The sequence below is a fragment of the Lactuca sativa genome, chromosome 9, assembly GCF_002870075.4.
Source record: "Lactuca sativa cultivar Salinas chromosome 9, Lsat_Salinas_v11, whole genome shotgun sequence".
NCBI classification, from domain to species: domain Eukaryota; kingdom Viridiplantae; phylum Streptophyta; class Magnoliopsida; order Asterales; family Asteraceae; genus Lactuca; species Lactuca sativa.
Window position 1 is genome coordinate 7,353,865 of NC_056631.2, and position 72,089 is coordinate 7,425,953.

The 72,089-nt window shown below is 38.1% G+C and overlaps 2 protein-coding genes, 1 long non-coding RNA gene and 1 pseudogene across 6 annotated transcripts; 2 read left to right on the top strand and 2 right to left on the bottom strand.

Moving 5' to 3' along the window:
• Nucleotides 1-16,525: 16,525 nt before the first annotated feature.
• LOC111886370 (probable sarcosine oxidase) lies at nt 16,526-20,035 on the top strand (annotated as a pseudogene).
• Nucleotides 20,036-22,146: 2,111 nt separating this feature from the next.
• Nucleotides 22,147-22,765, bottom strand: LOC111886395 (uncharacterized). Its single transcript, XR_002848413.3, has 2 exons — nt 22,677-22,765; nt 22,147-22,609 (listed from the first exon to the last, which is right to left on the bottom strand). It is a non-coding gene; the product is annotated as an uncharacterized LOC111886395 (long non-coding RNA).
• A 6,036-nt stretch (nt 22,766-28,801) lies between these two features.
• LOC111886380 (probable sarcosine oxidase) lies at nt 28,802-31,304 on the top strand. The gene is made up of 2 exons (XM_023882610.3): nt 28,802-28,966; nt 29,791-31,304. Exon 2 carries the CDS (start codon nt 29,842-29,844, stop codon nt 31,117-31,119), a length of 1,278 nt encoding a protein of 425 aa, XP_023738378.1. The 5' UTR covers nt 28,802-28,966; nt 29,791-29,841; the 3' UTR covers nt 31,120-31,304.
• A 1,889-nt stretch (nt 31,305-33,193) lies between these two features.
• On the bottom strand, nt 33,194-42,523 carry LOC111886378 (protein HUA2-LIKE 2). Of its 4 annotated transcripts, none has more exons than XM_042898183.2 (11): nt 41,982-42,523; nt 41,450-41,526; nt 36,457-38,224; nt 36,317-36,372; nt 35,709-36,225; nt 35,510-35,618; nt 35,313-35,425; nt 35,034-35,224; nt 34,008-34,960; nt 33,724-33,882; nt 33,194-33,656 (listed from the first exon to the last, which is right to left on the bottom strand). In XM_042898183.2, exons 1-11 carry the CDS (start codon nt 42,102-42,104, stop codon nt 33,631-33,633), a joined length of 4,092 nt encoding a protein of 1,363 aa, XP_042754117.2. In that variant the 5' UTR covers nt 42,105-42,523; the 3' UTR covers nt 33,194-33,630. The 4 variants fall into 4 exon arrangements, with proteins under 4 accessions (XP_042754117.2, XP_042754118.2, XP_023738376.2 ...); XM_042898184.2 differs by having other exon boundaries at nt 34,008-34,317; nt 34,411-34,960; nt 36,317-38,224; nt 41,982-42,522; XM_023882608.3 differs by having other exon boundaries at nt 34,008-34,341; nt 34,411-34,960; nt 36,317-38,224; nt 41,982-42,521.
• Between the last annotated feature and the right edge of the window lie 29,566 nt (nt 42,524-72,089).

The following is a 72,089-nucleotide window of genomic DNA, read 5'->3' on the forward strand; positions in this document are numbered from 1 at the left end:
GCCCGAAAATCAAGTTTTTCAGCACTTTGCATCAAATCTAATTGAAAACAAGCCTAGGCTCTGATACCACTGTTGGGTTTTAAGCATTCTAACACTCCTATGGTGTACATGCAGCCCTATAAACCTTGGATCTACGTTTTCTCTATTATACATACAAATATTAAATATTCCAAGGTTTCATCCTAACTAGCATATTATGAAGCACCTATACTACAAAGTTCTAGTTAAATGACATACCTTTTGATGTAGCTTGAAGTCTTCAAGCTTTAAGGGCTTAGCCCATATAGTGTGGAAGCCTCAAGTGGAATCACAAATCACCAAAACACCTTGGAAGACTTTAGAGAATATGGATACTTGGCTCACACTTATGAAATCAGTTATTGCCCTCTTTAGTGTATCCACACTAGCCACTTGCCACATTTCATGAACCACAAGACCCTTTATATAGTGTGGGGGATTAGGGTTAAACCCTAATACCCATGACCTTTCATTTCCTAGGATCCATAGGTTAAAGCTCCATGGACTATCCATGAAGACTTAGCCCAACCTAAATGAACATGGCCCACTACACATATATATCTAAGAGTCCATATTTAATTAGTTCCATTTGATCACTTAATTAATTATAAATTAATTCTTGATCAATACTAATTAAACAATATGATTATATATATTAATATATTAGAACTTATAATATATTAATATAAATCATAAATATACTATTCTCAAAAGACTATCCATATAAATTGTGTCGGTGAAGTGCAACCCCAATGGACCATGTCGGGTCGGGTCAAGTACATACCAAATATAGTTATGGACTTAGACACTAATCCAACAGTTATGATTAAGAGGATCCTGACGTTTTGATATAAACAGTTTTTGGTTATGAGATTTGATGTTTTGAAATTGTCACATTTTGAGATTTTATTACTGTGATAAATGTGTTTTTAAATTGAAAATTTTGGTTTGAAAATTTATGTCGTTACAAAGGGACTTGGTGGATTCAAGGCAGTTCTTAACGTAAGTACGGATAGATGTGGAAGGTAGTATGGGCTCGTACTACTGAAAGCAGATGATCCATACTCGAATCAAGGAAGGCTGAGATGAAACCAGGGAACTTGTAGTATTTGAGATCCCTCAAGTTATGTTTAGTATTATGATGTTTGTTATGATGTGTTTTTCAAATGGTGGATTTATGCCCTAGACCAGTAGTTGGCAGTTCAGGTGTCGATGAGGGATCAGGCTCAGGCTCTGGAGCTGAGCAGCTAGACAAGCAGACTAGGGAGTTCATCTCCTTAGAGATCACGTGCAACATACTAGACCAGACTCTTGTGATATTTGGCACGATCAAGGAGGGCATTCTTGAGCTTTTGAATGAGAGGTTGAGTGCTTTACGTATTGAGGTGGCGGCCATGATGGGGTCGCACACACTGACTTTTAAGGAGTTCAGGGCTTATGGAGCTCCCAACTATCATGGGGATCGGGACCCCATTGTGAGTACCAGATGGTTGGCGGATGTCGCCAACGCATTCCGCAATAGCAAATGTCCCGAGGGGGTAAGGTCCGACTTGCGTCTTGTCTTCTGAAGGACGGGGCACATGATAGGTGGGAGGAGGTCGGAAGAGCCATTAGTGATGATGAAGTGTTGGATGCGATCACATGGAGTGATTTCACGACGAGGTTCAGGGTCAAGTTCGCACCTGTTATTGAGGTGCAGCAGCTTGCTAGGGAGTTCCAGGATCTCTAGCAGACGACAGAGACAATGGCGGAGATTACCGCCAAGTTTAGGGAGAGGGCCCTTCTCATTCCGCAATATGTGGCGGACGAGGAGATGAAAAAGGTTTGATACCATGAGATACTGAGGAGTGATATCAGACAGTTTGTGATTCGGTCCAGCTGCAACACGCTGGAGGATATGATAGTGAGGGCTTGTGAGAGGGAGATTGATTTAGAGATGGAGAGGAAGAGGAAGACAGAGGCAGTGTCTGGCACGGAGGGCTCGGGCAAGAAGCCCAAGGTAGATTCCCGAGGGAAGGGCCAGCAGGGCCAAGGCCGTTGTGGCAAGTGTGACAGGGGGCATGAGGATTGAGGGCCGTGTAGGACAGGTAGTTCGGGCTGCTTCAAGTGCGGCCGAACTGGACATGTCAGCAGGGATTTTACTGCTACTACCACCACTACAAAATCTGATCTGATTTGCTTTCGGTATAATCAGAGGGGACACAAGAAAGTCCCAGTGTCCGAGTCTAGCATCAACAGGACAAGTGGTGGCACCCGCTCCTACCACTTTGAGGATTAAAGACGGTCGTTAGGGCTGGGCTGAGGTGTCGGCGGCAAAGGGCAGAGCCTTCCAGTTGACAGCAGAGGAAGCACGTGCAGCCCCTAATGTGGTTACGGGTATGTATCTTCTCCATTATCTCTTTATTATTTCTGATTATTACTAATGTTTGTGTGTTTGTTTATAGGATCGTTCTTAGTAAACGGCATATCAGTTATGGTACTATTTGATTCGGGGGCTACCCGATCTTTTGTGTCGCCCGCACTTAGCAAGTGATTTAGTAGAGCTCTGAGGGAGCTGGATTGCCCACTTGATGTAGAGATAGCAGATGATAGGACCGTCAGGGTTGCGAGGGTTCGTAGAGGATGTATGCTACAATTATTTGATCAACAATTTTCAGTGGATCTGGTTCTAATTCCTCTGCGCGGGAATAAGGTTATAGTGGGTATGGATTGGTTGAGCCCCAATGGGGAAGTGATTGACTGCGAGTAGCAGCTAGTGAGGGTTCGTACTCCTAGTGGGGGAGAGTTAGTGATTCAGGGTGAGAAGCTGCAACATGGGTTGACTATATGTTCAGTAGCGAGAGTTAGGCGCTACCTTCAGCAGGGGTGCGCAGGTTATATCACCTATGTTATGGATACCCAAGATAAGGGTAAGGCGGCAGTGGACGGTGTACCGATAATGCGAGAGTACCCGAACGTATTCTCAGAGGATCTGTCTGCGATACCTCCAGAGAGGCAGGTTGAGTTTAGGATTGACCTAGTCCATGGTGCGGATCCGATAGCCAAAGCACTGTATCGGATCGCTCCTCCCGAGATGCAGGAGTTGTCTACGTAGCTACATGTAACGCCCGTGTTTCTGGGCTTGCCATTTTTAGCAATGTAATAGTCTAGGTTAACCTTTGTAACCTCAATTTGAAATAATAAAAATGTATTATTTGTGAATTTGTGAATTATGTGAATTATGTGATTTATGTGTGTGTTCTTAATTACTATAATTAAATTAAGAATAAAATAAGCGTCAAAGTTAAAGTGTGAGATAAGCCCGATATCTTTGCATAAAGTTGTAGTGGTTGAAACAAGGATTCCAGAGATATAAGGAATGCCAAAATCCGAGTTATAACAAAAAAGTTATGACCTGTCGAAGTTTCGCGACAGAACCGACACGACGCCGAGTGACGTAAAATATGAATTTAAGATAGAGCGATATTTAGCCTTAGCGATCTAAACAAAAGTCGTAGATTTCGTTAAACCGAGAGCATGCATAAAAGGAACGCCCAAATCTGACTTCGTATGAAAAAGTTATGATTTTCTGAAGTTTCGACGTGGCAATATGCAGCCTGAATACTCGATTTGAGATCGAGCGGTTTTTAGCCGAAACAATCCAAAGGAGAATCGTAGATCTCGTTGTTAGTAGCGAAACGATGAAAAGTTAGGCGAGAACGGACGTCGGACGAAGAAGTTATGATTTTATAACGAAGTTTTCCTGTCCGGGCCTCCTAAAAATAATTAATAAAAATAAAAGTCAAAATGAGCCGATGGAGTCTAAACGAAAGTTGTAGAGCGTAATCTCACCTTCGCGTGGATATAAAGAACGTCGAAAACGGAGTTCGTATGAAGGAGATATGAATTTTTGAAGTTTAATAAATATTTAATATTTATTTTTAATTAAACTCCGATATTATCCGAAGAAGGGTTAGGCGGTCTATCTGAAGTACGCACCGCGTACTGCTGTACGCCCCGCGTACAGTGAAGGGCACTCGAGTACTCCGAAGTCGTGTGCAATGACGTATGAGGGCCGATGACGTAAGCGCTGATGACCCCCGAGGCGTACGCCCCGCGTACGTGCGAGGGTCAGCAACTATAAAAGGGGATCCGAAGGTAGCCGGGTTTCATTCACAAATTCCATCCTTCTCTCTAGTCCTTTGCCTCGTTTTGCGTGCCGTTTGTACCCCGAAGCCCCGGTATTATTCCCGAGCCCCGAAGCAAGATCCGAAGCCCTGAGAATCCCGAAGAGCGTTATTCCCGAGCCGAAGCCCTGCCCGCGAGGAGCCCGGTTTTTGTGAAGATCTTCCAGATCTACGGAGAGACGCTACTTCTATAAGTCGTAGCGCTGTCGGATCATCTTCTGATCAAGTGAGTGTGTAGTTATTTTCTTTCCAACGCAATATTATGAAGTATTTAATATAAAATATGTGCTACGTGTATATATTTTGTGGTTATATATGTGAATGTATATTCTCTATGAAATACGTGTTATGTGTGTGTGCCTCATCTGTTATGTGGAATATGTATCGATTAAAGCATGCTATACAGGTTTTTAAACAAGGTATAAAAATGTATATTTTTATCTATTAATATGTTGGGTAGAACATGGGTAGATAATTGGTGTGAAATAAACAGATGAGAGGCCTCGGTGTTATTGGTGTTATTCTAGTCATTCAGCAGAGTATGGATGACGACCACGGACTATTCTAGACTATGCTGTGGAACACTAGTAGGCTCATTACCTGTAGGTGTTGTGAACGACGTGTTCACCGGTGTACTCTATCCCCCACATGGTTGCCTTTAGGACACTTATTGTTGAGGAATCCCTTCTGCAGTAATGTCCGCCCCGATGAAAATCCTGAAATAAGTTCCTTATAATAGACGTTATTTTTAGGAACGTAAGGTGAGGATAACGGGAATGGGTAATCGGGCTTATTGTTGATTGTTGTAATTAAATATAATTATTGTGGGTTTGAAAACCCTATATGCTCACCAGGCTCCCAAGCCTGACCCACTCAGTTGATTTGTATTACAGGAAGTGGCGCAAGAGCTTAAGATGGGCGAATCGTCAAGTTGTTTTGTTTACAAGTCTGTATATGTATATATTTGTTGAACGACTTGTAATGTGATCGTTTATGCTTTATGATCTATATCAGAACATGACATCCCGACTTTTGATTATGAAATGAAATCATATTTCTATATGAAATGTTTTGATAAATATCTATTTTATCATGTTTTGTTTTGGGGAACAAATTCCGCATCTCTTTTAAAATCAAACGGATTTACTCTGAAAATGTTTAAAAAGCATAAATGAAACCGGTCTTTTCTGGCCGAGATTTTGGGGATGTCACAGTTGGTATCAGAGCATTAGTTTAAGCGAACTACGAATTTGTTGGATTTCTAGACTTAAACTTAGTATGCTAAGTGGAGATTGTGAGATGTGTGTCTGATAAATTTTAGACACGAGCACTAATTTATTTTAGGAAAGTTGCCTAAAATGTTTTTATGTGCTAAATGTTATATGTTGCCATATATGATATTGTTTGTTCGGATCTACGGTTTGTTGCCAACCTGATCTGAAGGTTTATGTGTTTAGGATTCTAAGCGTATGTATATGATATTAGAACTAGCATGTAATCGTTTGGAGTAATAAGGTGAAATTATTCGGTGTGTAGATCAAAAATGGTGAGAACAAGAAGCGGAGTTGGAAATGCTGATAAAAACAGGAACCAACCACCTGTAATTCAACAAATACCTGTCGTAGCTGATGCACCTGAGCCGATAACAATGGCTGGTGTACAAATGATGATTCAAATGATGTTGGATCGTCAAATGGAAGAAACAAGACGCCTGCTTAGGCAGAATCGTGAAGAACCGTCAATTCAAGCGGAAGAGCCCGAGGAGAATGGAGGGCAGTCTGGAGGAGAAAACTTTAGTGGGATTATTGGTCAAGACGAACAACCGGTGGTTAGACGCAATAACCAGTATGGAAGAAATGATGGTCGTGGGTGCAAGTACAAGGATTTCATGGCATCCAAACCACCATTTCTATCCGGAAGCCCGACGCCGGTGCAAGTTATGGATTGGGTCTCTGAAATGGAGACTATGTTTGAAAGTTGCGAATGCAGCAACAGGTAGAAGACCGCTCTTGCGATCCCTCTGCTAAAATCTGGCGTGTTGAGTTGGTGGAAGCTGTTAGCTGACTCTATCCCCAAGGGAGAAGCAAGCAAAATGTCTTGGGAAGACTTTGTGGAACAACTAAAAATGCAATACTGCTCCGAGCAGGACCTTCTGGAAATCAGTAATGAGTTTCAGAATCTGAAGAAAGGGAAATTGAGCGTTACTGAATACGTTGCAAGTTTCACAGAAAAGATGAAGTTTATCCCATATTTGGTGCCTACAGAACTCTCTAAGGTCAACAAATTTGCCCTTGGACTACCAGCGGACTATGGTCCAATGGTTAAGCAAGCAACCACATTGAAAGCCGCCATCTGGGCTGCTAGAAATGTTGAGACCCAGATCAGGGAAAAAGGTCTGGAAAGGTCAGAGGTTGGTGAAAAGAGGAAAATCGATGGATTTTCAGGGTACAGCAAGAAAAGTAAATTCTCGAAATCTGGTTCGAGAGGAAGTGGAGAAAAGGTAGAGGCGAAATGGTGCGACAAGTGCAAGAAGAAGCATCATGGGAAGTGTGGCAGGGAAACCACATGCTTCAAATGTGGAAAGCTAGGGCATTATGCCAACAACTGCACCTTCACCAAGAATGTTTGTTATGGTTGTGGTGAGGAGGGGCACATCTCAAGGGATTGTCCGAAAAAGAAGGAAGCAGCAAGACCCAACATTCCGCCAAAGCCAAAGGCGAGAGCATTCCAAATGACACTGGAAGCTGCTAAAGATGAAGCTGATGTCGCTTCAGGTACCTTTCTCGTTAACAAATTGCCTGCCCAAATTTTATTTGATTCTGGAGCCAACTACTCCTTTATATCGCATGAATTTGGTAGAAAACTAGCCTTGCCTGTTGATAGACTAGATAATGCCTTATTAGTCGAAGTTGCTAGTGGCAAGTTTGTACCTGTTAGCTATCGCATGAAAAACATCTTAGTTGACTTGAATGGGAATAAGTTCCACGAGGAATTATTGCCTATCGAACTTAATGGTTTCGACATCGTTTTGGGAATGGATTGGCTTAGCGCCAATGATGCCGAAATTTTATGCAAGAAGAAAATAGTGAAAGTGAACCCGCCTGGAAAGGAATCGTTTATGGTGTACGGAGATAAACGCAGAGTAAACTATGGAATCATTTCTGTAATGAAAGCCAGAAAATGTTTAACCAAGGGGTGTACATCATACTTAGCATTCGTGATCGATGCTAAGAAGGAAAAGAAGGTGATGCAAAATATTCCTGTTGTGTGTCATTATCCAGAAGTATTTCCCGAAGATCTTCCTGGATTACCGCCTGATCGACAAGTAGAATTTCGTATCGACTTGTTGCCCGGAACAACGCCAATTGCAAAAGCACCTTATCGATTAGCACCGACGGAGATGAAGGAGCTGATGATGCAACTTCAGGAGTTATTGGACAAAGGTTTCATAAGACCTAGTTCATCACCATGGGGAGCTCCGGTGTTATTTGTAAAGAAGAAAGATGGAAGCATGAGGATGTGCATCGATTATAAGGACCTGAATAAGGCAAAAATAAAGAATAGATATCCGTTGCCGAGGATTGATGACCTATTCGATCAGCTACAAGGTTCAAGTTATTTTTCAAAGATCGACCTAAGGTCAGGATATCATCAGCTAAAGGTAAGAGAGCAGGATATAGAGAAGACTGCATTCAGAACGCGATATGGACACTACGAGTTTTTGGTTATGTCGTTTGGACTGACCAATGCTCCAGTAGCATTCATGGATTTGATGAATAGAGTTTGTAATCTGTTCCTAGATAAATTTGTGATAGTGTTCATAGATGACATTCTGATTTATTCGAAAAGCCAAGAGGAGCATGGCAGACACTTGCGAGAAGTGTTAGAAGTCTTGAAGAAGGAGAAGTTGTATGAAAAGTTCTCCAAATGTGATTTTTGGATTCATGAAGTCCAATTCTTGGGTCACGTGGTCAACCAAGAAGGGATAATGGTTGATCCAGCAAAGATAGAAGTTGTGACGAAGTGGGAACAACCGAAAAGTCCCACGGAGATCCGAAGCTTTTGGGGATTAGCCGGATATTACCGAAGATTTATCCAAGGCTTTTCTTCGATCGCTAGTCCATTAACAGCTTTGACCCACAAAGGAGCTACTTATGCTTGGAATGATAAGCATAAAGAAGCATTCGAGAAGCTAAAGAAGAAACTATGCAAGGCACCGATACTTTCTCTACCCGATGGAGTTGAAGACTTCGCTGTTTATAGCGATGCGTCTGGGGTTGGATTGGGTTGTGTTTTGACCAAAAGGGATAAGGTGATCGCGTATGCGTCTCGACAGCTGAAAGAGCATGAAAAGAACTACCCGACTCATGATTTGGAGTTGGCAGCGGTAGTTTTCGCTCTAAAAATATGGAGGCATTACCTCTATGGCACGAAGTGCAAACTTTTCACTGATCATAAGAGTCTCCAATATCTTTTTGGTCAGAAAGAATTAAATATGAGGCAACGACGCTGGCTGGAATTACTTAAGGACTACGACTGTGAGATACTTTACCACCCCGGTAAGGCCAATGTTGTTGCTGATGCTCTCAGTCGAAAAGTCAATCTTGAAAGGAGAAGGCCAAGAGCGTTGAGAATTGAAGTTGTCTCGACTATTTTGGAAAGTATCAAGAAAGCTCAAAGCGAAGCTTCTGAGAAGAATGACCGAAAGGAGGAACGTTTGGGCAAAACGTTGGTGTTCGGTATAAACAGTCACGGACTAAAGGTGTTCCAAGATCGGATTTGGATACCTAAGACAGGAGGAGTCAGAGATCTTCTGATGGAAGAAGCTCACAAAACCATGTACTCGATTCATCCCGGTAGCACAAAAATGTATAGGGACCTGAAACCCTATTATTGGTGGCCGACGATGAAGCTCGACATTGCGAAGTATGTGGCAGAGTGTGTGACTTGTGCAAGAGTCAAGGCACAACATCAGAAACCATACGGGAGTTTAGAACCATTACCTGTGCCTATGGGTAAGTGGGAAGACATTGCTATGGATTTTGTCACTAAACTACCCAGAACAAAAAGTGGTCACGACATGATTTGGGTGGTCGTTGATCGATTCACTAAGAGTGCGCATTTCATAGCAGCCAACGAGAAATGGTCTATGGAAAAGCTTGCGAATTCTTACGTAAAGGAAATTGTGAGGCTTCACGGTGTTCCGCTAACGATTGTGTCGGATCGTGATAGTCGTTTCACCTCACGATTTTGGAAAAGTCTACAAGAGGAATTGGGTACCAAGTTGTGTTTAAGTATAGCTTACCATCTGCAGACTGATGGTCAGAGTGAAAGAACGATACAAACACTTGAAGATATGCTGAGAGCGTGTACCTTGGAATTCCTAGGTAATTGGGATGAACATTTACCTTTGGTAGAATTTTCCTATAATAATAGTTTTCACTCGAGCATAAAGATGGCACCTTATCAAGCATTGTATGGATAGAAGTGTCATACGCCGTCTTGTTGGCTTGAGGCTGGGGAAAAGCAGTTTATGGGACCGGAGATAGTCCATCAAACTGCTAAAAAGTTGAAAATAATTAGGGAAAGAATGTTAGCAGCTCAGGATCGTCAAAAGAGTTATGCTGACAAAAAGCGAAGACCGATGACTTTTGAAGTTGGAAATTCGGTTTTGCTTAAAGTCTCGCCGTGGAAGGGACTTATAAGATTTGGAAAAAAGGGAAGGTTAAGTCCAAGGTTTATTGGACCGTTTAAAGTTCTTCAGAGGATTGGGAACCAAGCTTACAAGCTCGAACTACCAAAAGAACTGAATGGATTCATAACACTTTTCATGTGTGTTATTTGAGGAAGTTCACGGGAGAAGTTCCCGACATAATTCCACTTTCGGAGTTGAGGATCGATGAGAACAAAAGGTTGATTGAGGAACCGGAGGCAATCGTTGACCGAAAGACTAAGAAATTGCGACGTAAGATGGTTGAGTTAGTGCTTGTCCGATGGAAACACACGAATGGGCCGAATCTCACCTGGGAGACAGAGAGTGACATGATGAGTCGCTATCCGCATTTGTTTGCTGGTGTGTGATTCCGGGGACGGAATCATTCTAAGGTGGAGAGAATTGTAACGCCCGTGTTTCTGGGCTTGCCATTTTTAGCAATGTAATAGTCTAGGTTAACCTTTGTAACCTCAATTTGAAATAATAAAAATGTATTATTTGTGAATTTGTGAATTATGTGAATTATGTGATTTATGTGTGTGTTCTTAATTATTATAATTAAATTAAGAATAAAATAAGCGTCAAAGTTAAAGTGTGAGATAAGCCCGATATCTTTGCATAAAGTTGTAGTGGTTGAAACAAGGATTCCGGAGATATAAGGAATGCCAAAATCCGAGTTATAACAAAGAAGTTATGACATGTCGACGTTTCGCGACAGAACCGGCACGACGCCGAGTGACGTAAAATATGAATTTAAGATAGAGCGATATTTAGCCTTAGCGATCTAAACGAAAGTCGTAGATTTCGTTAAACCGAGAGCATGCATAAAAGGAACGCCCAAATCTGACTTCGTATGAAAAAGTTATGATTTCCTGAAGTTTCGACGTGGCAGTATGCAGCCCGAATACTCGATTTGAGATCGAGCGGTTTTTAGCCGAAACAATCCAAAGGAGAATCGAAGATCTCGTTGTTAGTAGCGAAACGATGAAAAGTTAGGCGAGAACGGACGTTGGACGAAGAAGTTATGATTTTATAACGAAGTTTTCCTGTCCGGGCCTCCTAAAAATAATTAATAAAAATAAAAGTCAAAATGAGCCGACGGAGTCTAAACGAAAGTTGTAGAGCGTAATCTCACCTTCGCGTGGATATAAAGAACGTCGAAAACGGAGTTCGTATGAAGGAGATATGGATTTTTGAAGTTTAATAAATATTTAATATTTATTTTTAATTAAACTCCGATATTATCCGAAGAAGGGTTAGGCGGTCTATCCGAAGTACGCCCCGCGTACAGCGAAGGGCACTCGAGTACTCCGAATTCGTGTGCAATGACGTATGAGGGCCGATGACGTAAGCGCTGACGACCCCCGAGGCGTACGCCCCGCGTACGTGTGATGTGCACAAAAGTACCCAGTAATTTTAATATTTATAACCTAACAAACTTAGACTATCTATGCACTTATAGGCAGTGTACCTAGTCAGATTACAGTATAGCTTAGGTAAGTCGGGTGTCGATCACAGGGAACGGTGGATTAATTTAATATATTTGATTATAGGTTACAGGTCACACGAAAATAATAAAGAAAATGGTTTAATAAATCTCAAACTAACAATTAACAACTCTCGATAAACTAACAGGAAAGCAAATCTCTTCAGGTACTTTGGTTTAGACAAATTATACCTTTAAAACATAGACAATTGCATACACAAATTCATTTATTCATGTTCACCGATTCCTAAAATGATTAGATTCGCGTTCACTATAACTAATCATTTAGCAAACAAGTCAATTCAAACAGTGATCAGATGATTAAACTAACATGCTTCCTAGTGTTCAGTTCGTATCAAGCAAGACTTGTAAATATAGTTAATCGAATTATTAATTCAATTTAATCTCTTGTTGATGGTCATCAAACAAGGCTCACACATTAACTTTCTTATTCTCAAATTAATTCTAGTTTCACATTTGTTGTTTCTAGTCTTATAATCTCGATGGTCATCAAAAATCATAAGAGACAAGCAAATCAAGCAGATGTTCATACAACTTAATTCACTTACAATTAACAGAAAATAATCATCATTAACACATGAGGATCTTTTAACAATCTTGGCAAGATAAATTAAACACAAATAAACTATTTAATATAGCAATTAGTCTAATAATCAAAGCTTCATTCAATCATAAACACAAAGTAAAAGGTTTTTACACCTAAATCAAAAACTAAATACATGATTTTCTTTATGATTATGGATGATTTATGGTTTTATATTAAGTTTCAAAACGAAATTTTCAGAATGTATTTTTGGGATGTTTCAAGTTGGTATCTGAGCCTTGGTTTGAGGGATTCGGGCACACTCTCAGGTGTGTCTGAACTCAAACTAAGGATATGGTATGAAAAATTTTCAACATAAAATTATTTTTGCGAAAGAATTTTAAAAGAGAAAAAAAACTTTGAAAAGAGAAAAGGTTGTGGTGCATGCAATCAGCCGAACTCAAGTAAGTACTCCCAAATTACCCATACAAGTTTAAGATATGATAATCAGCTTTATGAGAACTGCATGCTAGATTAGGACTAAGGATCTTGGAAGGATGCCTTATGTTCCTGTTATATGTGTATCAGCTTTATGAGAACTGCATGATAGTACAGTTTAGTCAGGGATAGCCTAAGAAGTATATGATTGATTATGTGCACTCAATGCTCGAATGTTGCTTGCTTTGTGCTTTTAGGAGTTTTAGTTGTCTTTTACTAACTACTAAACGAATATGTTAAGTTACATATTGCAAGGACAAAATAATTTCATATGCTTAGGTCTAGCTCTATCTCGTAGCTCTTGTTTGAGTCCAGCCGTTGTAGGGTAGGATCTCTCATTCGGAGAACTATCTAGTCTGAGTGATATGTAATAGTATTCGCGATCTAGTTAGGGGAAGATAGCATGGAATTCTTATGCAGCTGATAACGGAGAGTGGGGTGGTAATTACCCTAGGGCAAGCCTAGGATGAGAGTAGCGCGTGAAGCAGTAGTAGTAGAAAGGGACTTAGTGGAGTATAGGCAGTTCTTGAGGAAAGTACGGATAGATGTGGAAGGTAGTATGGGCCCGTACTACTGAAAGCAGAGGATCCGTACTCGAATCAAGGAAGGCTGAGAAAGAGGTCGTGATGCAGTGGGAGATTCCGAGGTCTCCAACTGAGATTCAGAGTTTCTTGGGAGTGTGGGCGGGGCCCGAATCTCCATGAGAGTGGGAGGGGCCCGTATCTCCTAGTTGCATGATATTTGTATGGTATGTGGTAGTTTGGGGAACTCACTAAGCTTCGTGCTTATAGTTTTCAGTTTTGGTTTTAGGTACTTCCACTAGCAAGGGGAAGGGCTCGGGATGATCGCATGGCACACATCACAGTTTCAGCCCGGGATGTTTAGACTCTGATATTTTTATCATATGGTTTATTTACAGTAATTGATATGATGTTTTGAGATACATGATACATGATTTTCTTTGTGATAATGGATGATTTATGGTTTTATATTAAGTTTCCAAACGAAAATTTTGGACCGTATTTTTGGGATGTTTCAGGGAGTCTCTGAGTTTTAATAATGTTTTTGGGAACAATGATTATGTAAACAATTTTTTAGTAAATGGGTTGTTTTTTAAAAGTTTAAATTGTTTGTGATTTTTGAATGCAACAAATGGGGCGTTACAGATTACTCAATCTTGTTTGTATTCCATGACACCAGATGAAAATTACATTATTGATTTTTTAGGAGGATGATTCAATGAGGATGTGGTGGTTGCCCTGGTGGTTTCTCTGGACATGGATTCAAGATGACTCCTTTAGTTGGGAGGATATTAGCGGGTCTGGCCACCGGCAGGAAGGGGGAAGTGGAGCAATGTGATGAAGACATCAATTATTTTTAGCTCGGAAGATTTGAAGGCAATCCCAGAGGAAATGTCAAGGATTTTGAAGACCAGGTTTGCCTTTGGTAGGCACTCTTTAATTATCAATTTCCTACGCAAAAATTAATGTCTTTATGAATTCAATAATAATTTCAGTTGTAATTCAAAATTTTGAACATGTATATTGTATACTTGGAGCATGATGTTGGTATTTACTATTTAGTAAGTAGGATCTCACAAGTTTAAACCCACATATACATGGCCTCCCAACGTATTTATTGACTTTGTATTTAGATGTTAGTAGAATTGTGGGTTGCAAACTATAGTTTTGTTAGCTTTTGGTCTATAACCCACCTATAGTTTCTCAACTTCAACTATCTTGTGAAGAACCTACACTTAACCATTGATGTATGAAGTCATAAAAGACAATTATGTGTAATTCGTCAACTACTTTCCAAGAAATAGTCAAAAATTAGTCTAATCACCTAAATTGCCACAAATTACGGAGATGCCACTCCGAAATTGGCACAATATCTATGAAGAAGTGATGTCATCATCAGAATGTCGTTTTGAAAAGAAAAAAACTATAAAAACTGCAATCTACAAAACCGCTGGAACGACCATATCCACAACAAAAGAAAACTTTATATTGTAGCTTTCACCTTTATTGTTATGTCTTAGGGGAGGGTGTGTTTGGTCTTTAAAATACTAATTTTCTAGAAGGTGGATGATGAAACGGTAAAGAGATATGATTTGTGGCAATATATTACCCATCCTAGGTATGATGAGTGATATGTGCATAATTAGTTCATATTAAGTATACATTTTTATTCATTTATTAGTTTAATTATCACATATTATGGACAAAAGGTACTTAAAAGTGTTAAATTATGTTTTTCAGTCCAAAGATGAAGCTCGGAAGCGAAAGGAAGCGGGAGAAACTGTTTGAAGATCGAGAATGAAATCAAGAAGAAAAACACTAAAAATGGCATCTACTCGGCGAGTCATATCGGCTACTCGGCGAGTCCAATCGAAGAATCGAGAAGATAATGACTCGGGATCCCAGAGAGTTATCACAATACGGGGAATGTGAGAGGGACTCGACGAGTCACCACATGACTCGACGAGTCGATTCGTATATTTAAAGATAATTCCACAGATCGATAGAGGGGAGTTCTGGGACGATTCAGAAGTACTTTGCTACGATTGAGAAGCCAGAGAAACCCTAGAAGACGACGAAAGGAGCTAGAATTCAATTCCGGAGAGTAATTAAGGCAAAATTTCATCATTCCACTTATTCTTTTGTTTATTCATCATGATTAAGCAGCTTGACTTTGTTTGTTTGCTGTTATTTACTTTAATTATGAGCTAAAACCTTTAGACTTCTGCTTGGGGATACAAAGTTGACAATATGGTTTGATTGATTGGTAGGATTAATTCCAAGTTAGTGAATTTTTGTTATTTTAGCTTGCTAAAGAACCTTGTGTGTGAATAATAATTAATTTTCTGTTAATAGGAAGATAATTAATTAGCATGAACATCTATTGATTATTGACCTCATATGTTATGTGATCACTATGCTATATGTCTAGGATTAATGAATATGAAACTAGAATTAATAAGAAAATTGAGTAAATTCATGTGCAAGCTTGTAAGATGACCATCAAACAAGGAGTTAATTAAAAGAATAATTTAGTTAACTATTGCAAGTCTAACTTAACCCGAATAATTAATCTAGTGAATATAATTAAATTAGACAATTGGCCACTGTTTAAGTTAGTTTATTTGCTAAGGATTAGGGTAGTGAACACGAATCTAATCACTTGAATCGGTAACCAACGAAAGAATTAATCCATTGCACCATTACCTTGAAATCAACCATAGAGTTAACCAAGTTGAACTAAACAGAAGTTCCTTTCCAATTATTGAATCTAGTTAAGTCGTTATTTTCTAGTCTTAAATTAGTAATAGTTAGTAAGTTTCTAGTCTTGTAAAACTAGAGAAAACCCCTACTTCTTAATTAACTTAGATTAAATTAGTTTTTAGTTTAATTTGTTGTTCCCTGTGTTCGATACCCTACTTACCCAACTATACCACCATTGATAGGTTCACTGCCTTTTGTGTGTCATTTTATAATTGAAAGTAGGTTTAAAACTAGGTGAGTCTACACACATCAATGAGTAAGTAGACAAAATAATCAAAGAAAAAGTCAAAATTAAAAGATGGAGAAAAATTGTAGAACACGTGTGGTAAGTGACCCAAAGTGTAACATTTGCAAAACTGTTGTGGCAAAATCCCAAATACACTAAAGTATATTGTTTCATAAGCTTTTGTGGATTAATATGTCAATATTAATAATGTTATTACATTTATGTGTCCACACTTCCGCGGCCCATAGGTTAGTAGGAAAATAAACAACTCATACTGGATCGGTATTATAAAATAAGAGGGTTGTTTTCAAAATATGGCGAACTCACGCTTTAATGGCCTAATTTACTTCCCCACAATACATTTGTTATCTTACACGCACTAGGTGTACATTCCATTAACCAACTAAAGATTCATCTCTCTCTTCTTTGTCTCCTTCTTCATCGGTTGCAATAAGAATGTGTCCGACATTTCCAAAACGCCAAATCTCATTGTGGAATTTTTCAATTTATATGTTCAGTTCTATGTGCCGCTAAAGGGAGAGAAAATAAAGGATTCCATTAGTGTTTTCGAACGTCGAAATCTAGTAAAAATGGAGAATTTGGGACGCTTTGATGTGATTGTGATCGGAGTCGACGTGGTGTGGAGTTCGGCTATCAAGCAACTAAATGATATCAAAGAACTCTATTTATCAAGAAATTCGACTTCCTACACTACCATGGATCATCTAACGATGAACCTCGAACAATCCGAGCAACTTACCCTGAATCTTACTATTCTCTGATTGATCATTGAATCAGAGAAATAATGGAAAGACGCAAAATCAGAAATCAGCTATAAAGTTTACTTCAAAACACAACAACTGGATTTAGGTCCGGTAGACAATAGTTCTCTCCGCACTCTCATTGCCAATTACGAAAAGCACTCACTTAAACTCCAAATTCTCGATCGTCATCAAGTGAAGGAACATTTCACCAAAAAATTTGAGTTTCCGGATGATTGGACTGCGGTTGTGACGGAGCTCGGAGGTGTCTTGAAGTATACTAAAGCAGTTGCAATGTTTCAAATACTCGCAATCAAACATGGTGTAGGGCTTAAAGACAAGACAAAGATTGTCAATTTGGTGAGTGACAAACATAGAGGTGGCATTTGGTGAGTAGCAGATTGAGAGAACAATTTTGGGGCAAGAAATGTCTGGTGACACGGGAGCTTAGGTGAGCAAGCTGATTCAAGAGGTTAGTAATGGCAGCACGATTTTTCTGATACAGCTAGTGGAAACAACTATATTTTACTAGAAAAGATCAAAGAGGGCCATGAACTTGAGTACACCATAGAAGCAGGATTTCCATCATTTTCAAGCTATGGCGAGCCTTATATATATGGAACACCAGCTTTGGGGTTCCCTCATCTTATCAAAGTTATTGTTCATGGTGGGTAAGAATACGATCCAGATAAGAGGACATAGGGGCTTGCTACAGAAGGGGCAACAACAGTTATCGGACACCTTAAATAATTGATCAAATTAAGGTTTGGTGATGAAGTTGATTAGGAAGATGGGCCAGTGATTACTCAATCTTGTTTGTATTGCATGACAACATGTAGCGTCCCAAAATTCAAGACTAAAAATTTCTTTTAATAAAACATTACTTAAAGCAAAATCATCAATCCAAAACATAATCAGAGTATTAATTTCCAAAACACATGTTCATTATCAGAGTAAAACATTCCCAGGCTGTCTAATCTATGGTGTGTGCCATGCAATCACCCCGAGCTCTTCCTTTCGCTACCAGAAGTACCTGCAACCAAAACTAAAAACCATAAGCACGAAGCTTAGTGAGTTCTCCACCCTACCACATACCATGCATAACCACATACTGCACATACTAGGCCACACCCGCCATTCTGGGCCTCGCCCTCTACCTCGGGCCTCGCCCACTACAACGGCCCCGCCGCTCCAGGCCTCGCCTGGCTTTGAGCCCCGCTCGGATACAGATCTGTTTCACTTAGGCCTCGCTTGTCACAGGGCCTCGCCCGCTAACATATAATAGCACACAAACATATCACAACACATAAGCTAAACACATACCAACGGATCCTGTTCTAAGGCCTCGCTTATCCTGGGCCTCGCCCTTGTCCTGCTACTGATGATTCATGGAACCCCGCCCACGCTTCTACTGATAGTGAGATACGGGCCCAGCCCACACTCACTCTTTCCCTAACTTGGGCCCCGCCCCTGATCTGTTGCTAATGAGATGTGGAACACCATCCACACTCCACTAATAGTGAGATACGGGCCCAGCCCACACTCACCCTTTCCCTAGCTTGGGCCTCGCCCTTGATCTGTTGCTAATGAGATGTGGAACACCATCCACACTCTGCTATTAGTGAGATACGGGACCTCGCCCACACTCACCTCCCTACCAGGCACATATAAGTATCACACAAACAACAAGTATAAACTATCACATAAACCATTCTTTGGGCACCCGCCCGGTATCATTGGACCTTGTCCTGAATATCATACTAGCATATCGTGCCTAGGGCTAACCCCCGGGTCTTCTACTCATAACTACATGGGCCGGCATTGTGGCCGTAGACCCATTTACACAAAAGGGAAACTCACCTGCACTTGCTGAACTTGCTGATAACCCCTCCGGATGCTGACCAACAATTCCCTGAACCGCTGCTCCGCTAGCTCCCCGAGCTACCAATATTATGCAACACTTAGTCTAACTGACCCCCGAAAGTCAACCAAGTCAATGCTGGTCAAAGTCAACCTTCCAGGTCAACCCTACTCGCCGAGTCTATCTACTGACTCGCCGAGTTCATATGCTCAAAGTCCTTCCATTCGCGACTCGACTCGTCGAGTCTACACCCGACTCACTGATTCGAGTCTCAACTCGAAGGGTTTGGGGTTTCGCGACCTAACTCGCCGAGTCCAAGAACTGACACGCCGAGTATAAGGCAAACTTCATCCGACTCGACGAGTTGTTCATCCCACTCGTCGAGTTTCTCCTAATCTTCATGCTACTCGCCGAGTCCACTCAAAGGGCTCACCGAGTCCATTCAGATCTTCATACATGTAGAGGACTTTTGAGTCATGCATGGACTCCAAACTGTAGATCTGCCCTTCCCAAGCCTATTCCTCACGTAAAGTTGCAAACTTTACGTGTAGAGAAGGAGATCTAGGCTAAACACACCATAAACTAGGGTTTAAGGCAAGGAGGCTCCATAATCAACTCAAGGGAAGTTACTTTATGCTTCACAATGCCAAAATGTGCTTAGATCCGAAGTAGCAACTTCAGATCTGGCTTCTAACTCAAATGGATAACTAATCATGGCTAAAAAGCCCCAAAACTCTTAACTAGAATAGATCGAGTTGAAGGAAACGACTTAGTACCATCAATAACTCTGAAAGGTTCCACAAACTTCATATCTAAGGCCAATCCTTGAAGCTTCAATGATTCCCCTCTTTCTTTTTCCTTCAAATCACCTAAAAATGGCTTGGAAGCTTGAATGAGCAACAATGGAGCTTAGGGTTCGGTATACTGGGTTAGAGAGGCAGTAAAGGAACCCTAGGGAAGAGAATGAGGCGCTTAAATAGGCTCCAAGTCCCAAATTTAGGGTTTTCCTCGCTCAGGCCAGACTCGCCGAGTCCACGAGTCGACTCGCCGAGTTGGTCACTTACTCCTTGACCCGGATCCCGCTCGGACTCGCCGAGTTCCTCCTTGGACTCGACGATTCGTCCCTTAAACTTAGGGTTTCCTTTCCTTTCTTGGCCTTCCTGACTTTGGGTGTTACACAACAGATCAGGATTACACTATTGATTTTTTAGGAGGAGGGTTCAATGAGGATGTGGTGGTTGCTAGTGGTTTCTCTGACCATGAGTTCAAGATGGCTCATTTAGTTGGGAGGATATTTGTAGATCTAGCTACCGGCGGGAAGGCGACGGCAGAGCAACTTAGAAGACATCAAACATTTTAAGATCAGAAGACTTGAAGGCGATCCCAAAGTGAATTTCAAAGATTTTGAAGACCATGTTCGACTTAGGTGGGTAGTCTTTAATTATCAAGTTTTTGCACAAAAAGTAGTGTCTTTGTGAAATTCAACAATAATTTCAATTGTGATTGAAAATTTTGAACACGTATATTGTATACATGGAGCATGATGTTGGTATTTACTGTTTAGTAAACATGATCTCACACATTTAAACCCACATACACATGGCCTCCCAACGTATTTGTTGACTTTGTATTTCGATGCTAGTAGAATTATGGGTTGCTACCTATAGTTTTGTTAACTTTTGGTCCATAATCCACCTATAGTTTCTCAACTTCAAATGTCTTGTGAAGAACCTACACTTAACCATTGATGTATGAAGTCATAAAAGACAACTATGTGTAATTCGTCAACTACTTTCCAAGAAATAGTCAAAAATTAGTCTAATCACCTAAATTGCCACAAATTACGGAGATGCCATTCCGAAATTGGCACAATATCTATGAAGAAGTGATGTCATCATCATAATATCGTTTTGAAAAGAAAAAGAAACTATAAAAAAACCGCAATCTACGAAACCTCTGGAAAAACCATATCCACAACAAAAGAAAACATTATATTGTAGTTTTCACCTTTATTGTTGTGTTTTGAGGGAGGATATGGAAAGACCATATCCACAACAAAAGAAAGCTTTAAAATACTAAAAAACTTAGGTTTCAATTCAACAAAACGGATATCAAGTTTTCTTTCACAATGAAAATGGTCTTTCTAAAGAGTTTTACACCAAACAATTTTAATAAAAAACACTTTTTCTGACAGAAAATCGAATGGTATGTTTAGTTGTGGAAAATTGTTCCATTTTTCTATAGAATGTTTTCAGAAAATATAATTGGGTTTTATTTTTAGTTTTCTATGAAAATTTTAGAAAAACGCGTTTGGTTGAAACCGTGGGGTTTTCATTTTCCCATTTAGAAATTTTGAAAATTTTGAGAGAAAAAAAAAACTTACTTATTTAAGTTGCATACGATTTCAAAATTTTCATTTTCTTTAAAAAAATTTGAAAACTAAATCAACCAAACGCATTTTTTAAATTTTCATTTTTATTTGAAATTATTTCATAGAAAACTAAAACTTTTTTCACAACCAAATGCACTCTAAGATATTAGTATTTTTTAGAGAATTTCACAAGTCATGAAAATTGTCTTTAAAGATTTCTACAACAATCTTTCTTTTTTAAAAACATTTTTTTGACTGAATCTAAATTTTTTGTATTTTATACGGAACTTCACAAGTCAAAAAAATTAACACAAAAAAAATTCTTTTTTTGATATTTTCCGTGAGATTTCAAAACGACATTAGTTTGGTATAGCATCAACATTTCGCAATACTTTTTGTAATAAAATTACTATTATTTTGATGATCAAACTATTTTTTTTAATATTTTATGAAAAATGGCGAAGATATCTTTGTCTTTTTCTCGTGTTATAAAAGGTAATAATGAGTGGTTACTTATGTCCCACATAAAATATTTGTAAGCGGTAACACCCGGATCCAGACGATATATTTAATAACAATATATATCTACATTTGAATCGGTTTTATATTTTATTAAATAGAAATATAGTTAAAAAGTTATATTTATTTATTATCATATATTAAAAATCAAACAAATTGTAATAGTTGTTTCAGCAAAAATAGATTCCAATTTAATCTTAAAATAGATAAGATTGAGGTTAAAATTATTATGCATTGAAAAAAAAAATTACTTATATTTTGGCTTATTGACAAAAAAAATCACCTTTGATATTTTGTTTACAATTTAACCATTGAAACCTTCTATTGTTTAGGGTAAACTACAAATTGAACCAAATTGCAAGTAATAGCTGGTTCTAGTTGTTAAATTGTAAAATAAAAATCAAGAGTGACTTTAATGTAATTTTTTTTTGCAGATTTCCCACCTTTGTTTCCCAAAGAAACTTCTGTGCCATGTACTATTGACTAAAAGCAAGTATACTTTGACAAAACAAAATTGTTTAAGTTGACATCAGAGAGAAACAAGTGATAAAATGGTATAAATATAGGAGGCTTTCAGCTTCCTTACTTGATCCCTGAACATAAAACAAAGCACAAAGAAATATAAGGGTACTACTTGATCCCTCCAAGTTTGAGCTTGAACACATAGCACCTGAGATGAGAAACAAACCAACATCAAGGTGAAAAGAAGCAACAATTATATTTCAAATTTGAACCCAAGACATCTCCATAATGTACACCCAAGACCAAGTTCTAACTTTAGCCTGATTCCAAATAACTAACAACCAACGATTAAAAAAACATCACCAACATTTGGCTTAAACATGGAACCACAACATCTTGATAGCCCTCAAAGAACAAAACAGCAAAAAATCCAAAGATGACAGGATGTTGTAGACATCAAGAAATGTCAGTAGCTTTGGAGCCATCCTCAATATTGAAATATGTTCATGTACACTCTTGCATTATGCATCTTCTTCTTTTAGAATGGAAATGTTCTGTGCATTGTTTAATCAGCAATAGGGTCTTGCTTGATGATTGTTGTACAACTGTCATTCAAATGAAATTTTGGTCTCTTGTAGGTTAAAAGGAGTTCTAATGAGAGTATTTGACAAGGGTCATCGAGGTCTCCAAAAGTTAGGACCTGCAATAAAAGAAGACAAGTTTAGCATTTGTTTAAAACAAAATAAAATTCAACAAAGGGTAAGAACCTCTAGTTGCCATGGGAACTGGTGCTTCAGGGTATGGTCTATGATTTGAAGGTCGGACGGGATAATGCCAGGTGTTGTACATTGGTGGACCCGCATACATATACATATTTGGGGGATAATGTACTCCTCCAGGCCCATCTGCAGGATGACATGGACGTGTTACAGATATTATTAACAAAGATGATTAATTGTTAATGAGACTGGAACTGGATGGATGAACATGACATGTGAAAAGAATAACTGAACTATATTTCTTTCTTGAATACCTAGTAGGCACAGGTGCTTGCTTTTGTGGCCTCTGGATTACCAGTAGGCTCAGACACTTTGACCCCTGTGTGATGAACATTAGCATTTAGCAGCATCACCCTCGCATGTAGTGCCATTAGGTTTTGAAGAAGGGACCATCTAATTAGACCCTATTTATAATCTTAATGGACCCTCTTATCATTATTTTGCTTTTTCCCTTAAATAAACTAATTATCACATAATAATTACTTTCTTAATATCTATCATTATATAATAATTTCATGGCTTTTATCTTTAATTATTAACTCCTTATTAATCATAGAATTCAAATATCATTTATTATTATTATTATTATTATTATTATTATTATATTTTGGATTTTTTTACATATAATAATATATTTTTATATAAAAGTATTCTTATGTTAAATTCATAATACACAAAAATAATTATTCTAGAATATTTAATACTAAAAAAACTTATTTAAATAAAATTGGTAAAAAAATGTTTAAAATATCATTTTTTTTAAACACTTACTTTTTTTTAGCAAAATGTAATTCTCCTCTAAAAAAAGTCTGGTGTTTTTAATAATCTTTATAATTTTATATAAATTAAGATGGGTCCATATGTTTATCAATCACGTAATACAATTTTTTTTTTTTTAAAAAAAGCCGAACTAAAAAAGAAAAATAAACTGGACTTCAAAAATTGTGTAATTGAAAAAAAATTTGAAAATAAAACTGAACTTAAAAAGCTGGTACCATTTCAGTACAATTTCCAAGTAACTGAAAAAGCTGATTTTGACCAAAAAAACTCATAATTAGAGGGTCTTATGAGTAAATACAGGGTCCAAATAGTAGCAACAGATTCTTCTGATTTGACAACATTTGTTGGACCGGTTGTATTGACATCATCAACTTGTACCTGTTTTTTTAGCTTCTCATAGCTATCGATTATCTCTCTTACAGCACGAACAAAATCAGCACCTTTACCATGACGTTTGCTTAATAGAGAGTCTTTCTTCTCTTTAGTAAAAGCTTCAACATCGGCTGGATTGCAGAATGCTCTGCATAGAGAGGCATATTTGGACCAATTAGATTTGGTATATATGGTTATCCCTTGGTTCAATTTTCAAGAAGTGTGCAGAAAGCCTACCACTGGAATGAGTTATGGAATGGGTGTGTTAATTAAACATATTTTAAACTAGAAAGTCACGCAATCAATGTATGATAACATAAATAACCCCAGATTTGATGTTAAATAATGACAATTGTAGGACTAGTTCTGGCTGAGAGTTGTACTTGTACATACTACAAAAGATATAGCTCAAATAAACAGATGTTACAAGCAAAACATGCTCAAGAAAGAAATATAGTTGATCCAAAAATGTCTTCAGCACAAACTAATTAGACTAATCAGTACATCAAATCCACAAAGTGAACTATTCAATAAAATCCACAGGTTAAAAAAGAATTCATCTCCTCGTAAAACTGGTATATGTCATTTTAGGAAGAAAATGATCTAAAATGAAGTTAGTACGTTAGACCAATTCACACATTAAACATCCATCATCAAGTAGATGCAAAAATATGCAGCCTTCTTATGAAGAATATGCACCAACAATTACTTTTGACCACTAAAGTTGAACTTAAAGGAGTAATCATAAGGATAAAAGAACATTGAGACTCCTTTATCAAATTTGGTGTTGACAATTGAGAATTTATTATTTCAGTTGAGCCACATGAAGTAACCCAAAGAAAAAAGCAACTCCAGGTGTTACTACTTGTCATGAGATATTGAGATGAAAACGGCATCATGCATGTCAATTTTCATGTAAATATTGTACCCTTATCATCATCTAATGAAATTCCATGGTTTGATAAAACAACTACAACAATATAAAGATTAGGTGATGGCATACTAGACATGAAAAAATATCAGCACTCAGAGATGTTAGGTTATGAGAGGGCCTGATTGTCTTTTTCCTTATCAAATGTGGTCTAAAGGAACTAGTGGTAGCTTTGGCTCCAGCTCCACAAAGAATAAAATAGGGCTAATTACTAATCTAGTCATTTTTCTTAATCACTTATCAAAAAATAGCCAAAATATACCAATTAGCCAAAAATAGCCCCCAAAACCGTAATCAACTTAGGGTTGACTACGGTCAACGCCTTTGACTGATGTTTTATTGAGAAAACTACTGTTTTGTGCTAATGGGCTACTGTTTCATCGGTCCGTTTATTTTTTCGTGGCCCATTAGCCCAAAGTATATAAAGAAATTTTTTTCAAATTATGTCATTTTGTTTATTGTTTTCTTTGTTTTGCCTATTTTTTTCTCTCAATTGAGCACCCGAAGAACAACCAGGTTTGTCTACTTTTCATCAAAATTTTACCGTATTTGTGATTAGGAGTATCTTTTATATATGTGGTTAAATTTTTTTTGAAAAAAAAACGAAAAAAATATATATATAAAACCGTAGGTTTCATACGAAACCTACGGTGTACAAGTTCCCAATGCACATATTGTGCATTGTCGACTTGTACACCTACGGTTTCGTATGAACCGTACATAAATTAAATTTTTTTTTTCGTTTTTTTTTTAAATCGATTCAATGTGATCGGAATTATGTTAATTTTGTAATCGTGTATTTTTTAAAAAAAAAAAAGAAACAAAACAAAACCGTAGGTATTATGGAAACCTACGGTGTACAAGCATTTACTGCACATTTTGTGCAGTAAACACTTGTACACCGTAGGTTTCCATAATACCTATGGTTTTGTAAAAAAAAATTTAAAAAAATAACTAATAAACATTTTTTTTAAATAACTAATAAACATTTTTTTTTAAATAACTAATAAACATTTAAAAAAACAGTACTTTTTTGGACAAAATAGTAGATAAAACCCCAAATTAGTAGATAAAAAAAAGTAGTTTTTTTCGCCAAAACCATAGGTATTAGAGAGAAAACCGTAGGTTATATATTACCTACGGTTTTGTATGTGAAAAATGAATTTTTTTTATACAAAAAGCGAAACAGTAGACGAAATGACGAAACAGTAGGCGAATCTCGAAACCTACGGTTTCGTGGACTATTTTTGGCTAAAAATTGCTAATTACCCCCCTTAATTTGGCTAGATTAGTAATTACCCCAATAAAATATGACCAACTCATAATTCTAAATTATAAAGATCACCAACTAATCAACTATTTTAATATAAAAAAACTAATATCATAATGATATTAAATTCAATGATATGTAATCAGACTAAAGTGAAGTGGAAGTTATTCAAATTTTCAACCATATAATTAATAAAATGCCTTCTATTATATGACAAAAAATCACCAACTTATCAACTAGTATCATATCATATCATATCATATTATATCATATCATATCATATCATATCATATTATATTATAAAGGAAACATTTTTCCTTTCACCACGTTCATTTGAAACTCCCATAACTTTTCAATTTCTTTCTAATAATATTAATATAAGTTGGTTATTAATAAGGTTAAATAAATGTCAAACATAAAGTGTAATCATATATAAACTAAATTTCAATATTAAAATAATATCTTTACTTCTACTTATACACTTATGTTTTTTAACTTTTTTACATATTGTACTTAATTTATTAGTTTTAATATAGTGTTGAATGTAACCCATTATCATTTTAAAGATATAATTTTGAAACAATTTGTATAAAATACTTAAATTATTAATTTAAATATAACATTACAGGGTCAACTTAAATATAAATTTTAGTATAACTTAAACAACCCAAAAAAATATTTTGTAAATAGTTAAAAGTGATAAATTGTAGCGTCTTTTTAATAATGGTTATAAGTTGGTTAATAAGATTAAATAAATATCAAACCTAAAGTGTAATCGTAAATAAACAAAATTTCAATTTTAAAATAGTATATTTACTTCTACTTATAAAGTTATATCTTTAACTTTTAACATATTAAACTTAATTTATTAGATTTAAAATGTTGTTGTATGTAAACCATTATCAGTGTAAAGCTACGACTTTTGAATAGTTTGGACAAAATACTTAAATTGTTAATTTAAATATAACATTACAGTGTCAACTTATATATAAATTTCAGTTCCACTTAAAAAAACCAAAGAATATATTGTAAATAGTTAAAAGTGATAAATTGTAGTGATAAATGCAAAAACTAAATTGTAATCTCAATTTAACTAGAATATTTCCTAAGATATTTTTTTCAATCGTTAAAAGTTTTCAAATAAGTAGCTTAAAATAAATTACAATAACAAAACTAAAAATAACTTTATATAAATGATTATATTGTTACCTTTAAAATCAAAAAACAATGTTTGATGTTTTAAATAATTATAATGATAGAAACTAAAACATTAAAAAAAATTTAAAAATTAATTAACAATAACAACAACTATAAATAACATTAAACTATATATTATATTTAATTTTATTCATGTGTAACTTGCGGGTAGAAGTCATTCAAATGATTGAGATTATTTAATAGATGTATATATTATCATATTATTAAAAACAATCAATATATTATATCAATTTAGTATACGAATTATTATATTAACTTTAACAAAAACTTTATTGTTATATTTAAAGAAAACATATATTTGTAAAGACTTCAACTATATATGTGTTTCTACGCAATGCGCGGGCATTCACCTAGTTTAATATAAAAAGATTTAAAATATCATAATGATATTTAATCAGACTAAAGTGAAGTGAAAGTTATTCAAAATTCCAACCATATAACTAATAAAATGCAGATGAACAGATCCAAAACGAAGCAATTACCATGCAACCAAAAAATAATGAGACCTTTAAAATTAAAATATAGCTAAGAGTAACTGAGATCTAAAAGGAGGTGTTTATCATGGTTAAATAAAAGTTACATTTTAGACATCTATAACTTCATCAACAAAGAGAACGGCCTTAAAGAAGAGCGGAGCTTACTTGAATCTAATGATTCAGAACGCATCACCATCCATGGCCTTCCCTGCTAAGTCTACAACGTAATGCATCAAGTCATTTCCCATAAAGTCCATTAAGTCAATATCAAAAAGCACTGAATGGAGTTGTATAAGGTTCGGAGGTAGGGATGGCAAAAAGCCCCAGACCCAATGGGGAACCCGAAACCCGCACCCGTTTTGACTGGGGAATCCCCAGATTGACCGGGGATGGGGACGGGGATGGGGAATACCCCAATAAAAAAGTGGGGATGGGGATGGGGATGGGGATACCCTTAATCCCCAACCCTAGACCCGCCCCCGACATATATTAATATATAAAAATAATACATAACATATATTTATAGTATATAGTTTATAATACATAAAATTTGATCTAAGTAACCTAACTCATTAGTAATTACTTGGTTGAAATTATAGTTTTTGCTTTTTCTTTTATCTAATTTAAACTCGTGTATATATATATTTTTCTCTTTGGTTGATCTATTTTACCTTAAATATCAATTTGATAATTTTTTTCTACTTGATTTTTCATATATGTATTTAAATTTGGTAGAAAATTTATTTATATTTTTTCTGCAATTTATGAATACTTATATATTTTATAAAATCTTTAAACTTATGCTGGTAAAATTGAAATATAGAGTTTTTTCTAATGTAAAAGTTTGCATGTTAAAAGAGAAAAAGAAATCTTCGTTTCCCCGTTGGGGATCCCAATCCCCTTTGAGGGTGAGGATGGGGATTGTTTATATTCTCTGATGGGGATGAGATTAGAATCCCTGTGTTTCCCGTCCCGATTGCCATCTCTATTATGAGGATTTTTTTCATAGTCCAATAAATTTTACACAAATAAGGCCCAAAAATAAAAAGCACCGAATGGAGTATGGAGTTGTATAAGGTTCAACTCTGAACCAAAGTCAGCGACCCTCTAACCCTCGCTCAGTCACTTCATCCTTCGCTGTTCGCTGGAGCACCTCTCCACCTCGGCACCTCCCAATCGGCAATCTGCAATCACCGCTGGCAGCTCCACCTCTCACCTCCGCGCTGATCAGGTATGTTCAGGGTTCTCTCTATTTCTCTCTTCTCTATTCTCCATCGGACCATCATCCCCATTCCACCAGTCCCTGATTAAGTTTAACTGATTTTTATCTTCAATTCTTCATAGTGAATTTCCAATTTTACTTGCTATACTCACTTACTTGCTTCAAATTACTGATTTTTATCTTCAATTCTTCATAATGAATATGACTGTCAAATTACTTGATTACCCAAAAATAAACCCAACAACTTGAAACACCAAACCCAGAACTTGTACACAAATCAAGCAAGATGCAATGTTTTAAACATGTACGCAAAAACTCTAAAACCACATGTATAGTACGAGCAGCTAGAGAGAGAAAAGAAAAGAAAGAATAGAGAAGAGAGTGTGAGTGTGAGTGTGAGTGCGAGATGGCAGAAAAAGGAAACCAAGTATAATTTAGGATTGGCGGTTTCAGAAGAAGAAAAAGAGGGTTTTGATGAGAGTTGATGGTATCCTTTCATCCTTTGGGTGGTGAAAAGTAGTAAGCCAATAGGGCATCGGGGAACTTAGGGCTAGTGAGATATGGAAAATTGCAGCATACTCTTGGCTTTCATATTGACTGGTCTCCGTTTTTTTTTTACCAAATACTCTCCTATTTTCTGCATTCCATATAAATAAATTGATAAAGTTTTTGAGTTGGCAAAAATGTTATTATTCTAATAAAAATAAAAGAATAAAAAAAATGGAAGCTTAGATGACTTATGACTTTCTCGGCTGATGGTTTAAATAGATAGAGAACTTATGGTGGTAAAATTACTGAAAACATTGATTCGAAGTTTGTAATTCTTCTTGTAGGTATTTTTGGTGATTCCATTATTGTTTTCAAACGTCAAAATCTAGTAAAAAATGGAGAATTTGGGACGATTTGATGTGATTGTGATCGGAGCCGGCGTGATGGGGAGTTCAGCGGCATATCAAGCAGCTAAACGTGGTCAAAAAACTCTACTCCTTGAGCAATTCGACTTCCTACACTACCGTGGATCATCTCACGGCGAATCTCGAACAATCCGAGCAACTTACCCGGAATCTTACTATTCTCCAATGGTTGTTGAATCGGAGAAGTTGTGGAGAGAAGCAGAATCAGAAATCGGCTATAAAGTTTACTTCAAAACACAACAACTGGATTTAGGTCCGGTGGACAATAGTTCTCTCTGCGCTCTCATTGCCAATTGCAAAAAACACACGCTTAATCACCAAATTCTCGATCGTCATCGAGTGAAGGAACATTTCACCCGTAAGATTGAGTTTCCGGAAGATTGGATTGCGGTTGTGACGGAGCTTGGAGGTGTCCTGAAACCTACTAAAGCAGTTGCAATGTTTCAAACACTCGCAATCAAACATGGTGCAGTGCTTAAAGACAAGACGGAGATTGTCGATTTGGTGAGTGATAAGCATAACGGTGGCGTTCTGGTGAGTAGCAGATCGGGAGAACAGTTTTGGGGTAGGAAATGCGTGGTCACAGCGGGAGCTTGGGTGAGTAAGTTGATTCAAAAGGTAAGTAATGGTGGCATGGTTTTGCCGATACAGCCAGTGGAAACAGCTGTGTTTTATTGGAAGATCAAAGAGGGCCATGAACTTGATTACACCATAGAAGCAGGATTTCCATCATTTGCAAGCTATGGCGAGCCTTATATCTATGGAACACCGGCTTTGGAGTTCCCTGATCTGATCAAAGTTGCTGTTCATGGTGGGCGGGAATGTGATCCAGATAAGAGGACATGGTGGGCTGCTACAGGGTCAGAAGGGGCAACAATGGTTATCGGACATCTTAAAGAATGGATCAAATTAAGGTTTGGTGATGGAGTTGATTGGGAAGATGGGCCAGTGATTACTCAATCTTGCTTGTATTCCATGACACCAGATGAGGATTACATTATTGATTTTTTAGGAGGAGGGTTCAATGAGGATGTGGTGGTTGCCGGTGGTTTCTCCGGCCATGGATTCAAGATGGCTCCATTAGTTGGGAGGATACTGACGGATCTGGCCATCGGCGGGAAGGCGGCAGCAGAACAACTTGATGAAGACATCAAGCATTTTAAGCTTGGAAGATTTGAAGGCAACCCCAGAGGAAATGTGAAAGAGTTTGAAGACCAGGTTCGCCTTGCCTTAGGTAGGCAGTCTTAGAGGGTGTTGGTTATTGCTTATTTGAACTGCTTATTAGCTTATTCTGGTTGGGATATATGCACAAAACCAAAACCAATTATATATGTATATACATAAAAACCCTTATATTATTTTTATGTTCAGAAAAACCATTATATTATTATTTATGTTTTAAATAAAACCAAATTGTAAACTTTTAAGAGAAATGACCGGTTATAAATATGATATGACATACATGCCCCTTATATTTCCTTGATTGTATGTGAAAACATATCAAAACCTACATTTATTTCGATTATTTTTGCTCTGTTGTGTTCTCCATATGGAATTATAAGATTGATTTCCCCTCCTTAACAAATTGTTTTTTATCATAATTAACATCAAATATCATATTAAAAAACATAAATGTAATCATCATATTTGTAGTCGTCAAATTCTCTTAAAACCCCATATTTTGGTCTTTTTCGACTGTTATCTATTAATATAAGGCCTTTTCTGAACATAAATATAATATAAGGGTTTTTGTGCATATCATGTATAATTAGTTGTGCTTTTCTGCATATAGCCCATTCCGGTTTGGTATCGGTAATAAGCTCTTTTTAGTGTTTGGATTGTAAAAAATTAAAACAGCTTATTCCAGTATGGTATCGGTAATAAGCAATTTTTCATAAGTTGTTTTATTTTAACTTATTGGAATATGCTTATTACGGATTAAACTCAAATTACATTTTTACCCCTGATTTAAAAAAAATCAATAATATATAAATGTCTTTTTCGGTAATTTCATACGAATAAGCAGAATTTATCAAACACTAAAAAACAACTTATCAAACCTATGAGCTTATTGAGTTTTGATATTGGATAAGCCAATCCAAACAATTGTTTTATAAACTCCCGGATAAGCCGATAAGAACTTTTGAAAATAAACATAAGTTGTTTTAAATAAGCAATCCCAAACACTCCTTAATTATCAAGTTTCTGCACAAAAAATAGCATCTTTTTAAAATTCATAAATGAATTGAAAATTTTGAACAAATATACATGGTGCATGATGTTGGTATTTACTATTTAGTAAGCGGGATCTCACACATTTAAATCCACATCCACATGGTCTCCTAACATGTTTGTTGACATTATATTACAATGCTAGTAGAATTGTGGGTTGCAAGCAAATAGTTTTGTTAGTTTTTGCTATAATTCACCTATCGTTTCTCAATTTCAACAGTCTTGTCTTGCCAATAACCTACTTGTGTGAACTCGTAAAAAAACAATAGTAAAAAATTAGCCTAATCACCAAAATAGCCACCAAAAATGCATAGATGTCATTGCAAAATTGGCACAGTAAAGACCACCTACAAAACAACTATCGTTCTGAAAAGAAAAAAAAATGCAAACACGCAAATGCCAGCTACGAAACCATAGAAAAGACCAATTCTTCAAGAAAAGAAAACTCAATATTGTAATGAAAATGGTCTATATAGATTTCTACCACAAATAAATTTAAAAAATATATATATTGTAGATGACATCCATGAAATTTAGAGAATATTGACACAACAAATTTCACTGTGGAAGATGACATCCACGAAATTGGTGGCTATTATCATGATAAGACTTTTTTTTACTTTTTTTTTTTATTGTTTCTTGAATGATGGCTTATTAGTTATTTTCTCTTGATATAAAAGACAAGTATGTTTGGTCACTAAGGTCCCACCTAAAGGATTTGTAAGTTGTAACCCAGATGTGGATGAATTGTTAAGTCCCTGTTTAGATACCATGGTGCAAATCCGTAACAGATGTGATGTAAACCTTTGTTTCCCAATTCAAATATGTACATGAAACTTATTCCCATGTATATTGACTTAAAGCAAGAACACTTTTGACAATTTTTTTGTTTAAGTCGACACCAGAGAGAAACAAGTGATAAAATGGTAGAATTATAGGAGGCTTTGAGCTTCCTTACAGGTCGACCATTTAAATAAATGCCCCCTGAACATAAAACAAAGCACAAAGAAATATAAGGGCACTACTTGATCCCTCCAAGTTTCAGCTTGAACACATAGCACCTGAGATGAGAAACAAACCAACATCAAGGTGAAAAGAAGCAACAATTATATTTCAAATTTGAACCCAAGACATCTCCATAATGTACACCCAAGACCAAGTTCTAACTTTAGCCTGATTCCAAATAACTAACAACCAACGATTAAAAAAACATCACCAACATTTGGCTTAAACATGGAACCACAACATCTTGATAGCCCTCAAAGAACAAAACAGCAAAAAATCCAAAGATGACAGGATGTTGTAGACATCAAGAAATGTCAGTAGCTTTGGAGCCATCCTCAATATTGAAATATGTTCATGTACACTCTTGCATTATGCATCTTCTTCTTTTAGAATGGAAATGTTCTGTGCATTGTTTAATCAGCAATAGGGTCTTGCTTGATGATTGTTGTACAACTGTCATTCAAATGAAAATTTGGCCTCTTGTAGGTTAAAAGGAGTTCTAATGAGAGTATTTGACAAGGGTCATCGAGGTCTCCAAAAGTTAGGACCTGCAATAAAAGAAGACAAGTTTAGCATTTGTTTAAAACAAAATAAAATTCAACAAAGGGTAAGAACCTCTAGTTGCCATGGGAACTGGTGCTTCAGGGTATGGTCTATGATTTGCAGGTCGGACAGGATAATGCCAGGTGTTGGACATTGGTGGATCGCAAGGTGGACCTGCATACATATTTGGGGGATAATGTACTCCTCTAGGCCCATCAGGATGACATGGACCTGTTTGTTATACATATGATTAACAAAAATGATTAACTGTTAATGAGACTGGAACTGGATGGATGAACATGAAATGTGAAAAGAATAACTGAAGTATTATCTATATAAATCATGATGATCTTTACCAGAGAATGGAGGGGGTGGAAACCTCCAGCTGTCATCATGCACATGCTGCATTCTGTCATGATCGCTATGAAAGTTACCAGTATCTGTACCATTGACAAAATGAAACCTGCCAGGGTAGGAAGGAGGTGGAATCGACTGATCTGATTGGAAATATGAGAACTGTGATGACGGAGCAGGGTGAGGTGGCCTCAGATGCACATTATTATTGGTGGCTTGGACAGGTAAATTGCTGAAAGAAGAATTAGACGACTCTGGTGGTTGCATATCCATTCTGCCTTCAGGAGGATGATAATGAACTGGCTGAGCAGACTGTTGTGGATCATCATTACCATTCTGCATTACATGTGTCAAATACCTAACTAAAGTACAAAGCAATTTGTAAAAAACAAGTTTCAAACTCACCTGATTAGCTACATAAACGTCCGGCAATGGAGGAGGGGGAGGAGGAGGAAGGGTGGCTGGAGGAGGGGGAGGCGGAGGTAAAGTGGCTAGAGGAGGAGGAGGAGGAGGCGGTGGCGGCAGAGGAAGGGTGGGTGGTGGAGGCGGTGGAGGTGGCGGAAGGGAGGCTGGAGGGGGTGGAGGAGGAGAATTTGGCAGAGGTGGAGATGATGGAGGCAAGTCTCTGGGGAGTGGAGGAGCAAACAAGGGCAAATGCGGTGTAAGTTGATGATGTGGAAGGGATGGTTCCTGAAAGGTGATATTATTAGCAGTAGGGGCAGTTATGTCAGACTCACGAGAAGGGGCCACATCCTCCATTTCAAGCTCGCCATCAACATCCTCCAACACATGGGTATGCTTATCTGTGACCCCCACCCCATCATGCTCTTCAGATGTTTCATGGTTATGTTCAGGAGTAACAGCCTCAAAACCCTCCCCATCTGAATCGCTTCCTTCTTTTTCATCTTTCAGCATTGTTGGGATATCAAAACCAGATAGCTGTATGCTCGAATTACTAACCAAAAGGAAATATTTCAGATTCTTACTTTACCAAAACAAAAAAAAAAAAAAAGGATAGAAAATCACACCTTCCGTACTCATCTACAAGCATACCCTCAACTTCCCTAATTGGGTCATCAAACGCCCTTTCATTCCTAAAGGGCCTGCGAGAAGAATTACTGATCCTAGAAGACATGTTGTTGAGGGAATCAAGCTCACGAATATGGTGACGGATCATCGGTTCTGGAAGAATCTTTCTTTCTTGCCACAGCTTCAGAACCTACCAAATAATGAACATATTTTAATTCTAATAACTCTTGCATACACGGTTTATGGCAAACATATATATAAAGACAAGACATACATACCTTTAAGCATTGCCTACGGTTTTCAAGAGCACTATTCCCTGGAGGAGCAGCAGCCAACAACAACCGTGGTAACACTGCTTGAATCGCAGAAGGATACAGACCACCCACATCACCTGAAACACAATCAATGTGCATCATTGATTCAAAAACACACAATAAATCTTATATTAACTAACGAGTGTGATTAAAAAACACACCTCTAAGCCCTCGAGAACATTGTGCAATAGAGTCCACAAGGAAGAACAAGTCCACCCTTTTGTGTAAACTTGGTTCAGCTTCCAAACTGCGTGCAATAGTCTCCACCACCTACATTCCATATGTTATTATATATTATATAAATAAATAATACATGGTAAGAAAGTTATAAAGAGATAGCTAAATGACTAGTAAAATTACCTTGACAGCTATGCCGAATTTTGCACAGTCGATAGCAATGCGTGTGGCTCGGTCAATGCTTTTCTTTGTCCGTGTTAGTGCCCCAATACTGGCTTCAAAGGAAGTGAGAGCAGCATTTGCTTCTGACATAGTGCTCCATTTGCCGGTTTGCTTTTGTTGTTTATCATTGTATAAATGCACAGCTGCAGGACTAGAACAGCCACTGTTTTCAAGGAAATTACTATTATCTGAAGTGGATATGTTGTTGCAAATTGAAGTAGTAGTAGTAGTATTGGGTGGAGAGGCTCGTGCAGTTGAGTCAAACGCATCATCATTCGGATGAGGAGGAGAAGATGTCAGGGTACCTGACACGTTTTTATCGCTCAAGCTATCTTCATTGTTAACAGAGTTTGAATGGGAGAGTTCGAGTGCGGGACCCGTCTGGTCAACTGTCTTCAAAGCTTCTTTCTCGGTGGTCAAAGATGGAGATTCATCTACTTCCATGTTTGATTCTTTAACTCCTTCCCCATCTTCCAGTCTAAAACAAAACATCATTTCAACTATCAAGTTAATTAAAAAAAAAAAACTACATCCATCACAACAAAAAACAGCCAACATAGCCTACTTACATTGCATTGTCATCTTCTTCAAATGGATGTTCTTGTTCTACCATATTGCAGCTTTTCTGGGGAGACACAGGCAGCACCAAATTAACATGTGAAACCATCCCGTTTTCGAGATTGCTTGATAATAGAGGATCTGAACTCACCCCAGAAACATCTGATGGGTCTTTCTTGCTAGGTTCAGTCATCTCCAAAGTTACCATCTCACATTCATTTTTAGACTCAACAAGGGTATCATTGCATTCAGAAACAGATTCTCTCTTCTCAATAGCATCTGACAAAGGTTCTGGGCTTTTCACGACATCAGTTGATTCAACGGTTTCAGTACAAGAAGTCAACACGACAGAATCTTTACAATCAGCAATTTCCACTGGCTTTTCGTCTTTCAAAATCCCATTTGCTGGGCTAGAAGGTTGACTACAGGTGTTGTTGACCTCATCAATCGACTTATTCTGTTCAACTTCTGGAGCTAAATTGGTACAAGCCTGAGAATCACCATTGCTGAGAGGTTTCTCCTTTTCTACTTCACACTCATCTGTTTCTTTCGAGCAGTCTCTTGGTGAAAGAGATCCATTAATAATGGTTTTCATGGTAGAAGGTCCTCCATTAGAAACTTGCTCATCTTCAGCAACATTAGCAGACATAGCTTCAAGAGCACGATGAAGTCGCTTAGAAGGAGGTAAAGCAGCTTCACCATCAGCCAGGCAACCAAAATGCTTATTCTTGTTAGCTTCCCATAGTGGAGGCTTGCTATTGCTATTGCTATTGCTAACACTACAATTATTCAATGCAAAAGATTGCTCTACTTCTTCCCTACCACCCGAAGAGTTCCCCTCTGCAGACATATCTTCGGCATCACTTGAAACCACACAGTTATTTGCAGGTTCTGAAAGTTTATCTATTTTGATTGCAGTTTCAACCTCTTCTGTATTAGATAATGTTCGACCCATACGGACCCTTGCCCTTTTCACTAGAGGCAAATGTTCATCACCATCTTCCTTGGAATACTTCACAGCAGATTTTTCAGAATCAATGTTAAGAGCCTCAATGGCAGAGCCCGATTGCTTGTCAAATCTATCAGGAAACTCGGTTGTAACGGTGATGACCCGTTTTCTACTGGGCTTTCTTTTCTTCTTGACAATGACAGAATTAGTCTGGAATTCAAGCGTCTGACTCAACTGCACGTCTTCCATGACATGATCCTCCTGTTCCGTAAGCTTATAACCAGACTGTACACAGTTTCCCTCGTTAAAACTCTTGGTGTCAGAATCAGCAGTGACAATTTCAGAACCATTTTCTTCGGGGCTTGCATTTGATACAAGAGGTAAATCTTTATCCGGTGAACCAGGTGATGTCCTCACCCTTTTCGTCCTCCTTTGTGGTATGCTGGATAAATTACCATTACTCATCACCACATCTTCTGTGAGGTTTGGAAATCTGCAAGCATCTGTTCTTGCAGATCTCCGTGCAGATGGCACCCTTCCATGGATCCCTGAGGTCTGAGTACCAGAATATTTCTTTCTCGAGTATGTGGTGGGCACAGGTGCTTTTGTGGCCTCCGAATTACCAATAGCCTCAGACACTTTGACCTCTGTGTGATGAACAGTAGCAGCATCACCCTCACACGTAGTGCCATTAGGTTTTGAAGAATCTGCTACTCTTGTGTTTGAATCAATGGTAGGTGTGAGAGCCTCATTCTTAGAATTAGCAACACATTCTTCTGATTTGACACCATTTGTTGGAACGGTTGTATTAACATCATCAACTTGGACCTGTTTTTTGAGCTCCTCATAGCTATCGATTATCTCTCTTACAGCACGAACAAAATCAGCACCTTTACCATGACGTTTGCTTAATAGAGAGTCTTTCTTCTCTTCAGTAAAAGCTTCAACATCGGCTGGATTGCAGAATGCTCTGCATAGAGAGGTATACTTGGACCAATTAGATTTGTAATACACGGTTATCTCTTTGTTCATTTTCATAGATCTTAAACTCTTTCTATGTTAACTCACAGACAACAAACATTGTCGCCATAATCAACAAGTGTGCAACAAAGCCTATGACTGTAACGAATTATAGAATGGGTGTGTTTTGACATATTTTAAACTCAAGAGCAACCATTGTATGATAATATAGATACGCCTGCCAATCATTCACATAAATGTGTGCTTATCTATCAACATAAATGCATTTGTCAAATAGTAATTTAACCCCAGATTTGATGTTAAATAATGATAATTGTAAGACTAGTTCTGGCTGAAAGTTGTACTTGTACATACTACAAAAGATTAGCTCAAAAAAACAGTTGTTACAACAAAGATAGGCTTAAGAAAAAGAAACACAGTTGATCCAAAAAAAAAATAACTAATTTCAGCACAGCCTAATTAGACTAATCAGTACATCAAGTCCCCGCAGTGAACTATTTAATGAAACTCACATATTAAAAAATAACTAATTCATTGAGCTGGATAAAGAGTGATCAGCAGGTGTCAAAATACACCACCTCATCTCCTCGTAAATCTGGTAAGTCATTATAGGAAGAAAATGATCTTATAATGAACCAATTACATTAGACAGATTCACACATTAAACATCCATCATAAATAGATGCAAAAATATTCATCAGGTTGGTGTGCCTTCTTATGATGAATATACACCAGCAATTACTTTTGACCGCTAAAGTTGACCTTGAAGGAATTTCATAGTTCATGTAATTGAGTGAACATAAAGATAAACGAACATCAAGGATCCTATAACAAATTTGGTGTTGACAATTGAGAATCTATTATTTCAGTTGAGCACCATAAAGTACCCCCAAAGAAAAGAGCAGCTCCAGGTGTTGCTACTTGTCATGAGATGAAAAGTGCATCATGTCAATTGTCATATTGCACCCTTATCGTTATCTAATGAAATTCCTTAATTCGATAAAACAACTACAGCAATAAAAAGATTAGGTGATAGCATACTAGACATGAAAAGATAACAACACACAAAAATGTTAGGTTGTGAATGGCCTGATTGTCTTTCTTCTTATTAAGCATGGTCTAGAGTAATTAGTAAATGAAAATCGTTGTTTGTACTGTATGTTGAATGACAATGAATGACCATTATATCATCCATAGAGCTAAATGAAAATAAATGACCATTAATTCACTATCAGATAATAGTCGGTCTAGGGGTAGCTTTGGCTCCAGCTCCAGAAAGAATAAACAATGATATGTCTAACTTATAATTCTAAATGATAAAAAAGCACCAACTTATCATCTATTTTACTAAAAAAGATATAAAATATCATAATGATATAAACTCAATCATATTTAATCAGATTAAAGTGAAGTGGAAGTTATTCAAATTTCCAACCATATAACCAATAAAATGCAGAAAAACAGATCCACAACTAAACAATTATCATGTAACTAACAAATATTGAGACCTAAAAAACAACAATACAACTAAAAAAACTGAGATAAACAAAAAAAAGTGTTTATCATGTTCAAATAAGAGTTGCATTTTAGAAATCTATAACTTCATCGACACATTGGGTAGCTTATATGAATCTAATGTTTGGAAAGGGAAAGCATGAAAAAGTTGGGAGTTAATTCAACCATCCATGGCCTTCCCGGCTTAGTCTACGACTTATTGCATCAAGTCATCCCCCGCAAAGTCTATTAAGTCAATATCAAAAGTCATGAATGGAGTTGTACAAGGTTCAATTAATACTCATGTTTCTCACCTCAAAAATATCCCAACATGGTTATCCAAAACTTATAGTGATGCTCTCTATCTCACACAAGGCCACTCAAGACAACTTTAAGGGCACATGCTACTGATGAAAGACAATGTGTCTAGCCTCAAGAATCAATATGGTATACCTTAGTTGAATAGATGGTTCCCAATCTCCAGTGGAAACTCATAGGCTTTCTAATTGAAGTTAAGACAGTTTTTATGGACATTGAAGTTATAATAATATTGAGGGAGATGAATATGTGCAGGATAAAGTCAAGGAAGAGTTAGCAGATCTGCAGATGAGGTCCCAATTATTATAGTTAGTACAAGTGTTTTATAGATTTTAGTGTAAAATCATAGATAATACAAGTTTCAACACCCCTTCACGAATTTTCTAGATGTACTCCTAAACATGCGTGCATCAAGACGAGGATATATGTATCTGTGTCTATAGCCGTAAACGTATTATAGTTGACCAATATGAATAACGATTGTCAATACATCCTATGGAAGATCTAGTCCCCACAAGTCGGATCTTTTCTTGGATTTCAAATATACCAGAACGGAAATTACATACCACATATACAGGTTAAGATCCTATAAATTTGTATTCCCTTGTGGTTCCTTCAAAAGTCAAAGAAAGTATGAGTAATGGCTGAAACTGGGTTGATTAATTTGGTTGAGAATGTAAAACTAATTACTGCCTAGTATGTACTACAGATTTGATACTGTTAATATGATCATAGTTATTGGATATGCTAAATACTATCAAATTAGTATTACCATGTTTAGTGCAAACATCTCAATGGCACACTAAGAGTGAAGTCAAAAGATCCCAATTTGAAAAAGTCACCATAGTGAAAACATAGTGTCTATAATAAGCAAACAAAAAAAAACATTTTAAGCATCAATGAATTCAAACATCAATATATTAGCTAGTACAGCAACTCACTCAAATCAGTCAACATCTGTCCTAAAATTAGCATCTTTTGCCTAAAAAAAAGAGATCAGAGAACAAGGCGAATTGTAGCATCATAAAACAATGAATCCCAAAATCTAAGACAAAATGGAAAAAAACACAAAAGAGCTCAATAATGAGCTGAAGATCTGCTCAACTCTCTAATAAATGGACTATGTAGAACAAATCTAAAAAAGCATTTATGGTGGATAATTATTTTGTGGTCTATTCTTAAGACAATCAAGCATCATCAACATGTCATTTCACATTATTTGTGAGTTGTGACACATGTTGTGTGAAAACCAGTCTGAGCTACTAAAAATGTATCAGATGATCTCACCCACCCCCTAAAGTACCTAAATGATGACTTTGTGGCAATGATACATATTTATAAGAGACAAATCATAACTAAGATAAACATCAACACTAGATCTAAAACAGCAAAAGGTACTCACATTTGTTGGGTTCCAAAGAAGAAGACTAGAACTTTCTTCCAATCAGTAGAATACCCCCACTTCTCCGGCTCACTAACCTGCCACCACCATATAGATTGATATAGTAAGCACATGCTCCATACTGCCTATGCTTTCCGTCCATAAAAGCATACAGTGAGCAAATTATAAGAAACCAGAATTTAAATTTACAGATATTCTTTCTACAAAGCATAGCTATATATTCGGTTACAAAATAGCTGGTCTTGATTTTGCTTTGTTACAAACTAATGTTATTAGGTTCTCAGATACAATCAAAACACGTGGTTTGAATGAAAGAAGTACAAAAGAAAACCAGGTATAAACGGGCAACTATCACCCAAACAAAATAAAGAATGGTCAACATAGCAAATATATGAAAGCATATCAATAAAGGCTCAAACTTGGTGTGAATCTTTCAACAACTCAGATCAGTCTAACAAACCCTAAGTTAATATTAGAACAATTGACATCAACTCTACAAGATTCCTAAAATAAAAGAAATCGAAAAACCTACCGTAGCAGGCCAAGCAGGGAACCCTTTCACCTTGGCAAGAACAAGATCGCCGACCTTCCACTGCCGACAGGCAGCGGCGGCTGCGGCGGCTTTACTGGCACCTTTTCTCCGACTCGGCGCCATACAAACACGAGAAAAGAAACCTACTTTCCCAATAAATCAAATAAAAACCATACGATGTTACGAAATCAAGAACAATAAACTAATCGACTAATCTTCCACTGTAACGGCTGCAGAATCGCCCGCCGCTAAGTAAGCGGCTTCGAACTCCCTAGGGTTTTCTAACAACCTAATAACGAAACTGTATACAGGCATTGAACGATCAATCGGCAGGCAAAATAAGGGTTCAACACTGAATTTGTAAACAAGAACCCAACTTTTGAAGGTAAATTGTGATTATCAGAGACGATAAGTGATCAAGAACACGAAAAATCCTGTTTTGATTATCACTGTGTGTCAAAAAAAATGAAACCCTAAAATTCCAAAGGGGGAGAGAGGGGCTTTGTGTGGGTTCTGTGGAAGAGGGGGATTCACATACGGAAAGAAACAGATATGAATTTGGTTTAAAGAAGGGGGTTACGCTACTATGCGCCAGGAGTGCGTAGGTTTGGGGAATAGAAGAGATGCGTGGCTTTGGCTAACGTGAGCGATATGGGTATGGATACTGGTGCAAGCAGCACGTGGCCTACCGACTCGTCATCGGTCATCCATCATGATGGACTGCTGATAAAGTGCGCAGTCCGCGAATATTGGCGTGGGCCTGAAAACTATTGTGAGCTTGCTTATGATAATAGGCTTAACTTTAGGGCCTATATTTATGATCTCAAACGGGAAAAATGTCCACAAGATCTCTATAAATTTTGGACCTTCGCTAAACCACAAAATTTTGTTCATGTTTATTCACCAATCAAAGATCATAGATATGGTAAAAAAAATGTTGTCATATCGATTCTTGTGATGCCATTTTACTTTAATTGATTTAAGTCGTTGATTGTAACGTTATAAATGGTAATTAACAACATTCATAATTGTATCTCTTTTTTTTCAAATAGTTATTGTTATTATTATTAATATTACATCCTATCCTAATAAATAAGTATTTTTATTCACAAGTGTCATTCTTTAAGGCTCCTCCAATCAATGTTCCCGCTCATAATTTCACAAATTGATATACATATTTTGCCTTTTTACTCATTAAACTACGTTAAATTTGGTCTTGATTTGGTTCTGATTTTCTACAATCTCTTTTTAAATGGAGAATGCATTCTTATCGGTTCTACAGCTTCTATATGTTCATTGGTACCCCTCGGTTACAGTCTATCTACCCAGATTTTGCTTTCTTGCTTTTGGAAACCGAATCAATTTTTAAAATTGACAAATCCTTTTTATCAAAAAATGTTCTTCTAAAAATGCAAAACCCGTCAAAAGCGAAGCAGTCGACAAAAACAATGACAAAATCGTTTCTCAAAATCCACCTTGCATTGCAAATCGTTTTCTCAAAATCCATGTTAAGTGTTCATCAATCCTCATTCCATGTACATCTATTTAATGAATTTGTTTATTGTGAATATAAAGTATAAAGCGTGTGTAGCAAATTGAAAACTCCTCTCGCTTTAGACATCATCGCTATATAGTTTTCAAGGTACGTATTGCCTTATTATTCAATCTTATTTGTCTATTAAATCTCAATACCATTGTAGTTTATTAGTATATAATTGATTCTTTCAATAAGTATTTAGCTTTTGTATGCACGTAAAGTGTTCGATGAAATGCACACGCAATTTTTTTATTTTTTATTTTTTTTTCTTTTTTAAAATTAAGGGAAGCAGGTATTCCACTCCATAAAGGAATCTATATTCTTGATTGCAATTATGATATTTTGGCTTGGTAATATTTGTCATTGGGTTCAATGTGTGTATATTTATGTGTACAGGTGTGTGTGCTTGTGGATGTATGTTTGTGCTTTGGTAACTTTCTTTCTACACCTAATCACACAAATTTATATTTATTACATTTATAATATGACTGATATGTTAGGAATCTCTTATGATAATATCATCCCCATTTGAAACATATGTCAACATCTAATTGAGTTGAATAAGATATCTATTATAAGGATTAAATATATAGCAAAAGCTTCATAACTACTAACAATTTCTTTCATCTACTACTTGTGACACAAACATTTAATACAAATACAATCTTACCAGGTCACAAATCCACCAAAACTTTCAACAGCTTACGTACATATATAAATAGAGGGGGAGCGAGTGTGTATGTATGATGATCAAGCAAAACACCCAAAACAAATCTACTACTTAAAAAAAGAAAAAAAAAACATTTTATGTCAAAGTTAGAGAGAGAGAGAGAGAGAGTTATGATGAGTTAATCAGTTCGCAACTGCCATGGATTGAACTTTGTATTGGCAATTGTAACATCTTGAACACTACTTGACTTATCAGCTTCAGCTCTGTGTTTAGAGTATCTCCCATTCTGTTCATATATCTCCAAACCCCCCTCATGGTGTAGGGGCAATTTGGTCCGTCATGTCAAACCATTTTGGCACAAATTCTTTCCCTTTTGTTTCGCTTATTCTCTTTTCAACCCTCTTTTCTCTTCCAGGCTTTCCAACCAAAAACAAAAAAACAAAAAATTAATGTCATATTTTCAACATTTTGGAGGGCATTTACGTCTTTTGCACTTACATGTTTTTTTCTGAACCAACTTTTGACATGTCACCCATATATGAATCTAAAATATTAAACCTGTTTACTTTATGTGCAAAATGTGTGTATTGAAATTTATCATCTACTGAAGCCTCAGCAACTTTCCAAACCTTCAAAACATTATTATAATTATAATTATTAATATTGAATAAATTACCAGTAAAAATTAACATATATGAATCTAAAATATTGAAACCTACCAGTGTGAGTTCAGTGTTTGGGAGAGGTTCCCCTTAAGAATCACAAGGCTGATAACTCATCGATTCATTCCATTTTCCTGTCATTAATATTTTAGGCTCTTCATGTGAATTGTATACATATTCATCCACTTCATAACGTCCAACACTTCACAAACAAAAAAAATAAAAAAAAAGTAAATTTATATAATGTAAAAATAAAAAAATGAAGTTTAGTTTGTGTGCTTAAAATTGAAATTTATATAATTAAAAAAAAATCATTATGTTTCTTAAAAATATGATAGCAATATACCCAAGGTTCTAAATAACGTAAGGCGTTACTTGGCGACAATATCAAGCCTCAAGCTTTTCCAAGCCTTGGCAAGTCACGTCGTTTGTAAGGCGTGACTTAAGGTGACAATTTTGTATATAATTCATATTTTTATATGTATTTTCAACTATTATTTATTTTTATATACATATATAAGTCAAAACGGCGTTTTGGTAAAGCTTGGCGGCACATAAAAGTCTTGAAGTCATGGCGCACCATGGCGGAGCCATGACGAGCTTTTTAGAACCTTGAATATACCCTGATAGTTTTGTGTTAAAACTCTGCTTATTTGTACCCCCTAGATGTTTATGTTTATACATGAGGAAGAAGAGTACGTTATTGTTCGTTTTGGTTGCAGGCCTCTGCAGGACAAGTAACAAGAGTAGTCTGGTACTTCCAAAATGTTCCTTATTAGGACACTTTACTTCGGAAATCTATTCATATAGCACTATACTTTTGATTTTTATCTTATTAGGACATTATACATTGATTGTTAAACATAAATCTATTCATATGATTATTGAAGACTATGAAGGCGATGACGAGGACGATGAGGGCGATGACGAGGATGATGATTCCGAGTGATGTATTTTGGTTTATTTAAAATTAGGATATTAATTATGTTTTCTATGTTTTGGGTTGTTTGATTTTTTGTTTGTGTTTTTTTTTACATTAAAAAGTGATGTAACTTTTGCTTTATGGAGCCATATGGTTATTGTGGAAAGAACAAATCATTATAGACTTCACTCTTTATAAATCTACTTTTATGATTTTAGGTACCAAAGTAAAAGGGATAAAGGTAGAGAGGCCAACTACCAACTTTAAATTTTATAAGCTTAGATATGAGTTTTTTTTTTTTTTTTGAACCGGCAAATCTAATCTACTTCTAAGCTAACAACACCTATTCCACCTATGTCCATGACGAGACTTGAACTCTCGACCTCAAATAGGGAGGGCACCACCTGATACCGCTGGGCTACAAGCCAAAATATGATATTATTAATGTTTGACCTACCCTATTGTTCATACTAAACTTTATGAATAAAAGATATGTAAATATAATTATAAAGGCTATATAGTTTGGTTGTATAAAAAAAGAATAATCCGGTTAATATTTCTTTTGCCAAATTATTTAACTTAGTTATGAATATGTTTAATGTTTATAGTGAAATTACTATTCAAGAATGGACTTTGTGTATTGTTGTGTACTTCTCAATGGAAAAAAAGTTTAATCACATTTATTATGCTTATAGTGAAATTACTATTCAAGAATGGACTTTGTGTATTGTTGTGTACTTCTCAATGGAAAAAAAGTCTAATCACATTTATTATTAAAAATTTGTGGTTCAAGTGTCTAGTGCACAATCATAAACTAACAAAACATTACATTACCATACTATTTGATTTTAAGCAAAACAATGTTGTCTTCGTTCGTGGTTGATTATTTATATTTTTTCCCTTAATTTTCTTAACTTTGTATTTTATTATACAACATAATCATTTTATTATTAATCTACACAAAACGAACATTGTTCATATCTTCAAAACATATTTCAAAATTAATTTAAATTAACAATTATAACTGTTTGTCAATGTCTTATTAATTATAATGTCTACTGATGGTTCGAATTTATATTGAATTATACAAAATCATGATTTTATCAAATATTTACGGATACAAAGTGTCGATCGGATAGTCCAACCAGTGTATATATTAAATCTAACTAATTAGTAAAAACTTACACACAAAACATCTACTTTTGTAAATTAATAAAATTTTACAAATAATTGATTAACCATTACGATTTGAAATTATCGTTAGTGTTTTATATTTTTCACCCGTGGTTTCCACGGGTATTAACCTAGTTACATGAATACATACCTTGGTGGCTAGGCAAATGGATCCATTTATGGTCCTCATCATCATTTTCATCTTCATTTCCCTTTTTTTATTAGACTTGGCATGATGGTATTATATATTGGTAGAAAAGACGGTTTGTTGATTTTGAAGACATGTACGAAAAATAAAAATGAACCCCTCAATATAATTTTTGTATAAACAAAAAAAAATTGGTGAATTGACATGAGGGAAAAAAGTCAATTAAATTGAAAAAAAGGGGGCAATTGCAAATTTAAGGTTACCAGGTTAAATATGTAACTTTTGAAAACTCTCCATAATTGGGGTAGATTGTAAAAACTGAATCATAAATAAAAGGTTGAAAGTGTAACTTGAAGTAAATAATGACCTCCTAATCTCACCATATTAGTATTCCTTATGAAGCCCCAAAAAAATTAAAAAAAAAAAATGTTTTCAGCCAACCAATTGAACAACATCATTATATGTTCACCTTTGAATAAAACTATATATATATATATATATATATATATATATATATATATATATATATATATATATCATGTTTCCCAATTCCCAATGTGTAAATTTTTATATTAATTAATTTGTGATTTGGGCAGGTTCACAGTGTGAGCAGTGGGACTGGTCACCACATAACAATTAATAAAAATCAGGACACGATTGAGCTGAATGGAAAAACCCCTAATTTTCAGCCTTTTAACCATACTTAAAGGCACTAACGCTCATGGTTGCCTCATGTAACATCATGTTTTTAGTGTTAAAAGTTTTGGACTTTTTAGTAAAACTAAAACTTTTCTTAAATGAAAATAAAATAAATTGAAATGAAATGAATATTTTAGAACAATAGCAATAATAACTTTGTCATTGATTTAAATAAATATATGATAGAAAATTTGGCATTAAATAAGACTTTTGTAAAAAGTGAACCAATAGTGTCAACTTAAAGAAACTTGTGTTGACCCGATAATTTGACCAAATAAGCATCCCAGACTAGGTTTGCTTAAGTTATGGTGTAGAAGGGCCAATTGTAGACTAAAGATAATTTTATTAAGCTTTTAGTCGGGTTGGGGACCAGTAATGAAAGGGATTTGGAATGAGGGAACAAAACTGTCAAGTTTGACAAACTTGTGGGACACGTCGCATACGCATCCTCTGTTGCATACCTGATTCCTTTTAACGTCATTCTTTTCCCATTTTCTCACTAATTCATCCCCCTTTCTTCTACACTCAATTTCAGCTTCCCTTCCACCTCTATGACCGATTTTCTTCTCATAATCCATAGTGTTTTGATGGTTGGAACTCATGAATGAAGCCTTGGTCATTCTTTTTCAAGGTCTTGCATCTAAATATATATTTCTTCCTATTCCCCCCCTCCCCCAAGCCGAATTAGGGTTTTATTGAACTACAAATATGAAATTCTTGCTCAATTTATGGTTGTTATATAAGTTTAATGTTATGGTTTCAATCCTTAATCCATCTCCAAGCTCCAACCAACAAATGGTTGTGAGATTTGTGAATTTGAATGTTGATTCATGGGTTTTCAAACCCTAAACCCTCAAATCTGAAATTATGTACCAAGCAATGATATGAGCTTGAATTTGTTATTGGATTGTCTATGTTCTTTCAAATCGATGACTCATTTGTTAAATCATGACTAATAGTGAGATTTCTATGGTTTGATTCAAGTTTAGCTTCCATGTAATGAACTTGGTATTTTCAAAACCTAATTGTTCTAAATCAAGATTTATGGTTTTAAACAATGATATGAGTTTGATATTATGCTTATATTATGTATTTATATTCTAATCTAAGATTCACTTGACAATCATTGTCAAATGGTGAGATTATAAAGTTTAGAATAAAACCATACTTTAAATTAGGGGTTTCAACTTTGTTGATTATGGAATTATGTTCTAAGTTTGAGTTCCTACATTTGAACCTATCCTCGTGTCTAGTTTTGGTATTATATCATATTTTAATGATTCGTATATAAATATATTCATCTTGTGTCATAAATGGTGTTTTAATTGTGTAACACCAAGTTCCAGGTAAGCATCACTTTTGAGTTTGTCAATTTAAGTCTTAAAGGATGAATTTTGTTGGCCAGGACGTGAGCATGGGTGTGTCACGACGTGGTGGAGCCAAGTAAAATGTGCATCTCATTGGTGTAACGCCTTGTTCCGAATCGATTCCTAATTCGAAGTTGTGGGCCGAAGATCGATCATTATAAGGATTAGGGCCTTTAAAAGGTGATATTTAGGCCCATTTGGGTGCGAGTGATGTATTGAAGTGATCTGGGTGTTCGGTTTGTGTTTTGGAGTCTAGGGGTATTTCGGTAAAGTGTCAGTTCGGGCTTTTTTGGAAATTGGATTTTTGTTCGAAGGGTCTTAAGGATGGTATGAGTTGATATAAGTGCAGGGCTTCTCGTTACCTTTTCGTGGATATAAGGATCGTCGGAAACGGGCTTATAACGAAGAAGTTATGGCCTTCAGAAGTTTGGTGGTTTTAAGGTTTAGTCGGGTACGCGGGGCGTACACAAAGGGTATGCGGGGCGTACTGGTGAAAAGAGCAGTATGCGGGGCATACCTTGGCGTACGATAGGCGTACTGACCAGGATGGTTGTGGGTGCTCTTCATAGTACATTGGGTGTACTCCAATTAGGCCCAAACCCTATTTTAGGGTCTTGGACCCTATTTAAGCTCCTTAACTCATAACCTAACCCTAATATCTTCATCCTCCATCCCTCTAAACCCTAGAAATCGGCCTTAGCCCCCATCTGAATGATTTTAAAGCTTCAAAGTGATTTATGTGTGTTTTGGTGCTTGAGGAGGAAGAAGGGCCTTCTTGAAGAGCCATTGCTTGGCTTCAAACTTTTGGATCCAGGCTTTGTGAACCTAGATCTAACTTCTGGAGGTATAAAGTCTCAACCTTGACAACTCTTTCTTGTAGATCTAGCTAGGTGGCACTTTGTTATGGTTTGGTCTTTTTGTGGTGGTTCTTGTGAGTAGAATTTACTCCAGAACTTTGGAGCTTCATATTTGGCCTTTATTGGGGTTATGGAGTCATAAAGTTTGGATCTTGATGAGTATAAACCTTCCATGAATGATTTGGTAGCCTTTTGGTGAAGCTTGGGACTTAGGGTTTTGATTTGGGGCCCATTAAGTCATGTTAAGTCATGAAGTCAGGAACTTTATGACTTAAGAAGTCCCTTTGAACCAGATATGGAAGTTTAGACTAAGGTCTAAAGGTATTACGAGGTTTTTAAGACATTTTGGAGTGATTTTGACCTTCGGAATTCATCTTTGGTGTTTAGGCTTCATTAAGCAATGCAAAGGCTTAAAGCATTCGACTTTATGGATCAAGTCACTTTATATTTAGCTATTATGAGGTGTTGGACATCTTGGTTTAATGGATTAAGAGTTAGAATGAGAGTTTGTCAAACAGGAGGAGTACGTTGGGCGTACAAGCATGTACGTGCAACATACAAGCTCTTAAGCCAATACGCTTAGCATAGAAGCTGAGTACGCCCCGCATACTCAGTAGAGTGGGATTTCGGTTTTTGGGCTTCAGTTTGGGCCATCTTTTGGGCTTTGTTGTTTTGGTCCTTGTTGGGCCATCAGGTTTTGGGTTGATATCTATTTGTGGAGGCCCACTATGGATTTGGGCCCAATTTTCCGGATTGGGCCTTGGGTAGTTTTTGGTATTTGGGCCTTGTGGACTATTAGGTTTGGGCATAAGTCTTGGTCCAAAAGTAGGTGACGGGTAAATTGGTCATTTACCATAGTAATGTTTTTATGCTTATGGATTGGAACCCAATTGTTAATTGGGTGTTGTTTTGACTTTGATAGTTCAGGGATCTGTGAACCGGCAGCCAAGGATTTTCTGTTTGATTCGGCAGTGCGAGGTGAGTCTTCTCACTATATCCATGGGTCGAAGGCATCAATGTCGGCCCATTACGTGTTATGTGGTATGCTAGTTGTCTTTGTGGTACTTGCATGGAATACCCCGAGGGTAGCCTGTGGCACTTGGATATTAGACCATGGGGGGATTCCATGGCATTCCAGGTAAAGACCATGGGGGGAGCCCATAGCATTCCAGATAAAGACCATGGGGGATCCCATGGCAACTATATGTATGTTGCATGATAATATGTGGTTGTATGTTGTATGGTATTTTGGGGAACTCACTAAACTTTGTGCTTACAGTTTTCAGTTTATGTTTCAGGTACTCCGGTTTTCAAATAGGAGAGCTCGGGATGATTGAAGAGCACACACCACACGTTTTCGCATTCTATGAATTACTCTGATTTGATGATGTTTTGCTAAATATTGGTTACCCTGGTTTTATAGAAATAATTTGTACTGACGATTTATTAATCTAAAAACAAAAAATTTTATGACATGATTTTCGGGACATTGCAAGTTGGTATCACAACATTTGCTTGAGGGATTCGGACATACACTCGGGTGTGTCTGAACTCAAACTGAGGGTTTGGTGAAGTTTTCAAAAGAAAAGTATATTTTTTTTTAAGAAAGGAAATTCCTAAGATAAGAAAAGGGTGTGGTGCATGCAATCAGCCGAGCTTAAGTAAGTTTCTCCCAAAATACCATACATGTTATCTGATATGATTTGATTTATGAATCTTTGAATCGCATGCTAGTTATGGCTAACAGTATGCTTAGTTTTTGCATAATAGAATGCTAGGATAGATGCCTTTGTATGTCTATTGTATGAGCTGATAAACTTGTATGCTATAGTTGATTAGTCCAGGATAGATTGGCTTGATTTGTGTGATGCTTTGTAGTCTCGGGAGTATTGATGTTATGTTGTAATGGAAATATCTATTGGTATCAATAATTGCTAAGTGTATGCTTTAAAATACGGGTAGGATCTTATAGCCCTAGAATAATTGATTTGGACTTATTCGACGTTGGGCGTATTGACCAAGATGATCACGGGGTCTCTTCGGAGTACGTTGGGCGTATTATATGTACGTTGGGAGTACCATATGTATGTTGGGCGTACTCTAATTAGGCCTAAACCCTATTTTAGGGTCTTGGACCCTATTTAAGCTCCTTATCTCATAACCTATCCCTAATATCTTCAGCCTCCATCCCTCTAAACCCTAGAAATTGACCCTAGCCCCCATTTGAGTGATTTTATAGCTTCAAAGTGATTTATGTGTGTTTTGGATCTTGAGGAGGAAGAAGGACCTTCTTGAAGAGGCATTGGTTGACTTAAAGCTTTTGGATCTAGGTTTTGTGCACCTAGATCTATCTTCTAAAGGTATAAAGTCTCAACCTTGACAAATCTTTCTTGTAGATCTAGCTAGGTGGCACTTTGTTATGGTTTTGGTCCCTTTTGTGGTGGTTCTTGTGAGTAGAAGTTACTCCAAAACTTTAGAGCTTCATATTTCACCTTTGTTGGGGTTATGGAGTCATAAAGTTTGGATATTGATGAGTATAAACCTTCCATGAATGATTTGGTAGCCTTTTGGTGAAGCTTGGGACTTATGGTTTTGATTTGGGTCCCATTAAGTCATGTTAGTTCATAAATTCGGGAACTTTATGACTTAAGAAGTCCTTTTGAACTAGATTTGGAAGTTTGGACTAAGGTCTTAAGGTATTAAGAGGTTTTTAAGACATTTTGGAGTGATTTTGACCTTTGGAATTCATCTTTGGTGTTTGGGCTTCAATGAGCCATGTAGAGGCTTAAAGCATTCGACGTTATGGATCAAGTCACTTTATATTTAGCTATTATGAGGTTTTGGACGTCTTGGCTTAATGGATTAAAAGCTAGAATGAGAGTTGGTCAAACAGGAGGAGTACGTTGGGTGTACAAGCATTTACGTGCAACATACAAGCTCTTAAGCAGTACGCTTAGCGTAGAAGCTAAGTACGCCCCGCATACTTAGCATAGTGGGATTTCGGTTTTTAGGCTTCATTTTGGGCCATCTTTTGGGCTTTGTTGTTTTGGTCCCTGTTGGGCCATCGGGTTTTGGGTTGAAATCTATTTTTGGAGGCCCACTATGGAATTGGGCCTAATTTGGAAAATTCGGCAATGTGTAGTTTTTGGTATTTGGGCCTTGTGGACTATTAGGTTTGGGCCTAAGTCTTGGTCCAAAAGTAGGGGAGGGGTAAATTGGTTATTTACCTTAGTAATGGAGTAATGGTTATCGATTGGAACCCAGTTGTTGATTGGTTGTTGTTTCGAGTTTGATAGTTTGGGGATTTGTCAGCCAGCAACCAGGGATTTTCTGTTTAATTCGGTAGTGCGAGGTGAGTCTTCTCACTATATCCATGGGTCGAAGGCACCAATGTCGGCCCATTACGTGTTATGTGGCATGCTAGTTATCTCTGTGATACTTGAATTTAAGACCCTGAGGGTATCCCATGGCACTTGGATATTAGACCATAGGGGGAGCCCATGGAATTCCAGGTAAAGACCATCTGGGGATCCCATGGCATTCCAGATAAAGACCATGGGGGAGCCCATGGCAACTATATGTATGATGCATGATAATTTGTGGTTGTATGTTGTATGGTATTTTGGGGAACTCACTAAGCTTTGTGCTTATAATTTTCAGTTTATGTTTCAGGTACTCAAGTTTTCAAATGAGTGAGCTCGGGATGATTGTAGAGCACACACCACATGTTTTTGCATTTTATGAATTACTCTGATTTGATGATGTTTTGTTAAATATTGGTTACCCTGGTTTTATGGAAATAATTTTTCATAATGATTTATTAATCTAAAAAAATCAAGCCAAGATTTTCGAGACGTTACAATTGGATGTCACAACGTGACATCCCCCTGTATGTAAAAACCCTAATTTGGGGGTTTGTGTCTCTATTTAAGGGAAGTGAGTGTCAGGGCTTGCACGCCCTCAACCTTCATCATCTTCCTTTCACCTTCAACATAAACCCTAGCATCTCTTTTGTCATTTGAGAACTTTTTGTGGTGTTTTAGTGTCTTGAAGAAGAAGAAAAAGAAGAAGAAGAAGAACGAGCTCTTGGTGCATATATCTAGCAAGTTAACATCCTTTCCTCATCTTTGCTCGTATTCTGGACTTTTGTAAGTCCTCAAGTTCCAAGTTTTATGTTTAGTGCTTCTTGTCCCTTTTCTCCGTGATTGTGAGAGTTTGAATGGGTGGGTTCCATAAAGTTGGCAACTTTATGGATCCTTTGGGTCCCTTTGGAGTTATATGTTCCAGATCTAGATTTATATGGTGTATTTGGTCTCATGCACAAGTTTGAGTTCATTTGTTCCATGTTTTTGACCTAAAATAGAAGAGACATGCATTGTACATGCATGTTCATAAAGTGCCGATTTTTATGATGCATTGAGGGTAGGAAAGCCTTTTGGAAAGTATGATGCATCAAGTACGTTCTTTGTTTAGAAATATTGGATGGGAAGGGGTTGTTGTCACTACATGATGTTAGTTATGTCCAACCCACTCTTTAATTTTTGTCATCAGTTTCTTTCAATCATAGAACTAAATACATATTATTCCGTGCTTTTATTCATAGTTATCTGTTGCGTAAGAGTCATTTATGTGAACTCATTAGTGCTCCAATTGCTAACACTTATAGTCCCTTTCACATATATAATTTTTTATTCCAAGAGGATTCTAAAAATTTTTGGGAGAGAATTTTAGGATTGAAGTATGTTTCAAGTGCTGCAAAAGCATCCAACATCATCCACCTTGTTCTCAAAATCGCCCATCGCATCCTTGCCTCTGTTATCTTTCCAATAAATGAGATAAGCAAGGCTGTTCAAAAGGAATACAGCTCATGTGGTGTATGATCCACAACCCGAAACGACTTCTAGATTTTGGATTATTGGTAATATTCAAGTTGTTAAAGTTGTTCCAAAGCACTAGCTGACAACTACATTGTGGAGGTATGATCACAATCATCCTGAAACACCCAACTCTAGCCATCCGCTTTTGTGACAACCCGATATTTCGAGACAATGTAATGTAACACCAGTCAAATTTAGGTCAAAATATAACTTTCCTAAAATCTTATTTGGGTTAAATAAAGTGGTAGGAATCGTAACAAGGTTTTCATACATATAAAGAACACTAAAATCCGAGTTATAACGAAGAAGTTATAACCATTCTAAGATTCCCGACAAAACCGGCGATACAGATAGACGTAAAAACACGAAGTTTCGATGCAATAGTTTTTAGCCTTAAGTATCTAAATGAAAGTTGTAGATATCATTAAACCGTGAACATACATAAAAAGAATGTCCAAATCTGACTTCGTATGAGGAAGTTATGATTTTTCCAAGATCCGGATATAACAATAGACAGCTAAAAACTCGAAATAGAGATCGGGAGACTTTTGGCCGAAACAACCTAAATGAGAATCGAAGGTCTCAACCAAAGTAGCACAACGGTAAAAAGTCTGGCAAAAACGGACCCCGGATGAAGAAGTTATGGATTTTTAACGGGCTTTTCCAGTCCTCGCCTGTTAAAATTAAATAATTAAAAATAAAATCAAAATTATCCGACAAAGTCTAAACAAGAGTTGTAGAGTATATTCTCACCTACGCGTGCATGTAAAGAACGTCGAAAACGGAGCTCGTACGCGAAAGTTACGGATTTTACAAGTTTGAGGCCCGAAATCCGAGGCTGTCAGGCTTGTCATGACGTGGCACAGTTTGCCGCGACCCACAAAGTGACTGAGGGCGTCCAATCAATGGAAGAGGATAAGATGACTCACCATGACGTGGCACACCCTTTGCCACGACGTGGCACTCAAAATATGCCCCTATAAATAGATCTCAAGGGCATCGGGTTTCATTGCAAAGTTCTCTTCTTTCTCGCGCCGAAACTCTGCGTTTAAGCCCCCGCAACCCTCCCGACGCCCCGATTTTCACCTTCAAGTTCCGAAGGAAGGTTTTGTGTTCCCGAGATTCCTGAGATTCCCGAGATTTCCGAGATTCCCAAGAGAATTAACTTTTCCAAGTCGAAGTTCTACTCGATTTCCGTCTCACTTCGTCAATTAATCAAGTGAGTTCATACCCCTTAATTAACCTTTTAAATGTTTGTAAATGCTTTATGAGGGGAATACAAGTTGAATCATGTTTATTTATTATATCAATCACATGTGATTAATAACTAGCATGCAAATGGATTTACTATGCGTTAACTGTTTTACCAAACAGATTTCTTCAAATGACTTTCTTAAACGTTTTTTTTACATGTTTAAAACTCTTTATCAAACTTTCTTACACATTGTAAGTTTCCTTTCAAGCTCTGTTACAAATGTGTTTTCAAACAAAGGTTTTCCTTATACTTAAACTGTCTTATCAAACAAAATACTTTCAACCGTTTTATAAACTGACATCAGGTCATCGTTTCTTAGGATTAAACTTTTCAAAGGTTTTACAAAACTTCTTTTACGCTTTTATATTGTCAAATGCATGCCTAGATATGTATAGTTATATAAATAATGTTTAAAGGACTTAGGACAGTTAGCTCGCTTTATTTCCTTTTCCTCGTTGGGATGTGGCCTTAGGGCATCGGTTGCTCGTCCGAATGTTGTCTAAATATTAATTATATATCATGTATACATATATAGGTATAAAGGTTCCATTAGTCAGTTCAGTACCTTTGGGTAGCAAAGGTATACTTCCGGATATACTCGTACATTACTAGTAAGTATAATAGGTATAGTTAGGAGATACCACTTACAATTCTAAGTACAAGGAATCACACAAGAGTGAGTTCATTCATGAGTCTATACTAATACATTACATGTTACATGAATACGTTTACATATATACGCTTACATGAATACGTTTACATAGATACGCTTACATGAGTACGTTTACATAGATACGCTTACATAAATACGTTTACATAGATACGCTTACAGAGATACGTTTACATTGATACGCTTTGTGACAACCCGAAATTTCCATTTGTACGAACAATATCTATTCAATAGAAGTCAGTCCAATTTCAGTGATTTTCAGACTTTTCCGAGCAAGTTAGTGTACCTTAGGGTTTACACTTTAGGAGATATCAGGAGAGTGGATGCTCCTGAGTTTGTGAAATTTGGACATTTCAAGTTTCATAATGTTACAGTCTAAGTTCAAGAATAAAAATATTTTCTGTCAAAATATTTCAGGACTATAAATAGTTTTCTGAATTTGTTTAATTCATTATTCACAATTTCAGCTAGAGAAAAGCCATTTTCTCTCTGACAGATCTTCGGGTTTTTATCCCAGATTGTGAGTAACTCTTTCTAGTAGTGTTAGATTACATATTTGATGCTTATAACATGATTTAGTGGGCTAAATCATGAGATCTAGGAGTTTACTCCCCAAGGTGTTCTTGGGCGGTAAACTCCCGAAACAAGGCCAAAACCGACATTGATGCTAGAATAAGGCCTTAGGACATTAGGTAAACACATTAGGGACATGAAATCACACACAAAACCACCCAAGATTGGGAGTTTACGGCCCAGAACTCTCTTAGGCCGTACACTCCATTTCAAAGGGGTAAATGGTGGTTTTTGGACTAAAGGACTTTAAGGCTTGCATCTAGATTAATTCCCCAAGTAGCTTAAGGTCTTAAACACTTCAAATGACACAAAAGAAAGTGAGTTTACGGCCCAGAACTCTCCTAGGCCGTAAACTCCATGTAAATGGTCTCAAAGGGTGTTTTCATGACACCTAAGGTCCTAGCCCTTTACAAGAAATTGTACCCACTAAATGGAAGGACCAAACCACACCAAAATCACTTAAACAAGTGAGTTTACGGCCAAGACATGGTTCTTGGGCCGTAAACTCCTATAAAGGGCACTAAGTGGTGCCTAATGCCTTCATATGCTAGGATTAAAAGTCTAGAACACATCCTACTAGTACAAGAGGCTTGAAAACAACCAAGGAATCACCCCAAGGGAGTTTACGGCCGTAAACTCCAAAGGGAAATGTCCTTTAGGCCGTAAACTCCTATTTGGAGTACTTCTAGGCCTTAAACCCTTCCAAGAACATAGCCACTAGGTTAGAATAATTCTAGAAAGCATATTGGACTTCAAAACACACCAAACACACATGTTTGGGAGTTTACAGCCGTAAACTCAAGAGTTTACAACCGTAAACTCCATGTGTGATGGTATATGGAGAGTAAACTCTCATATGGGGTCCTTTGGAAACCCTAAACTCAAGTACCCTGTCCCACAATAGCTTAGATGAAGTCCTTACGGCTTAAAACACTTACATAAAGTGTTATCTATGTTTAAGATGTATTAAACATTGTCAATTAGTCTTTTGTGTCTAATTGAGTGCATATATGTGTGATTATATGTTCATTAGGATCGTAGTGTGTGCACAAGTCCTCGCTTGACACCTAGCAATCCGATACCGTTCAGTTCATTCCAATCACCAACTACAGGTGAGTTCATACCCCGTAATCAATGTTTTAAAGGATTTTAAATGCTTTAATGGGGGGGGAATACAAGTAGAAACAAACATGTTATTAAATCAGTTTCATGTATTTTATAACTATGTTTTCACTCAGTAGATTTCACATATTTCAAAAGAAGTCACGTGAAATGGTTTTCTATCTTAAAATACTTAGACAACAGAAGTATTAGTTTTGAATTGTATAATGACTTCAAGTCACTTTATATTATTGTTCAAAGCTCCTAGATACCTTGCATAAACCTACTTGAACAGCAACATACTTTCCAGTTAACTATCATAGGGATAGTCAGAGAATATCAAACAAGAGTCAGTTCATTTATGAGTCTATACTAATGCCTAACATGATACATGATTACACGTACTTAGGATTCTATGATACATGAATATGTTTACATATACTTACCTGTTACATGAACCCACTTACATGAATTCTAGACAGGGACACTTCTTAATAAGTACATTATTCTGTACTTACTTACCTTGGATGCTTGAACTTAGATCTAAGAGGATGATTTATTAGTGTTTACTGTATAAATTTTCTTTCCTATTCCCGTTCGAGGAGATGTTTTCAGCGGGACTTACCATTCCGAATCTCACTGATTAGCGCCAGTGAGAGATGACGTCTACGGATGTCTAAGGTAGTCACTTGATTTGTGGTCAGTGACGGGACTAACTATCCCTCCGCCCGCTGTTGCAACAGTAGACGAGATGTGAATCTTCGGAGGATCATTAAGTTGACGATCTACGTCAAGAGATCGATGCAGGGACTAACCCTCCTTCCATCCTGCTGCTGCTACAGAGGATGAGGGGACACTCTTCGGATGTTCCTCAAGGTCTATCTTTCACTTCATGCGAAGTAGTGTTGGTCCTAGTACCCAGTGACAACACTTACCATATCATATTTTTCCTGTTTACTTTATTTTGTGATATCTTTCACATAAACGATGAGTTAGACTAAGCACTTTTAGTACTAGTCTACACAAAAGAAAAACACTTCATTCATACAAAACATTCGGGTCTTGGTAGAAGACTACACTTCATACATACAAAACATTCGAGTCTTGGTAGAAGACTACACTTCATTCATACAAAACATTCGGGTCTTGGTAGAAGACTACACTTCATACATACAAAACATTCGGGTCTTGGTAGAAGACTGCACTTCATACATACAAAACATTCGAGTCTGGGTAGAAGACTACACTTCATTTATAGAAAACATTCAGGTCTTAGTAGAAGACTACATTTCATACATACAAAACATTGGGTCTTGGTAGAAGACTACACTTCATACTTATAGAAAATAAGGGTTTTTCTAGGGATTTCATACTTACCTCAACATTTTCACTTAAAGGTTTCCATGGCATTCATAGCAGGTTTTCACAAACAAAGCAATGACACTTATATACTTATGAACTCACCAGCTTTAAAGCAGATACTCTCTTTCAAAATAACTTGTATTCTCAGGTCGCCAGTAGACAGGTACGAATGACAGGTTTTGAGAAGACGCAGCTGACAAGTCTCGTCTTTTATTTTGATTGTATATTTTTGGTGTCTTATTACAATGAAAGAACACACATGTATAAAACTTTACTTATAATGAAATGGATGATGTTGTTGCTTGTTTATTATATTACACTGTTGTGATACTGTACATGACGTCCTACACCCCTGAACGTTTCCGCCGTTCGTGGTTTTGGGGTGTGACACGCTTATAGAGATACACTTACATGAACACGTCTACATTAATATGTTTAATAGATACTGTTACATAGGATCTGTTACAAATGTTTCAGGACTTACCATTCCACACCCAAAGCTGTTAGCTACAGTAGGGAAAAGGAGCATCGACGGGTGTCCACGGTTGTACTGTTCGGCGAGTTTCCACGTTGTGAATATCCTAATGCAAAAGGATACATCTTTAGTTATTATATTATTCTCCTTCCTTTACTTTGTGACACATTCACATGAACGACGAGGTAGGATATATTTGATATAGATAAACTATTTTTCCTTATTAACTTTATATTATGACTCATACACATAATCGACGAGGTAGACTATAACTTTTATAATAATAGTTAAACAGGAAAAAACGTCACATTTACAGTGATGCTTTCTTACAAAACAGTCGGGTCTTGGTAGAAGACTACTTTCAAAACAATCGAGTCTTGGTAGAAGACTACTTTTATACTAGTAGGAAATATAGGATTTTCTAGGGTTTTCAGACGTTTACAATTACTTACAAACATTTTCCAACTTTTCTCCAAATGTTTACAAGTCTTTACTTTACAGTTTTTACAAATCAAAGACACATTAATACTTATGAATTCACCAGCTTTATTGCTGATACTCGCTTTCAAAATAACTTGTATTCTCAGGTCACAAATAGACAGGTACGACGACCAGGTTTTGCGAAGACGGAGCAGTCAAGACTCCTCTTTTATTTTGATTATTCATTATGTTGTCTTATACTATGAAAGAACACACATGTATTAAACTATTACTATTAATGCAATGGACAATGCTGTTGCTTGTTTACTACTTTGCATTGTTATGATACTGTACATGAAGTCATCCACCCTCGAATGATTTCGCCGTTCTGGTTTGGGGGTGTGACAGCTTTCCATCCAGTCTCGAGGTTATAAACGGTGAAAATCGCTTAACAACTAATGTTTTCTAAAACAAGCACATGCTTCGTGTGACATCCATCAACGTTTACTGGGATGTTGATAGTCGTGATTACCTTCGTGTTGACAATCATAATGCCCGACTTCTTGTTTTATCCAATCCCGCCCACAACACTCATTGGCGCCTTCTATCTAATTTAGGTGTCTCGATACCGAGACCTACACAGGATATTGAGTTTGAGTCTCAGTTTGATTCTGATTCTGATTCTGATGAACCCATTCCTGATGCTCTTATTCATGATGATGTTGCGCCGGTGCAACAGGAGCTTGTCATGCATCCTTATCATGACATGTACACGCAATAGTTTCAAAGGTTGCATGACGACAATAGGCATTTGCATCGTAACTATTCTGAACTTTATGACAATGCTTTTGAGATAAATACTTAGATGGTGGACTTGAGAGATGAGTTGTATACTTTTAGAGACAGTTAACAAGCACATAATCATCATGTGGATACCCTTATTACTAACATGCATTGGGTGCTTTGTTCGGGTGGTCAACCCACACGAGCACCTTATTACCCTTGATATCCAAACTACCCTCCACCATACAATCCATAATTTTCACAACAATATCCTCTGAAATATCCGCCCCCATTTCCGCCTCACAATCCTTCTCAGTAGTCGGTCTTGCTCTCATCCCCAGCATCGAGGACAATGCATACATATATATATATATATATATATATATATATATATATATATATATATATATATATATATATATATATATATCATTGCATTACATAAAAAAATTAAAAATGCACTTAAAAAAAATTACAAAACATAAACTCACACAAGTTTTTTGCTTTTTATTTAGGTTTTTAGGGTCATTTTCATGCATTTTCTTTCCTTTTTTCTCATCTCTAGGATGTCTTTAACTTTTTGTCACAATACACAGTAAATTTCATAGTTTTGTCTGCTTATACCCTATTTACATGTGGTTTCACTAAATTTTGAAATTTTAGAACTATTGAGAACACATATATTTACTAATTCACTTAGAGGCGGTGCATTGAGGTGTTTTATAATAATAAATTCCTCTTAAATAATTTGAGTGATAATCAAATATAGGGCGTTTTAAAATACCCGTGAGTACATCATTGTGTGAATCGGTAATGCATGGTATGGCGTAAAAGTTCATTTAGTTTTCTAGTTTCATTCTTGGTTTTATTTTGTTAGTCGCTTTTATGTATGTTTGCTTTTGCTTTGTTTTGTATTGTTTACTTTAGAGTACTTGCTTTTTGTTGAATTCTAGAATATGTTATTCGCTTGGTTAAAAAAACACTTTGTGTAACACCCAAAGTTTTGAAGGACAAGAAAGGAAAGAAAACCTTAATTTTAAGGGGCGACTCGGCGAGTCCGAGCGGGATCCGAGTCGGGGAGTAAGTGACCGACTCGGCGAGTCGGCCAAGGTGACTCGGCGAGTCGGCCAAGGTGACTCGGCGAGTCTGGTCTGTGCGAGGAAAACCCTAAATTCAGGACTAATGTTAGTCGGAATGACCAAGCGAGAGGCCAGCGAGGGTAGGCAGCTGGTATTGGAATAATTGGTTGGGTATTAGAGGCAGATCGCAGGCGGTGGGCCATAGCAAACTTCAAGGATGAAGTTTAGTTTAAGTGGGGGAGAGTTGTAACACCCAAAGTTTTGAAGGACAAGAAAGGAAAGAAAATCTTAATTTTAAGGGGCGACTAGGCGAGTCCAAGGAGGAACTCGGCGAGTCCGAGCGGGATCCGAGTCGGGGAGTAAGTGACCGACTCGGCGAGTCGGCCAAGGTGACTCGGCGAGTCTGGTCTGTGCGAGGAAAACCCTAAATTCGGGACCTGGAGCCTTTATAAACGCCTTAACCTCCTTCCTAGGGTCCCTTTACTGCCTCTTGCACCCAGAGCATCGAACCCCAAACCCCATAGTTTCCCATTCAAGCTCCCAAGCCATATTGAGTGATTTGAAGGAAGAAGAAGAAGGGGAAATCATTGAGGCTTCAAGAAGTGGTATTGGATCTGAAGATTTAGGGAACATTTCTGAGTATCTGAAGGTAATAAGTTGTTTCTCTCTTTTAGACCTTCTATGGTTGTGAGATTTAGGGCTTTTAAGCCATGGTTTGCCACCCAAGTGAGCTAGAAGCCGGATCTGGAGTTGCTACTTCAGATCCAAGTGTGTTATGAGCTGGGGAAGCATAAAGTATCAGCCCTTGAGTCGATTTTGGAGCCCCTTTGGCCTTAAACCCTAGTTTATGGTGGATTGTGCCTAGATCTCCTTCTCTACACGTAAAGTTTGCAACTTTACATAGGGAATAGGCTTGGGAAGGGTAGATCTACAGTTTGGAGTCCATGCATGACTCGAAAGTCCTCTGCATGTAAGTAGATCCGAATGGACTCGGTGAGTCCTTCGAGTGGACTCGGCGAGTAGCATGAATATTAGGAGGAACTCGACGAGTGGGATGAACAGTTCGTCGAGTCGGATGAAGATGGGCATGAACTCGGCGAGTCGGATGAAGATTGCCTTGTGCTCGGCGAGTCTGTTCTTAGACTCGGCGAGTCAGGTCGCGTAGTCCCAAACCCTTCGAGTTAAGACTCGAGTCAGCGAGTCGAGCAAGGACTCAGTGAGTTGGACAGGACAGGATTCGGGAATCGGTAGACTCGGCGAGTCAAGTCGCGATTGGAAGGACTTTGAGCATAAGAACTCGGCGAGTCAGTAAGTGGACTCGGCGAGTAGGGTTGACCTGGAAGGTTGACTTTGACCAGGACTTTGACTTTGACTTTGACAAGAGTTGACTTAGTTGACCTTTGAAGGTCAGTTAGACTAAGTGTTATGTTGATATTGGTAGCTCGGGGAGCTAGTGGAGCAGCAGTTCGGAGTCAGTGGTCAGGTAGCGGTCAAAAGAATTAGCAGCAGCAGTTCACCAGTATCAGGTGAGTTTCCCTTTGTGTGAATGGGTCTAAGGCCACAATGTCGGCCCATGTAGTTATGAGTAGAAGACCCGAGGGTTAGCCCTAGGCACAGTATGCTAGTATGATATTCTGGACGAGGTCCAATGATAGAGGGCGGGTGCCCAAGGAATGGTTTAAATGATAGTTTATACTTGTTGTATGTGTGATACTTGTATGTGCCTGGTAGGGAGGTGAGTGTGGGCGAGGTCCCGTACCTCACCAATAGCAGAGTGTGGATGGTGTTCCATATCTCAGTAGCAGCAGATCAGGGGCGAGGCCCAAGTTAGGGAAGGAGTGAGGGTGGGCTGGGCCCGTATCTCACTATCAGCAGGAGTATGGATGGGGTTCCATGACTCATCAGTAGCAGGACATGGGGGGGGGGGGGGCCCAGTGATAGGCGAGGCCTTAGAATAAGATCCGTTAGTATGTATTTAGCTTATGTGATGTGATGTGATATGTTTATGTGCTATTATATGTTAGTGGGCGGGGCCCTGTGACAGGCGAGGCCTAAGTGAAACAGATTTGTATCCGAGCGGGGCTCGAAGCCAGACGGGGCCTGGAGCGGCGGGGCCGTTGTAGCTGGCGAGGCCCGAGGTAGGGGGCGAGGCCCAGGATAGGGGGCGTGGCCTAGTATGTGCAGTATGTGGTTATGCATGGTATGTGGTAGGGTGGGGAACTCACTAAGCTTCGTGCTTACGGTTTTTAGTTTTGGTTTCAGGTACTTCTGGTAGCGGAGGGAAGAGCTCGGGGTGATCGCATGGCACACACCATAGTTTAGACAGCCTGGGGATGTTTACTCTGATAACGAACATGTATTTTGGAAACTAATACTCTGTTTATGTTTTGAAATGATGAAATTTCTTAAAGTAATGTTTTATTAAGAGAAATTTTTAGCCTGAAATTTTGGGACGTTACAAGTTGGTATCAGAGCCTTGGTTTGAGGGATTCGGGCATGCTCTCGGGTGTGCCTGAACTCAAACTGAGGGGTCGGATGAAAAGTTTTCAAAAATGAAAAGACAGTTTCGTAAAAAGATTTTTGAGAACTAAAAACAGTTTTAGAAAAACAAAAGAATTCAGAAAGAAAAAGAACTTTGAAAAGAGAAAAGGGTGTGGTGCATGCAATCAACCGAGCTCAAGTAAGTACCCCAAAATACCCATACAAGTTTATGTTACGATTAACAGTTGATAGAACAACATGCTAGATTAGGACTAAGGATCTAGGAATGATGCCTTATGTGCCTATTATATGTGTTTGAGCTGCATGATAGTGCTGATTAGACAGTAGTAGGATAGCCTGTTTAGGTTATGACTGAGTTTATGAGTTTGTGTTGCATGCTAGTTCAAATTCTTGCTGTCTGGATATGATTGCTTGAGTACGTTGTGGTTAGATTTTCCCCTTGTCTGAATGCTGCTTGCTTTGTGCATTGTGGGATTTTGAGTGATGGGAGTTAGCCATTAGGTGGATACGTCACGTCACATGTGATCAGGGTTGAATAATCTCAGAGTGCTGGATTTGGCCCTATTGCGCAGATCTTGTTTGATTCCAACCGTTGTAGGGACGAGTCTTTTACTTGAAGGATTATCTGAGCCTCGTCACATGTGATGGTATCCAGGTGATGGCTAATTGGCATCACAAGGAGACCTTCAGCAGCTGAGGACTGGTTGAGTTGAGTCAGAGGTTTCCCTAGGGTAAGCCTAGGATGAGATAGTGCTGGGAGCAGTAGTAGTGGATAAGGGACCTGGTGGAGTCAAAGCAATTCCTGAGGAAAGTACGAATAGATGTGGAAGGTAGTATGGGCCCGTACTACTGAAAGCAGAGGATCCGTACTTGATTCGGGAAGGGCCAAGACAAGACCGGGAACCTAGTAGGGAGTGTGTTTGGTCTCGCAGCAGTGATGAGTTTTCTGATAGTGGGTGTATTATATTTTCAGTATGGTGACGTTGCGAGAGAGACCAGCGGACGGATCAGGCGCCGGAGAGGGATCAGGCTCGGGTTCAGGGACCGAGCAGCTCGAGGAGCGAATGAGGGAGTTGATATCCGCCGAGGTTACGCGCAGTATTTTGAGTCAGACTCTTGTGATCTTTGGCACGGTCAAGGAGGGTATATTGGAGATTTTGGATGAGAGGCTGGGAGCCTTCCGTACTGAGATGATGGCTTTGATGGGAGCGCGTACCTTGACATTTCGGGAGTTCAGGGCTTGCGGGGCACCAGATTATCATGGGGCTAGGGACCCCATCGCTAGCAGCAGATGGTTGGCTGATGTTGCCAACGCATTCCGTACGAGCCGGTGTCCTGAGGGGGACAAGGTCATACTCGCTTCTTGTCTTCTGAAGGACAGAGCGAGGGATTGGTGGGAGGAGATTGGTCATGCTCTGGGGGATGATGCCGCGTTGGACGCGATGACTTGGAGCGATTTCTCGGCCAGGTTCAGGGCGGAGTTTTCGCCAATTATTGAGGTGCAGCAGTTGGCACGGGAGTTTCAGGATTTGACGCAGACCACTGAGACTGTGGCAGAGATCACCGCCAAGTTCAAGGAGAGGGCTCTTCTTGTACCGCAATATGTCGCAGATGAGGAGATGAAGAAGGCCCGATACCATGAGATGTTGAGGGATGACATCAGGGAGTTCGTGAGCAGATCCAACTGTAAGACGCTGGAAGATATGATTTCTCGGGCTAGAGAGAGGGAAATTGATTTGGAGCAGATCTGGAAGAGGAAGCCGGATGAGGTTCAGGTAGCTGCAGGTTCGGGCAAAAGGCCCAAGGGATCGGATTTGAGGTCGAGGGATTATCAGGACCGCAGCCGGTGTGGGAAGTGTGGCAGGGCGCACGGGGGCATGTGCAGGAGTGGTAACGGTGGCGAGTCTGGCCGTTTCAAGTACGGTCGGACTGGTCATTTCAGCAGGGATTGTACTGTTACCACCATGCAAGGATCCGACTTGATATGTTTTCACTGCAACCAGCGGGGCCATAAGAAGGCCCAGTGTCCCAGTTTGCTTTTGGCAGGACGGGTGATGGCGCCCGCCCCTGCAACCTTGAGGATCACGGATGGCCGTCAGGGCCGGCTAGAGGCGCCTACAGCAGGGAGCAGGGCTTTTCAGATGACTACCTTGGAGGCACGAGCAGCGTTGGACATTGCACGTATGTGACTTCCGTTTTTAGTTCTTTTATGTTTGCATGATTATAATGTTATGGTTATGCATCAATTTTTGGTATGAGTATTGTATTATGGTGTGGCTTGCTTGTGATTATGTTATATGCCATCTGCATACCTTGGTTATTTGTATGGTAGTTAGGGGAAGTGCTCAATGAAAGAAGGTTTAAAAGGATGTAGTAATTGTAGCATGCTTGGAAGGGAATTGATACGTCTCGCTAGTTCGGAGTGGCAGGGCGTTAGAAAGGGAATGGTTAGATCCCTAACCATGGCAGGCTTGGGTTCCTTAGCAGATGGATTATGGAATGGCAACTAAGATCGGAATCTCTTTTGGAGTATTGAGCATCAAGGGGTAAGCGGGATTGAAGTGGGGGAGAACCCTCCGAGTGTGCCCAGGTAGGAGCACGCAGACCCAGAATGAGTATGTGATCTCCGAGAAGGAAAAGAAGTAGTTAAGCGTTTGATGGATTGAGAATTCAGGGTTGGGAGTTTGAGAAACTCCCCGTTAGTTAGTGTGTGTGATGGAAATGGTTAGTGTGTAGTTGGGAATTCGGGTTGTGGTCGCCCGAAGGACTCGAGTGAGTCAGAATGAGGATCTAGAGAGCTTATGGCACGTGGGTGCCTTTGTTCTAGCAGTCAGTGGTGGAAGTATTGTAAGACTAAGGGGCAGCCGTAGCATCCACTAGCAGTTAGCAATGGATGGTGATGTAAGACTGCGGGTAAGCTGTAGCATTCCTTAGTAGCTTCGTTAGCGGAGTTGGGGCGAGGCCCTTATCTCCTAGTGATCTGATAGGGATCAGGGAAGGGTAGTGGATGAGAATGATAGGGAGTTTGCCTGTATAGCCCTAGAGAGGTGAGACCTTGGGAGAGGCCGCTCCAGGATATAGTTGGGAGAGACCCGTGGGCGAGGACCGTATGAGACTAGCAGTGTAGGTGAGACCTGAGAGCAGGGTTGCTTAGTAGTACGGTTGGGTGGGACTCGTGGGTGAGGCCCGTGAGTTTTTGCAGCACAGGTGGGACCTGGTAAGAACCTTAGTGTCAAGATAGGGGATCGAGGACCCCAGAATTGTAGCGCCTGGATGGCATGATAGATTGAGTAGTTATAGGTGGTCGAAGTTCCTTAGAAAGTCGCTGGGAGCGGCTAGGGTTGTGTTGGGTCAGCGACCGGTGGGAGCCGGTAATCCAGGTATTGATAGCTTGGTGGGGACCCGGGGTGGTCTCAGTTCATCAGGAAGTCAGATGAGGAATAGCAGGATTGCCAGTCACTGGCAGTGCGAGTATGCAGCGTTTGGTGGAATTCAGTTAGTTGATCGTGTAGTTCTTGACACCAAATTGTAGTGGAAAGAAATACCCAGTGGATACTGGCGATAATGACCAATACTGGAAGTAGCGGGAGTAAAAGAATTGGTGAAGATAGGGTCTTCACAGTGGCAGAGGAAATAGTTGGTTATGGAGCGTTACCTTAGGGAGGCAAGGAAATCGCGCAAGGAAGGAAGTGGAGAACCCCTATGGGTTCAGCGCAGTAATCAGAGGGTACCAGAAGGATTGTCGGTTGAGTAAGTTGTGTTTCCAGGATGTTCAGGTTCAGGGTTGACCCGAGATGATTATCTGCAAGGACTAATGTTAGTCGGAATGACCAAGCGAGAGGCCAGCGAGGGTAGGCAGCTGGTATTGGAATAATTGGTTGGGTATTAGAGGCAGATCGCAGGCGGTGGGCCATAGCAAACTTCGAGGATGAAGTTTAGTTTAAGTGGGGGAGAGTTGTAACACCCAAAGTTTTGAAGGACAAGAAAGGAAAGAAAACCTTAATTTTAAGGGGCGACTAGGCGAGTCCAAGGAGGAACTCGGCGAGTCCGAGCGGGATCCGAGTCGGGGAGTAAGTGACCGACTCGGCGAGTCGGCCAAGGTGACTCGGCGAGTCTGGTCTGTGCGAGGAAAACCCTAAATTCGGGACCTGGAGCCTTTATAAACGCCTTAACCTCCTTCCTAGGGTCCCTTTACTGCCTCTTGCACCCAGAGCATCGAACCCCAAACCCCATAGTTTCCCATTCAAGCTCCCAAGCCATATTGAGTGATTTGAAGGAAGAAGAAGAAGGGGAAATCATTGAGGCTTCAAGAAGTGGTATTGGATCTGAAGATTTGGGGAACATTTCTGAGTATCTGAAGGTAATAAGTTGTTTCTCTCTTTTAGACCTTCTATGGTTGTGAGATTTAGGGCTTTTAAGCCATGGTTTGCCACCCAAGTGAGCTAGAAGCCGGATCTGGAGTTGCTACTTCAGATCTAAGTGTGTTATGAGCTGGGGAAGCATAAAGTATCAGCCCTTGAGTCGATTTTGGAGCCCCTTTGGCCTTAAACCCTAGTTTATGGTGGATTGTGCCTAGATCTCCTTCTCTACACGTAAAGTTTGCAACTTTACATGGGGAATAGGCTTGGGAAGGGTAGATCTACAGTTTGGAGTCCATGCATGACTCGAAAGTCCTCTGCATGTAAGTAGATCCGAATGGACTCGGTGAGTCCTTCGAGTGGACTCGGCGAGTAGCATGAATATTAGGAGGAACTCGACGAGTGGGATGAACAGTTCGTCGAGTCGGATGAAGATGGGCATGAACTCGGCGAGTTTGATGAACAACTCGGCGAGTTGGATGAAGATTGCCTTGTGCTCGGCGAGTCTGTTCTTAGACTCGGTGAGTCAGGTCGCGTAGTCCCAAACCCTTCGAGTTAAGACTCGAGTCAGCGAGTCGAGCAAGGACTCAGTGAGTTGGACAGGACAGGATTCGGGAATCAGTAGACTCGGCGAGTCAGGGGCTGACTCGGCGAGTCAAGTCGCGATTGGAAGGACTTTGAGCATAAGAACTCGGCGAGTCAGTAAGTGGACTCGGCGAGTAAGGTTGACCTGGAAGGTTGACTTTGACCAGGACTTTGACTTTGACTTTGACAAGAGTTGACTTAGTTGACCTTTGAAGGTCAGTTAGACTAAGTGTTATGTTGATATTGGTAGCTCGGGGAGCTAGTGGAGCAGCAGTTCGGAGTCAGTGGTCAGGTAGCGGTCAAAGGAATTAGCAGCAGCAGTTCACCAGTATCAGGTGAGTTTCCCTTTGTGTGAATGGGTCTAAGGCCACAATGTCGGCCCATGTAGTTATGAGTAGAAGACCCGAGGGTTAGCCCTAGGCACAGTATGCTAGTATGATATTCTGGACGAGGTCCAATGATAGAGGGCGGGTGCCCAAGGAATGGTTTAAATGATAGTTTATACTTGTTGTATGTGTGATACTTGTATGTGCCTGGTAGGGAGGTGAGTGTGGGCGAGGTCCCGTACCTCACCAATAGCAGAGTGTGGATGGTGTTCCATATCTCAGTAGCAGCAGATCAGGGGCGAGGCCCAAGTTAGGGAAGGAGTGAGGGTGGGCTGGGCCCGTATCTCACTATCAGCTGGAGTATGGACGGGGTTCCATGACTCATCAGTAGCAGGACATGGGGGGGGGGGGGGCAGTGATAGGCGAGGCCTTAGAACAAGATCCGTTAGTATGTATTTAGCTTATGTGATGTGATGTGATATGTTTATGTGCTATTATATGTTAGTGGGCGGGGCCCTGTGACAGGCGAGGCCTAAGTGAAACATATCTATATCCGAGCGGGGCTCGAAGCCAGGCGGGGCCTGGAGCGGCGGGGCCGTTGTAGCGGGCGACGCCCGAGGTAGGGGCGAGGCCCAGGATAGGGGGCGTGGCCTAGTATGTGCAGTATGTGGTTGTGCATGGTATGTGGTAGGGTGGGGAACTCACTAAGCTTCGTGCTTACGGTTTTCAGTTTTGGTTTCAGGTACTTCCGGTAGCGGAGGGAAGAGCTCGGGGTGATCGCATGGCACACACCATAGTTTAGACAGCCTGGGGATGTTTACTCTGATAACGAACATGTATTTTGGAAACTAATACTCTGTTTATGTTTTGAAATGATGAAATTGCTTAAAGTAATGTTTTATTAAGAGAAATTTTTAGCCTGAAATTTTGGGACGTTACACTTTGTTTGGGTGTCAAACCAACAAATAAAGAGACAAAAGTAATAACAATTTAACACAAGTCACTGCCACTAAATACTAAAGTTATTATAGAGTAAGCAGAGTCGGTCCACATAGATACGAGACTTAATATTTAGCCATGTATTCACAAATACGCATGATCATTTGAAAGAATGGGGGGGGGTCGTTAAATTTAATTTCAATAATAAATAACTTAAGAATAAAACAAGTTAAAAACTAGAATTCAAAATTTAAAAGACATTTCTGATTCTGATTCCTTTTCGTGCACCACGTTGTAAGATGTAGTATGACTTCAATTCATGTTCACTCTAGGTTGGTGATCAAGATATTAATAAGATCTAATATCTTAGTTAAGAAAAGTATTTTACTCAAAATATAATCTTTAATTAAAACTTTATATAGTTGATTCAACACAAACAAGCTCTTGAATTAAATCGTCAGAAGACTTTGAGTTCATGTAACAATTACCAACAATGTTCAACACTCTTCATATGTTCAAGAGTGTAAGAACATCTAATATTTGATTACACTAATTTTGATATAGTTGAAATCAATCAAGTGCTCGTTACCAACATCAAATCATAAAACATATACGAATTTCACAATTTGATTAACTAGAATAATAACCCTAATTCCATTGATCAAGTGAAATCGAGTACATATCAAACATTTTAATGAAGTCCAAACCAAAGATTACTAGATAGAAACATGAAATCAAGTGAAAATCACAATCTAAACGACAACCACA

Excerpts from the sequence above, each read along its gene's own strand:
- LOC111886380 (XM_023882610.3), top strand. The coding sequence starts at position 29,842 with ATGGAGAATTTGGGACGATTTGATGTGATTGTGATCGGAGCCGGCGTG.
- LOC111886378 (XM_023882607.3), bottom strand. The coding sequence starts at position 42,104 with ATGGCGCCGAGTCGGAGAAAAGGTGCCAGTAAAGCCGCCGCAGCCGCC. Across the intron at positions 33,883-34,007 it reads TCCACCCCCTCCATTCTCTG|GTCCATGTCATCCTGATGGG; the intron begins GTAAAGATCATC and ends TATAACAAACAG. Across the intron at positions 33,657-33,723 it reads AGTTCCCATGGCAACTAGAG|GTCCTAACTTTTGGAGACCT; the intron begins GTTCTTACCCTT and ends CTTTTATTGCAG.